At 40.2% G+C, this 72,089-nt stretch overlaps 1 long non-coding RNA gene across 1 annotated transcript; it reads left to right on the top strand.

Annotated features, from left to right (window-relative positions):
- Window positions 1–55,683: 55,683 nt before the first annotated feature.
- Window positions 55,684–70,622, top strand: LOC134295997 (uncharacterized). Its single transcript, XR_010002547.1, has 2 exons — window positions 55,684–62,125; window positions 69,722–70,622. It is a non-coding gene; the product is annotated as an uncharacterized LOC134295997 (long non-coding RNA).
- The last annotated feature ends 1,467 nt before the right edge of the window (window positions 70,623–72,089 follow it).

Below are 72,089 nucleotides of genomic sequence, written 5' to 3'. Positions count from 1 at the left end.
CTCACATACTAGTTGATAACTTCTGTATCTCAATATAACATAATTTTTCCATATGGAATTACATTACAGCTGATTAATCACTGTTCCTAGACATATTTTAGAACTCCCCTTTTCATAGCTGTTTTATGTCTTATGTAGTGGGGAGTGGGAAAGAATCTGTCTATGTTCCCATAGCTAGATGCAAGTACAGGAGCCGGCAAGACCTACTGAGGCCCTCTGTAGGTCTCAATCAATGATGTAATCATGAGGACATAGCCAGATACATCTGAAATCCCCTATCCATTAGGTACGCCACTGCATATAAAATGGTTGTGGGAGGCTGCAGTAGCTCTACTGTAAGCCCAGGGGTTATTGCAGAGGGAGGAAAAGAATATGAATCTCCACATCAACAAGGAGGAGGAGGACGATTTATGGCTGCATATACAGAGACATTGTGCATATTTCTGTGTTATTCCTTGTTATCTGGGAAAATCATGTTGTCTACTACAACACTGTGCTTAATGTGGTACAAAATAAATTCATGTCAATCTTTTGCAAATTGTTCAAAAAGCAGTTTGTAGAAGTAGTTCTGCCTCCCTGATGATCACGCAGAGCCTGAATAGTAGTTATAGCATACAAATTCCCCAAATTTCTTGGTTTCTCATTAGCTCTATCTTAATAATGTCAGCCCTACTATTAGAGTGAATTATTAATAAAGGTTATTAAAAAGAAAGTAATAAAACCCTGCACTGCTTTCCAGGAGTGTTAGAGCACAAGGTTTTTCTGAAATAGACTATTCATCACTCTTACCTCTTAGTTTTGGGCCATGGAAAAGAAGAAATCTACCAACTTATAATCTGAAACCTAACCTTTATCCCCCCTACTTGTCTGTGACATCAAATCCTTCCAGTCAAAAGGGGAGGGAAGAGGGTCCCTGGGCAGAGAAGTCAGGGAAGACCAAAATATTTTTATAAATTTTAAATCCCCATCACAAGAATGTTTTTGAAAAAATGTGCACTTTTCAGACACACTCTTAATGTCCAGGATTTGCCTACTGCTTCATTACAAAGTCCAACTGAGCCTATTCCTCTTCTTCCTATTCCCACGCCCCCCAAACCAGGGTCCACTCCATTCCACAGCAGTATGTTATTGTTTACCTTTCCACTCTCTTTCTTATATGGCAGTGTAGAAGGGGCCTCTGACTGACTTTTTTCCAGTTGCTTTCTCACCTTCCAGTTAGCCTACAGTCTCTTTCATCTCTCCCTGTCTCTGCATGCCATTCTCTTTCATTATTGTCTTTCCATTGTTTTGTTTTCCTGCTTCCACATGCCTCTGTTTCACCATCTCTGCATCCTTCTTTCCACCTCTCCCATCTCACTCTTTTCTTATTTAAATTCCCTCTCTTACTTCATCTGTTTTGGCTGCCCCACACCATCTGCAGTTATTAATGTGGGGTGTCCCTTGACAGGTTGTTGTGAGTTTTCCAGGCTGTATGGCCATGTTCCAGAAGCAACCTCTCCTGACATTTCATCCATATCTATGGCAGGCATCCTCAGAGGTTGAGGGGTCTGTTGGAAACTAAGTAAGTGAGGTTTATATATCTGTGGAATATCCAGGGTGGGGAAAAGAAATCTTGTATGCTTGAGGTACATGTGAAGATTGCAATTTGCCACCATGATTAGCATTTGAATGGCCCGCAGTTTCAAGGCCTGGAGGCCAGCTAACACCTCCCAACAAAGGATTCTCCTAGGCAGCTACCAGCCAGGCCTTGAAACTGCAGGCCATTCAAATGCTAATCAAGGTGGCAAATTGCAATATTCACATGTACCTCAAGCAGACAAGATTTCTTTTCCCCACCCTGGATATTCCACATATATATAAACCTCACTTACATCATCATCATCATCATCATCATCATCATCATAACAACAACAACAACATCAACAACAACAACAACAACAACAACTTTAATTTTATACTCCACCTCCATCTCCCTGAAGGGACTCAGGGTGGCTTACATTTATTTGTGTAAACAAGCCCTTCCTGTTTAGGGTTATCTCAGAGTCTGTGACAGCAGAGACCTCCAAGATACCCAATATATATATTTTGTGAGCAGGTAGGAAATGATACAATAGACCAGCTGGGCTGGTGCTGCTTTTAAAATTATATGAGGATATACATAGCATTCTCATTTCTCTCCCTGTCCCCAAATATTCCTAAACTGGAACATTTCCTCTTGGATAGGTAAATTAAATTAGTCTTTGCCATCTAAAAAGTAACATATAAGCTAAAGTATAGTGAAACATTTTAACCATCTCCCCATATAACCCATCTCTTTTGTATATAAAATAAGGAGAAGGTCTGTTCATGCCAGCTTTTACTTTCCTCTTATGAGGTTTAAAAGTAGGAAGAAGTCATGAAATAGCAACAATAGCAACAAAACAAACCATTAACTTACCAGACAGAACAAATTATGCCCAAGACATAATGAGTTTATGTGAAGCAATATCACAAATTTTACCAATGCCACTGCCAAATGGGTTTTCTCTATATGCTTCCATTTCAAATGAAGCATGTTAAAAAGCAGGGTTTCAGTTATTGAGCCACTTTTAGATTATTTAACCCAAATTAAAAGTAACATTGGTTGCAAGTGTTTTGTTTGATTAGAATGGATCGAGATAAGACTTTCTTTTAACTAGCTTTATAGTGGAGACCCATCGCAAATTACTTTATCAAACAAGACCAGCAAGTAAAATGACAGTTTCCATTATAAAATTGGACTATCTTATCTTTATTGCTGTTCATCCTGGTGGCAATTTGAAGCATTTACATGAGAGCTGTTTAATATTCATCTGGCATACAAATAAAAACACTTCACTATTTCTACAGTTGACACCCTAAAAGGAACAAAATATATCATAAATGGACTGTAAGTACATTATAATAGGATAAACCTCAAGTAGAAGTATGAATCATCAAAGCATGACTTTGGAAGCCTGTGGAGCTACTTTGAGGAAACTAAGCATAATGTCTTTGTAGTCTATTTCATAACTCTTTCACAAAAGACTCATCCATGAATATGAGTATAATCAGCCTCAAGTGCACCATTTGCTGTATGGATCTTCTAATTTGTGCGTTGCGTGGGTAGTTGAATAGATATCTTTGGAAAGTACTCTTCCCACCAAGCCTGGCATCACAAACAATGTCTATATCTCCTGTCCCTCATTCCACCCCATGATTTGGTCAACTGCGAGCTTAGATCTCAAACCAATCCAATCTCCTCCTGTCCCAAAAAGGTATTCCTGTCCTTTTTCACCACTCCAGGGCTCTTGAATCTTTCATTCCCCCTTTTAAAAATAAGACTGAATTGTTGTTAGGAAGTTATTTCTTTTCCTTTAAGAACACATTGAGCAAGCTTCTTGCCATCTCTATTAACTTCTCAACCAAGCCCCCTTCTTCTAGAAGACTGTGTCAAGGAATAATAGCTATCAGGATCTTTCTAACTGCCATCTGTCTTTTTTCTTGCCCTTCATGCATGAATGGGAAAAAGAGCTCCCTGGATGGTGCTATTCTCTCTGGGGTTAAGTGCTGATGTCCTCCCCTAAGGCAATCTCTATAGTTGTTACTTCTGAATCTCTATCTGTCTCAGTTTGTAGTTTTCACAACCTCTAGGATGTCTCTAGACTTCACAAAGAACGGAAATGGCCAGAAACAGAGGACATAATGAGGATTTATCAACAACTGACAGCTGTTGGCAGCTGAATGGGCCATTTTCTCCCTCAAATGCAGGTATATCTGACACTCCATGAGATCCCATGGAAAAATGTGAATCAATTTCATTGGACTTTGGTTAAATAGTTCATTTTACAATAGCAGACCTTGCTCATTCAGAGAATGCAAGTTCCTTTTTTGTGCTTTCCATGAAATGGACCAAAATGGCTATGTATGTGGAAATCAATAATACAAATACAAAATCACCTTCAAGGCAATATACTTGTAATCCTTCATAAATGTTAGTTGCTTTTTTTTTTAAAGGCTGTTTTACTTCGTAGGGCATTTTAACCAGGGATGAAAAGAAGATTTACCAGATTTCTCATTTTTGGTGATAAAGAGTGTCTCAATCTGAAAAAATTAAAATGCATCTTGACCACTAAACAGACCAGCCCTTTTTGTTTATTTGTTTTTGGGGAAAATTGCACAAAAATGCAATGATGGTATCACTCTATTCTGCTTTGGTCAGACCTCACCTGGAATACTATGTCCAATTCTAGGTACTACAGTTCAAAAAGGATATTGCCAAGCTGGATCATGGTCAGATGAGTATGACCAAAATGATCAAAGATCTGAAGACCATGAATCCTTACAAGGAGTGGCTTTAAGAGTTGGGGATGTTTAGCTTGCAAAAAAGAAGGTTGAGAGGAGATATGATCACCATATTTAAATATTTGAAAGGGTATCATATTGAGAAGGAGGCAAGCTCATTTTGTGCTGCTCTAGAGACTAGGACATGCAGCAATGGATTCAAATTTCAGGAAAATAGATTCCATCTAAACATTAGGAAGAATTTCCTAACAGTAAGAGATGTTCAGCAGTGGAGCTGCCTTGGAGTGCTTTGGACTCTCCTTCTCTGAAGGTTTTTATACAGAGGCAGATTGGCTATCTGTCAAAGGTGCTTTGACTGTGTTTTTTGTGCATGGCAAGGGGTTGGACTGGATGGCCCATGTGGTGTTGTCCAACTCTATGATTCTAAGACTCTATACAGTTTGGGCCTGCTTTGTAGAAATTGCCTTGTCATAGATAGTCTTTACCTAGGACCAATGTTGTAAAGTAGCATTATTTAGCCCAATACCTACATGTACAGTAGAGTCTCACTTATCCAAGCCTCGCTTATCCAAGCTTCTGGATAATCCAAGCCATTTTGGTAGTAAATGTTTTCAATATATCGTGCTATTTTGGTGCTAAATTCGTAAATACAGTAATTACAACATAACATTACTGCGAATTGAACTACTTTTTCTGTCAAATTTGTTGTATAACATGATGTTTTGGTGCTTAATTTGTAAAATCATAACCTAATTTGATGTTTAATAGGCTTTTCCTTAATTTCTCCTTATTATCCAAGATATTCGCTTATCCAAGCTTCTGCCGGCCCGTTTAGCTTGGATAAGTGAGACTCTACTGTATTTCCCCACCTAAGATTTAGGGTAGCTATATTATTTGAGATCTTACATAGGGTATGAAGCCTTCAAAGCGAAGCTGAAGGGGACAATTTCCACAGCTAACACCCATCTTCTTGATCAACATTAAAGAAGGCATATTTTTAAAAGTTCAAACCTCTTTCAGCCTGTTCTAGGATAAAATAAAAACAGATCTGACTACATCATTTTGGAAATTTGAAGGCTAAATTTTTTGTTTACACTTAGTGTAACCATGGCACCATGTCAACTAGCTATATATAGTTGGGATTAGTGGGAGAGATACAGAAGCAGCTATAAATCTAAGTATTTATATCAAGTTGGTTTGGGATTTTAAAAAATATCTGTTTCTACTATTTCTTGGAAAAGCACAATGAAATGCAAAACATACAATCAAGTTTTCCTCTTGATGCATTATTGTTCTGGACTTCACCCCTCCTGGATTTCCAAGCAGACACAGGATACTATTTAACATTAAATATAAAATAACACTTAAAGAAGCTGGCAATTCTCAAACACAAAGTTCCAGGATGTTATTTTTTTGCCACAGCAAGCAATTGCCTATTTCATGCTATATTGTTCCAAAAGGTGATCTTTCATGATTAATAATAAGATATTTGACAATGTCAACATGTAAACCTCAGGCTTTAAGATGATTTATTGGAATGCTGTGATAACAATGAAGCGTGAAACTATGGCCTCAAATATGGAATGGAAGTTTGAAAATATTTTACTTATTCATTAATCCTTTTTGTTTTGCTATTATCCTGTTAAACATTGTTAAGTATTTCAAATTAAACTTTCAAGTTCCCTGGAGGAATCATTTCAGAATATAGTTGCAAACACGATAGAGTTTCAATTTAGCTAGATACAGTTCTACTACTGAATTACTTTTTTTTATCATCCTGGTCCTTGGAGTATCATAGGTTAGTTAAAACAGGCAATTTTTCAGTGATGGCAGAATTTTTGAGACAGTTCCACCTCAGAGTTTCCTCAGAAGTACTTTTAATGTGTGCGATGGGAGTTGGCGGGCTCCATGACAAAAGTACAAAAAAACGCATTGCTGCCACCATTTGGGCTATGTGAAGAGGCTGTAAGTCCCCAAAGGTTTTTGTCTGCAGCCCTCAAATGATGAAAATACATTCCAGGACCAGACCTGAGTTAGGTAAGCATGCACAGCTACAACATAGTTCAATAATGTGATGGAAATCACCAAATGTCATTTTCTAGTAAGATTTGTTAATTTCTCCCCTCCCCTCTCCACAGCTACATCCCATCGTTTTCCGGAAATACAGAGATAAGCAAGTCTTGAGCCTCAGTAAAGAAGCCATTTCTGTAATTTGGGGAGGGAGGGGAATGACAGGTGGGATGGGATGGTAGAGAGGCTGGCATAACAACTTGCCCGAGTGTTAAGATCTTCTGGAGAGGCCAGAATCCTAAAATCTTCAGAGAAAAGTTATCTCTGAGTTCCACCAGTTATAGGATCATTTGATGAGGACAAGCAGGAGAGCCTTCTCTGGCAATCTACCAAAATCCAGTAATTATTGTAAATGTAAAATAAATGATGTTGGCTCAGTGTATAAATGTATAGCTGCAGTCATAGGTATGACAAAATAACATTTGTGGTTAGACACAGACGAGATATTCCCTGAATGGAAATGAGGCGAGGAAGGAGTCATCCCAATCAGAATGATTCTGACCACAATTTTATTAAAGAAATGGTAGCCTTGAAGACAGCATGTAACATTCATGGAACTCCTAAGACAGGCTGGCATGGGGGAAATGCCCCCTTGAAACAATTCTCACAGGTTATTGGCTCCTGGTGCTGACTCTTAAGTCCACGATGGTTTCTAATGACAGTACTGTTCTTATGATGACCCTGATGAATAAGTTTTCTTCTGGTGATGGTTAGTGTATCAAATATTCCACATGAGTTCATCATGGTGAAATCAGTGACAGGCCCTCTTGTATAGTAGATAAGATATATTGCAGAAGAAGGAGCTGGCAAAATCACCTCTGAGTATTCCTTAGGTTGCCATAAGACAGGCGTGCACACACCCACACCTTTCCAATCATGTGGCATTTGCCTGGGTGGGGGGAATCAAGTGAGAGCAACACCAGTCAGCTCTGCATTGGTGGCAAAGAGGGAGAAAGTGCCTCTTCACTCTTTTAATAAGGAAATACAAGCGGATGCCTGAGCAACCACTAGGAGATGACTGCTGCTGTGTCAACAATTGAAATCTCATATGCCCCAGAAAGGGAAACAATGTCATTTCCATTTCTATTTTCTTTCCAGAGACTTGGTATACTTTGCTGCCATACAAAACCCCGGTAAAGAAATGGAAATGTCATTTTGATTCCCAAGGGCATTTGAGATTTCAATTCATGTGTGTGACACAGCTGCAAGCCAGGAGCAATTGCCTTTGGCTTAAACAAGTAAATAAGGAAAAGAAATTCAGAAAAGACAATAAAAGAATTATTTAACCATCTTATCTCATGGTATTCTCCTTATCTGCAAGTGAGTTGAGGGGAAATTATGCAATAATTTATTGTTATTGTGTCTTTCAAGTCATTTGCAACTTATGGTGACCCTAAAGCAACCCGATCATGGGGATTGATTGGCAAGATTGTTCAGAAAGGTCTTGATTTATCTGTCCTCGGAGGTTCAGAGATTGTGAATTGTCCAAAGTCACCCTGATCTCCAAAGTCATAATCCAATGCTTTAACCACTACACAACACTGGGTCTCTAGTGATTAGTATATGGAAGTACTTAACTGAAAGAAATTTGAACTTGGATCTGAATCATTTGTGTGGGGTATTATTTGGGTACAATGATTTGCTCAATCAGGAGAGACCTACCAATTAATTGAAAATGTTATTGTGGTGATTTCAATGAAAAATAGGATGGTTTGCTCTTTGAGAAGTCAATTTTAGAACACAGTTTTTAAATGATGCACACCATGAACAATTGCAACAACATACATTAAAGGCTTTAATTGAAGATAAGTGAGGTTAGGGAAAATTCTGAAATAGAGGCTTTAATGCATGTCAGAACACTTCAGTATAAACCACATTGAAATTGATTAAGTGACAGGTGCTCCAGCAATCTACACATGCTCATTGCCAATGGTGAGGAGAGAGTTAAACCCTTAATCCTCACTGGCTGTGAAGCCATGGATGATGGAACTCTGCACATAAACTGCATCCAGGCAGAGCCGGCCCTAGGTATTTTTCAAGTGTAGGCAAACAGAATTTTGCCCCCCCCCCCAAAACCAATCACTGAAAAATAAAAGCGTTGGATAAGCAAAAATGTTGGATAATAAGGAGGGATTAAGGGAAAGCCTATTAAACATCATATTACATTAAGATTTTACAAACTAAGCACCAAAACATCATGTTTTACAACAAACAGAAAAAGCAGTCTCGACTGCGCCCCCGTATGTTTTGTGTCACAGGCAACTGCCTAATTCGCCTCATTGTTGGACCGCCTCTGCATCCAGGCTTCCACCGGGTTCCTGGGCTTTGTGTGTAATTACTCCCACATTGAAATTGCTTCTTCCTCTGTTGATTTCACACCAACCTAGGTAGTCAGTGCAGATGTGCACCTAGTTTCATCACACATGGACCAGGAAGGCACAAGATTTATATAGTCTTAGATCCTATCCTTTTAAACTGGGATACACAGCTCCCTATTTTGTAAGACTTTCAGTGCTCAAGCTTTGCATTGCTCATAAGAGGCAAATATTTAATTGTTAATAGAAGTCCGGAATTTTTCCGAACACAAGAACACAGAGAGTCATTTAAGAGCATAGTATCATTTCTTGAAAGCAAGAGACTGATGAAATTGTAGCAATAGGTCAATTATTTTATATATAAAACTATTGGTGAAACATCATGACCAGTTTTTAACCAATGAAGAATGACTTTCATTTAAATGGCAACCAAAAATTATATCTGGTGCAATTCACATAAATGTGGAGAATGATCATGGCTCAGCAATTGAGTTTTTGCCTTGTTTATAATTTCTGGAAAATTATCAAATAGAAAATAATGGAAAAAGCTGAGATCTGGCAGACTTCCTGTGGCTGAGGAGTGTTCCTGCTGGTCAGAATAACTAATACCAACCTTACCTAAGAAATGGTCTGATAGGGTAAAAGAAGGCAGATTACTATTTTCTCTATTCATCTCATTGGACTGCCATCAGCTACTGCATGGCTCAAAATACCATAAAGTCTCAAGTTGCCAAACTGTAATATACAGCTTTATTGGTGACACTGTCAAATAACCCAATATAATAATAAATATCTAATGGCATAAAGACAATATAATGCAGACCCGCTTGAGGCAGAGGCTGTCAAATGCACCTCATTTTCCTTTTTGAATTCAATTCTTGCTGCCTAGTCTCTCGAAAGGCCACGCACTAGGTTATACTTCATTTCCATGTTTCATTGTGGCCTCTCTTGCAATAGAATTCAGTAAATATACTATTTAATGGGAAAGAGGGAGGAAACATTTCTGGTTTCTATTTTATCAGACTGTAAATTATTTTTACAACCAATTAAAAAATATCAGCCCTGCATAATGTGCTTAACATCTATTATCCTCAATCAAAATGTTACTGATTTGCATTATGGGAGATTATGCAAATTAGCAAATAATCAATCAAAATCGTACTTCTGTCATGCCCTTCAAACAGAGTATCCCAAGGCACTTAAGGGAATAATAACATTAGCAGCTGAGCAAATAGGAAGAAGATAGGTCAAAGAAAGAAGCCTTTAGTCTTCAATTAAACAAGGGAAACATGACTGACAGAATATCGCCAGGGACAGGTGGTTCTTATTGAGGAGGTACATTAATTCAAAGGCCTCACTGTAGAATTTGGTTTTAATGGACAGAATAAAAACTCCTAGGAGAAATAAGAAACAACAACAAAATAATAGCGATGGCCAGAACACAATGAATCACAGGACAATGGAAGTTAAACAACTCTGCAAGGTGTTTGTCCAAGATCAGCTTTATAATGTTGTTTATCCCATATGTCAATATGGCATTTTTTCTCTTTCTCCTCCTCCTCCCCCTTCAATTTTCTAGCTTCTTCCTGTTTTATTAGACATATCTCAAAATGTATTCTAAGTTAAAGTTAGATCTTCAAATTTTAAACAACATAATATTCTTAGATTTGAGGACATTTGTAATGACACTACTTAGGGCCTTTAACACTGTTGCACCCCAAGGCAGCGCAAGCACTCAAAAACCAGACAGGAGCCAATATAACATACAAACTGTTTATTGAAGCAAAATATATATCTATGCGGAATTAAGGCAGAAAGTCAGAGTAAGAAATAGTTCTTTATATAAAGTCAATTGTAGTTCAGAATGGGTTTAGAAATGTCCAAATTGTAATCCACAAATGAAAACTCAATAGTTTCGTCCAAGAAAATCAAAGTTTGTCCATGAAACAATAGCAGGAACACAGTGCTGAAAATCTGCAAACTCCAAATCCACTCGAAAAGTCTCGTAGCAGGAGCAAGAAAGCAAGGTAAACAAGGCAGAGTCAATCTCGATTCAGGAACAAGGAAAACTTGGTATAAGGAGAGGTCTACTCGAGAGTCGCAGTACGGTGCAACTCGCCTGGAACTGGAAACTCAGCACAGATACAGGAGACAAGGCAAGGAGCTGGAAACTGGAACCTCTTCCAAGGAAAGGCAAAGTTGACACCGCAATGAGAATACAGTGAGGGGCACTTTTTAAGAATCCCAAGTCTGCAAAATTAAGGAGTCTAGGACCCACAAAACTTCTCATGGGAAAATTAGCCATTATCCAATTTGAGAGCTAACCTTCGACTCCATCTCACTCCTTCTCTCCTGCTCCTATCTTTTGTAACAAATTCCTTCTGATTAAAAGTCTCATCTGCACCCAGGTCAACACCATCTGGTGTAGGTAACAATGAGGAGACGTTGGAATGTTCTCCAATTAGCGGTTCTTCTGAAACAACCATATCAGGCAGCTGCAAGACAAGGGGCCTCTATCCGGGGCAGAAATGTCTGCAAAATCCACAGCATCATCTGTTTCCAACTCCATCTCTTGATGGAATACAGGCCATGATGGCTGAGCTACAACATACACTGTAGAAATAATTCAGTTTGACACTACATTAACTGTAGTGCAAAGGCAGGATATATTGTTTCTAAAACTGTATCCAGAAATTTTAAAAATGCACCTGGTCAGCCACCGAGAACAAAGTGGTTGGACTAAGTTTGTTTTAGTCTAATTTGTTATGGCAAACCTACTACTAAATCCGAGAAGTCAGTTCCATTACTTCATTATTTCTAATCCCATTTAGCCCAATGTTCTTTCAGCCCATATTGACCCTTTTCAGCCCATGCTAATCTTCACATTTTCAAAACAAGAATCCAAACTGTCCATGTTTTAAAGATGAAAAGATTATCAAATAAATATTTGAGTGATATGAATTTTAGGGCACACCAATGTATAGAACACTGAAGGGATTAAAATGTTTGCAGTTCTGGTAACATTTTTCATAAAAGACACAGGTGTTTTTCTACACCAAAAATAATATTTCTTGCACAGAAAACACATGTTCAGAACAGAACATTTCAGAAAAGAAGCGCTCAGAATATAATCTTTCTGCACAGAAAATTGTGTTTCTGCAAAGAAAGTCACATCTTTTAAACAAAGAAGGTTTTTGCACTTAGGAACTCATCACATGGAGGTTCAGAAGCCTGAGGATAACAGAGGACAGTGGGGAAAACTGTGGGGCAGCACTCAGCTTTGTCTCCTTACTATTGTGGGTTGTGAGCTGCCATCCCATGATGTTTCCATGCCATCCCCAGCTTTCTTGTGTGCTGCCACTGGTTTCTTTAATGAAGTTATGGCTAGTCAACCAATTCCTATGGGCTCCCTCTTAGTCTGTTGCTGGCATGCTGCTGCCAGAAGTATCCCTATGTCATTTGATGACCCAGTAGCATTCCGGCAGTGCACTAAGACAGGGAAAACCACACGTCTGATCAAGTAGTAAAAAGCCTCAATTTGTGAAAACTCCATAGTTGTCAAATATTTTCTTACTAAGGTTTACATCCATATCACTTTGTTCATATAATTCTTGTCTTATGTTATGATATGTTAAAGAAAAGAAGCAGATATTAGTCACACCCTTGGATTGATGCATTGTGTAGAATGGGGGCATATTGCTATTTATGGGTTTCTCATTGTTTCATACATTTTTGACAGGTTATAGTGTACACAAAGGCCATACAGCATCTTGTCGAAAATTCTGTGTGCATGAATGCATTTTAATGAATAAAGAAACTTATAACACTTAACAATTATCCCATGCACTGAAGCACATAGGACAGATTCTTATGTCAGCAGTCCTAGGGGAAATCTAGTTCAAGAGAAGCCAGCTGGAACAAATATCAACCTTGTGGTGTCAACACAGCATCTAAGGGTCAGCAAATGTCATTGTAATGAACACTCCTATTCATAAGGCCATATAAGAATATCCATATAACTGGAGAGCAAAACCCGTAGTATCTTGTCCATGTATACTTATTGTCCATGTATATTTATTTTCATGCCCAAAAGGTAAGCATTGAATATAGTGCCTTTTCTGGCATGGTTATCAAATCCATTTTATCTTGTTTAAGGTCTGAATTTTCTGCATAATTTGGTCAAAACGAATTGAAGCATTCTATCCTATGGTTGTGCACAATTCCATTTTTCAAATCAGGTTCCAGATTATTCAGCATTTTTGGTTGTCAGATTGCCTATAATGGCATGGGTGGAACATTCTGAAACATTTGTGGGCTTGCAGTGGTAAATGTGTCCTCCAAGTGTGGCAATTTTTGTCCTAATAGCCCTAAATATGATGGAAAGGGGAGCCTGGGAAGTTCCCCCATTACCACCAATAGGTCAGATCTTCCCAGAGTGAAAACGAATCTTCGGGCTGCCTGATCTAAAAACAGCATTTTGGATTGACTTCCGGGTGTGACAGCATGGTGACTGGTCGAGTGTCCTAAGAGCTCTCTCAGATACCAGCCTCTTCCAAGACCAGGTAGGGCAGTTTTCGCCCCCTCTCTCGGATGGATTGAGTTCCAGACCACTCAAGACCCCCATCCAAATGATCCAAGGGTTGACCTCCCCAAGGAGATCGACCAAGAGATCTGGCATGGGGTGGTGCTAGCGGGTCAGAAGAGAGAAGAAGGGACAGAAGCCAGGCCACACATCCAAGATTTAAAGAGAGATCCCATCAAAGAAACAAACAGAACTAAAAAAAACCTGGATCTTTGCACAGTAACAACGAGCCTGGTGTCCAGATAAGGATAAGGAAGGTGAAATGAATAAGGTACTCCATACCCCCCCCCCAAAGAAACAGAATAAAAAGGCAAAAAGAGAGAGAGAGAGAGAGAGAGAGAGAGAGAGAGAGAGAAGAAGAAGAAGAAGAAGAAGAAGAAGAAGAAGAAGAAGAAGAAGAAGAAGAAGAAGAAGAAGAAGAAAGAGATGATTCTAGGGATAAGGGCTGAACAGGCAAGGGGAAATAATTTGAAACAATATGATTGCAGACTAAATGGTAATTAAGTACAAATATTGTAATTAACTTGCAAGTTGGAATTTGGACAGTTGCCAAAACCCAGTTGGTGAGAAAGAGAAGAAGATCTGAGAGGCAAGAACACTGACCTTGAAGTCAAGTTGTTTAGTCTACCCAAGTCTCTGTGTCACAGAAGAGGCTCAGAAAGCCTGGATGAGGGAGAGAGGCAGAAATAAGTAAATCGAAGGAGGAACAAAGAGGTAAATTAAGAAAGGCCACATCAAGAGTCTACAATAGAGTTTTGGGAGGACTGAGGAAAAAGGTGCCGTAAAGAGCACACGAGCTACAGGAAGAAGAGAGACAGAGGGAGCAGAGAAAGTGCCAGGTTCTCCAGAAGAGAAGCCGGTAGGGGAGAATATTACGAGGACGAGAAGCAGACAGTGCTCGAGGACGAGAAGGAGACAGACAGACAAAGCGAGGGAAGGCGTGACGAAGGCGAGGGGCTAGGACAAGAAGCAGACAGAGAGAGGAAAGGTGGGATGAGATGAGAGGCCGGGACAAGAAGCAGAAGGTAGGACGAACAGACGAGGACAAGAAGCAGACGAATTGGGCCATTGAAAGAGTGGGACGAGGGGAAGACAGAGACGGAGCTCTGGGGACTACCATTACTGGAAACGGCCGGTTGAATAATAGCAAATAAGGAGTGGATGAGGGGAAGAGGAGAAAGAAATAAGGGCCAGAAGGGAAACTATAGGAAAAGATGCTGTTATCTTGCTTATAGGAGGGAGAGGGTGGAGGGAGAGGGTAAAGGGTGGAAGTTGGCAATAAGGAAGAAGCAACCCTTTCTCTATTACCATTACCATACCAAGATAAAGTGCTAAGCCATCAAGTATATCTAAATTAATTGATATTGGGACTTTGTTTCTAGATTAAATAATTAAATAACTAAACAACAGATTAAATTTAATTGATTATATTGTTTAAAAATTATATATTGATAAGTTTATATTGATAAGTAATTATCATTCAACCTAACTAATCAAATTACTCCATTTATATTAATAACATTAATTGACCCAAATTCCCTAACTATGTATATACCTCACAGTTTAAATATATGAGATTAATTGATGTAATTATTTGGTGCATTGTTAATGAATTTTGAATGCTGATCCTGGTTAATGATTCTGAAAGTGTAAGGTATTTAACAAATTCTCAAATTAGCATATAATTTGAAGATGACCAAGCAATGAAGGCCAAGGAATTTTACAAGATCTTGATGAAAGAGAAAGACAAACCTGACCCTTCAGACCAAGAACTAGAAAGAGAAAGGAAAAGAGCCAGAACCATATCTCCTGAAAAATCTGCCAGTGCACAACCCACAGATTTGATAGATCTAGAGGAAGAAGAAGAAGAAGCCCAAGACTAGATTATGGAAATAAAATGTCACTCTAACAATATTATTATGATATTAATATTATACGCCTAATAAAAGAAATAGATTATTCAATCATTTTAAAAAGTCGAGATTTGATTTAGTCGCTCTCCAAGAAACCCACACCTGCCATAGACATATTGCACATTTAACTCAAAAAAGTATAGATATCGAATTTTTCTCTTCCTCAAGTGAGAAAAAAGAGGAGTGGGTTTATACATAAACAAGAAATTAAACCCAGAATTTGCTTTCAAAGATAATGATGGAAGAATGACAGGGTCAAAGTTAGGGTGTGTCAGGACCCAGGCTGCAGAGCACCAATAACCATACGCAGAGGCCAGAATCTATCTAATATCTTTATTAAAGAATTATATAAAGTCAATAAAAACAAGTGTAGAATATAGTCCAGAAGTAGACCTTTCAGGAAAGGTCAAATATAGTCCAGAAAAACAATGTCCAATATATGATATTAAAGTCCAAAGTTATAATCCACTTCACCGAAACACACACTATTTGGCAAGCAATAGTGTGGGGAACTGTCCATAGTCTTTGAGGCTCAAGGTAAATCCGAAGGAAGAGAAAACAAGGCTGGAATCCGAGAAGCAGGGTCCGTGGTTTAAAACGCAAGGCAAGGCAAGACTTGAGACTTGGCAAGGTCCAACTTGAAACAAGGCAATCGTGGAACAAGAACTGAGTCCATAGAAATCCGTGGAACAAGGCAGGGCTGGGAACTTGATTCAGGAGCTGGGAACTGGGGTACGAAGTCTACACACGATCTCACTCCACGAGCTGACAAATTGACTCCGCAAGGATTCCTTTGTGGCCAAACACCTATATAGGATCTTGTTTTCCCGCCAAAGCACACTTTCTCTGGGGAACAAGAACCGAAACCTATACTGTCCAGATGCAGGACTCCTTAAACTTTCCCAAGGGAAACAGACTTAATCATCTAATTGTCTGGCAGCTATCCTGGCGCTTCGGCGAGTCGCCTCCCGAGCGCTTCTATCTTGATTATAATAAAGGCGGCGAGAAAATGGGGGAGATTTCTGCTCAAGGCTTGTTTGGCTGACTTCTTGTGGGCAAACATCCTGCAGCTGCAAGGGCTCCAAATCTGGCAGAAACGGTGGGAAACCCAAGTTTTCCTCTTCATCTGTCACAACAGTACTAGGAACGGGACTACATGGCCCATGAGTCATCACAGGGTGGGTAACCAGATAATACTAATTTTTAACATATATGCACCAAACAGCTCAAAAACAACATTTCTAGAAAATTTAAAGGGAAAAATAGGATAATAAGAATTTAATGAACTGATGATCCTAGGAGAGTTCTAGACCCAAAGTTAGATAAAAAGGGGAATACAATAAATAAGAAAAAGAAAATACAAACAGGTTAATTACCAACAAACTTTGTAAAAAATACTACAGGATTGGGAATTAAAAGACGCTTGGAGGACACACCATGATAAAGAAAGAGATTATACCCAATTTTCAAGTAGACACAATTCCTGGACAAGGATAGATATGGTTTGGATGACCTCTTCAATGATTCTTCCTAAAGTAATGAAAATAAAAATCCTCCCCAGGTAAATATCGGACCACCGCCCAATAGAGTTCACTATCAATAAAACACACACAAAAAAATCAAGTTGGAAACTGAATGGAAATTTATTAAAACCAGAAGAGGATATTATAAGAAACAAAAAAAATTTGAAGGAATATTTTGAGTTAAATAATACGATGGATGTTCCAATTCAAACAATCTGGGACGCTAGTAAAGCAGTCATGCATGGACATTTTATTCAGCAAAATGTCCTGAGAAATAAAATGAAAAACATAGCAATGAATAAGATAAATGAAGAAATTAGAATAAACGGGAAAAAATTAAAACAAGAGCTGAATAATAATTAAAAAATAAACAAGAATTGGCAATCCTGGGAAAACAAAATATTTTTATAGAATTGGAAGAGACAGTAAAAAAACCTAAAATTCCTCAAACAGCAGCAATTTCAAAATGCTAACAAACCGGGCAAGTGGTTAGCATGGAAAATTAGAAAGAAAAAGCAGGCCCAAATAATAGCAGAAATAATTTCAGATGGGAAAAGTCACATGACAGAGAAAGAAACAGCAGCTCAATTCAATGAATTTTTATAGTAAATTATATTTAAAAGACCACATTAGAAAAGATAAAATATGCAAATTTCTTAGTAATGAGAATAAGAAAAATAACAGGGAAGTAAAGGGAGCTACTAAACAAAGAAATAACAGAAAGAAATCAAAAGAGCAATCAACAATCTGGATGGGAACAAAGTGCCCAGGCCTGACGATTTAAGTGGATTGTATTACAAGGTCTTTTCAGAGGAAATGATCCCATTTTTAAAAAAAAAAAATGAATGGAATTTTAGAAAACCAGAAGATACCAGATTCATGGTGATACGCCACAATAACTGTGATTCATAAAGAAGGCCAGGATAAAAAAAAATGTAAAAAAATTATAGACCAATATCTTTATTAAATTTGAGCTACAAAATCTTCACGACTATTTTAGTTCAGAGAATGAACGAATTTTTGACGGACTGGATAGAGGAGGAACAAACAGGTTTCCTGCCAAGAAGGCATATGAAAGATAATGTGAGGGAAATCATAAATATAATTGAATATTATGAATTTACAAAAAAGGAGGAATTGGCATTACTAACAATAGATATGGAAAAGGCATTCGATAACTTGAACTGGGATTTTTTCAAATTATTGATAAGTGAATTAGATATGGGATACAAATTTACAAATGCGATCAACCAAATTTATGACAAACAAGAAGCCAAAATTAAAATAAATTCATTAGAATCCAAAAATTTCAAAATATCTAAAGGAACTAGACAAGGTTGCCCGTTATCCCCCCTCCTATTTGTCTTTTCAATGGAAATGCAACTAAACAATATTAGAAAAGACCCCCAATTAAAAGGAGCAAAAATTAGAAACTATAATGATAAAATTAGGGCGTTTGACGACTGCCTAATATGCATAATAGAGGACCCAATAAAAACAATAAACCATTGGTTAGCTAAATTAAGAGAATTTGAGGAAATCTCTGGTCTAAAGATAAATATGGATAAGATTATGATTGTGAGGCCTAGGGCACCTTTGGCCCTGGACCCTGTGCCCATTCCTGACCAGGATGAAGAAGATTTGGGTTTTTTCCCAAGTCAGCAAGATTCAACACCCTTCCAGATGCCTCATGTTGACATCTCTGAGCCAGAGTCAATTAAGAATGCCCTTGAGATAATGCCGGCTCTCCCAGATTCCCCAGAAAGTCTGGTGTTTGATCGTAGGGCATTTGTACACATAGACAGATCAAACAGACAAAGCCTCCGGAGAAGCGCCAGATTAGCGGAGCGTGGTGACTATGGCTAAGCCCAGTTCTCTTGGGAAGAATTGGGGAGTTAGACACCTGGTGCAGCAGCTGAAACAAGGTCAGTTCTCTTGGGAAGTTTTAGGGAGTCAGGCACCTGGTTTGGGGGAGTTTATGAACTTCAATAAAAGTGTTGTGTTGAGAACTTGCCTTTGCAGTGACAACTTTACTTCTCACTGAGAAACATCATCGTCTCCAGCTCCTGGATTCCAAGCGGCCTGAAGGTGCGCTTACTCTTGAGTAGACCGAGTGCCGGTCTACCTTCTTGCCAGGTTTGGACTGCGTTTCAGCTCCTGAACATCTAGTTCCTGCCTTGCCCTGAAATCCTGTTTTAGATATTTATTCTAGAGGACTCTTCTTGCTACTTGCTCTTTTCTCCACTCAAAACTCAGGCGGAGTTTTGAGTATGTTTCGGTTTCTGGATTTTAAACTCTAATACTGGACATAAGACTTTTTCTTATTGGACTAAATTTGTTCTTTCCTGGAAGGTCAATTGCTTCTTCAACTTTGCTGCTTATTTCCTTTTGGAACTTTACTTGCTTTAATAAAGATATTATATTGTTATTGGTCTTTGTGTTGGTTTTCGGTGCTCCAGCTGCCTAGGACATAACAATGATACTAACAAAAAAATTTGGCAAATAAAAGACAAAAAGAATTAACAGAAATAACAGATATACAGATTAAAAAAATAAAATATTTAGGAATAATACTAACTGCTAAAAATTCTCAGCTCCTCGAAAATAACTACGATTCCAAGTGGAAAGAGATAAAGAAAGACCTAGAGAAATGGAAATGTTTAAAGTTGTCACTATTAGGGAGAATCTCGGCAATAAAAATGACCATCCTTCCAAAAATGCTATTTCTTTTTCAAAACATCCCAATTGTAAGGAATGCACAAACATTTAAAAGTTGGAATAAGGATCTGAGCAAATTTATCTGGATGGGAAAGAAACTTAGAATCAAAAGAATCCATATGACAGATGACAAAAAGAGATGAGGTCTCCCAGATTTCCAACTTTACCATGATACATGCAGCCTAGCATCGATTAAAGATTGGTCTACACTTCAAAAAATAAAAAATCATAACATTAGAAGGAGTAGACTTGAGAGTGGGTTGGCATGCATACTTATGGTATGGTAAAAAATCAGTTGAAAGAATTTTGTAAATCATTTTATTCGGTCCACACTAATAAAAATTTGGGAAAAATATAAAGGAAAATTCTATTCTAAAATGCCATTATGGATTTCTCCAATGGAGGCATGTCAAAGAAGGGAAATAGGAGGAGAAAATTGGCCAAGATACAAAGATATCTTGACCAAAGAGAATAGAATTTATAATTTGAAAAGCCAGGAAGCGATAGGCCAACACTTCATTCTGGCTGCTTGAAAAGAAGCGAGAGCGGGTGATTTGTTTACTCCCCCCTCCTGCATTCATTCTTCAGCTGGCTGAGTTTCTGGACGCGGCGGGAAACTGCAGAGGGTAGGAAGTTTGTAAACTCATTAATAGTTCTGAAAAGGGCCTGATTTTGAATGGGGACTATGTTTAAAGATACTATTGAAGTATGGCTTTTAACTGCATATAATAAATATTTTATCCTATACTTTGTTAATATTTAATTCCAAAATGTAACATATATTCTGGATAGCCCTCGTATATACTCATCTTTTTGTTTTGTTCTGTTTTTTCTTATGTTCATTTTGTTCTCATTTTTATTATTATGTAGAAAAGCACCAATAAAAATCATTAAAAATAAAAATAAAAAGCATTTTGCCATCCCAAATTCAGGCAGCACCCCAAAAATGGAATGGGGACACCAAAAAACCAGACACCGAAAGTAGAATGGAGTTTACCTAAAATGAACACCTCTATTCTATATTGACCACTTCTCCTGGGGATGATCGGACATGGCAAATGCCAAATGGCCCCAAAATGGTTTATAGATCATCAATACCCCACCATCATGGAAGTAGTAGAGAGTCCTGAATGCTTTCACTTGGTCATGGGCCACCAAATCCCAGGGAACATGGTGGACATTTAAAACGAATTGTGGCCAGTTCCATCTCAGAACTGGCCCAACTGTTTACATGAGCCCAAAGTCACAATTTGCTCCAGATTCCAAAGTGAAACTGAAAAAAAGTATCTAGGACTGGAGCACTGAGCTGCTGAACTTGCAGACCGAAAGGTCGCAGGTTCAAATCCCGGGAGCGGAGTGAGCGCCCGCTGTTGCTCCAGCTTCTGCCAACCTAGCAGTTCGAAAACATGCCAATGTGAGTAGATCAATAGGTACAGCTCCGGCAGGAAGGTAACGGTACTCCATGCAATCATGCCGGCCACATGACCTTGGAGGTGTCTACGGACAATGCCAGCTCTTCGGCTTAGAAATGGAGATGAGCACCAACCCCCAGAGTCAGACATGACTGGACTTAACATCAGGGGAAACCTTTATCTTTACCTAGTGCTGAATGAGTTGCCACTTTTTCTGATAATTGATAATCCATATTTTAGTTCCATCTAGAGTAGATGCACTAAATCAACTAAATCCATCCATTAGACTTATATTTGTGTTGAGTCACAAAATTCCCATTGAAATACTGGGCAATTTCTATTTATTTTTTTATTATTACAGCATCTGTCTCAATTATCAGCCTGGCAAAGTCCCCAAAATGGTGTCAAATTGATTAAAAAGAATTGATAAAGACTAGTTGTGATTAACTTTAAACTAGTTGTGATCAACTAAAAAAAGCTAAAATCTTTTTTTATTCTTGCAGACTTTTAAAGTAGAAGATTTTTAAGACTGGGTCAGGAGTTGCTGTGTAATATTTATTTTTTTTTAACAATTTTGTACTTATACACTTTATGTGATTTTAAATGAATTGCTTTAATAATATCATTTTAAATTGTTTTAATATCTAGATTTTCTAGGTTTTAAAATTGTGCAAATGTTTTTTTAAGTTATGTGTCTCAATTTATGAAATCAAAATAGGAAATGAAACAACAACAACATATTTAGCTACTTTCTAGAAGACAGTAGTGATACAATTCTTTGCTAATTTTCTTCTCAAAGAAAGCAACAATTAATTTTAGTTTTTTTTTAGTCTTTTGAGGATTTTGTAGTTTATCAAAAAATTTTAGTTTAGGAAATTCTGAAGATTTTTTTGTGCAGATTATGTTGTGCAGAAAACACTACTTTCAATGATATTTGAATATTTCTGAATATTTTCTTTTCGTATCAGGATAGGTGATACAGGCACACCATGATTTTGATCTTGGCTGAAGCAAATTGTACAAATAGTTCCTTTTTGAAGCCTTTAGAAAAACAGCATTTGTTCCTGATTTGTATAATAAAAATCTTGACATATTTTATTTTTTAAAAGATAAATTCAGGAGGCAGGTTGTTGTAACTATACCCTTTTTAAGCCAGTTTTAATACTGTTTCAAGGTTGTGCTGTGAAATATAACTATCTCTCTTTGAAATATGAAGTACAATGTAGGATGACTCACACAGTCAGCTTCATCAGTAGCCTCTCCTCACACATGTACATGGCTACAACAGTTCTATTGATGCTGGTTTTATAAATGATGTAAGTTAATAATTTTAACTGTTTTATGGTGAATTGTACAATTTTTATATATATGTTTTATTGTAAGCCGCCCTGAGTCCCCTGTTGGGTGAGAAGGGCGGGATATAAATATTGTAATAAATAATTATGTTTCAGTTTAAGATAAACACAGTAGAATACAGTAGAATTCTACAGAGTAGTTATTGGGATTATTGTCTTATCTTTGCCTAATGTACATTGAGGCCCAGAATATCAAGTATGAAAATCCCACAATATCTGCTTTGAACTGGGTTATCTGAGTCCATATTGCCATATATTTCAGTTCAAAGCAGATAATATGGGATTTTATTAAGCTGTGTGGAAGGGGCCTGAGAGGCTCTTGCTTCACTCTTGTTGATTTCCTTTCAAATCTCTTTAATATTCTCATTTTACTTCCGAGGAGTATACATGTTGTCACAGCAATCACATGGGGAAATATTAGGTGAACCTCCTTCAGCAGTGAACAAGATATATAATATGAAAGACATAATTGGAGACATGGCCCAAGAATCTCTTTATGTGCTGTCAGTCCATACCAATATTTTCTTAGTTGGTTCATAGCAACATATGTACAGGAAATTTTAATGTGGAATTAGTTTATGTGAGAGGGCCAAGCAGCATTACTGGAAGAAGCATTGTATTTATCAAGAAGTTGTATATGTATTTGTACACCTGGCATACACCAACATTTGCATCTTTCTAAGTGCTTTTTTTCAAGTGATAGACATTACAGTGTTATCTGCTACTATTTACAAAAGCATACTTATTTTGTGCTCCTGATATCACAGTCATTATTTCTCATGATGCAGTTTGTTCACAACACAGTCTAGATAGAATTCCAAGTTAGAACTATGGCTATTCTGGAAAATGATGAGTTAAACAAATTGTGTTTTCATTTGATTGCTACCCAGAATGGGATACACACCAGCTGAGACACTGGAGTAATTAAAGTTAATCAGATCAAGCATCTGTGATGTTCTGCTTGCACAGTCATTGTTCAATCATAACAGAAGGAATTCAAGTTTGCAGTTGTGTTGGCCTCAAACTTCGCCACATGTTATAAAGCTTCAGGGGCTTTTAAACATACACATATAACTGTCTTGACATAAGAAAATAGTAGTTATCAGACTTCATTAGATAGCAAAATGTAATATTGTTTTATTCTGTGCTTCAGATTTTTTAAAGCATATTTTTCAAAGCTATAGAGTCAATCATTTCAAAGCTGTTTTACCTTTTGAGCAATTTTTCATAACAGAAAAATAAATGAATTTTTCTTCTACTAGTCAATCTAGTGCAGGACTTCTATTCCAGCTGTCAATGGATTTCCTAAAACTCTTCTCCAGTCTTTCCATCTGGGATCCTTTAACTGGAGGGTGAATCCTGGACCTTCTACAAGCAAAGTCCATGTTATGTAGAATTATTGCTAAAAATGTTCCTTTAAGAAATAGAACTTTCCTACTCCCTATTTCCTATTTTATTTGTTAATTTATTAAAATGTGGAGATGGGAAACTTTGCTGATGATCCTTATTGCACATCATGAAATACCAATTGGTTGTTGACCACCTTCCTGCAACAAAGCTATCCTCAGATAATGATGAAGAAAATATGTCAATCACATCATGGCCCCAGCACTGACTTTATGCAATAAGGTCTGGGTACTTCTGTGCCCTTTCATCCAATGGATTGTCACCTTGTCATGGTGAGGGGGCTCGCATGTTCCAGTGAACCTGTAGGCAAAGCCATCAGAGTCAGGTACTCCCAGGTGGGGCAAGGCCACAGGGAGGAACCGGACCAAGTCCTCAACAGCAGAGGAGGCAGATGAAAACATGGTACATGTTACAATGGCTGTAAAGGCAGAAAAAGGTTGCAATAAATGAGAAACCACCAGTCGTCAGGTTAACCATGCCACTGGATGAGAACCTAATTCTGTGAAGACTGTGTGTTGATCAGGTGTGTACTGCCTCCACACATAAATCAAATTCATGCACGAGCTTCTTCCAATAAAAAGAAAAGAAAACCAACAAAAGTCCCATGGTGATCACCGAGTGGTGACGGGGACAGGGCTTTGTAATTTGGAAGCCCCTAGCCACAGACTGGCACATGAGCAGTGGATATGGATTCACTAGTTCTACCTAAAGGTCTGAGGCAGTTGAGTTGTTCAGCAGCTATATCCACAACTGAGCAGCCCTATTTAGGATCCACTCTGCTCACCCCATAAGGGGTGGGGGTTAGAAAAGGTGTCCTAAACATAATCTGCCTCTCTTATCCCTGACTGGACTCCCGCATCCAGTGGGGTCACCATCTTGTGGTCAAAAAAGACAAATGAACTTGGGAATATGGAATGCACAGACACTGTTGGATAACACAGACAATGAATACCCTGAACACAGTACTTCTATTATTGCAAGGGAGCTGAAGCACTTTATCATCAACATAGCATCACTTCAAGACACCTGGAGAGCAGGGCGGACAACCAAAGGAAGAATAAGGAGGTTACACTTTCTTCTGGAAGGGACTGCCTGAACAAGAACAAAGAATACACAGAATTGGCTTTGCTATCAGAAACGACCTGGTAAAGCAACTGTCTGAAGCACCCATCAGCATTAACGAACAACTCTCAATCATCCAAATTAATCTTGCTAAAAGCTAGCAGACAACAATCATAAATGCCTAGATGCTGACAAAGGCATTAGGATTTTTTTTTTACTGTCAATTGGACACCATCCTATTGGAGATACCTAACGAGGACAAAATAATCCTCCTGGGTGATTTTAATGCAAGAGTTGGATGGGATTTCGACCTGTGGCCAGGGACTATAGAAAAATATGGAGTTGGAAACAGCAACCCAATTGGCATCCTATGTGCAGCACACAAGCTTGTCATCACTAACATGGTTTTCCACCAGAAAAAAAGTTCAAGACATCATGGAAACACCACCTCTTAGACTATGTAATTATACATGCCAAAGACCGCCGTGATGTGCTTCTCACAACAGACATGACAGGTGCTGATAATTGTTGAACAGACCACAGATCATCTCTACCCATAGAATACCCTGAAAATGTTGAGGAACATTGGAATAAACTAAAGACCGCTATCATTACAGCCATGTAACCAAGAATATCAAGATAGAAAGTAATATTTATTGTTATTTGAGTCAAAAACCAATGCAAGTGATGCAGAGCTGCGAGCAACACTGAGAATTTAACTCACCAGCAGACTGGAGCATTGTCTCACCAGCAGACAAGACAGAGGTCCTCCTGGTCAGTCACAGGGCTGAACAGGGAATAGGGTTACAGCCTGTGTTGGACGGGGTCGCACTCCCCCTGAAGACACAGGTTCGCAGTCTGGGGGTTCTCCTGGACTCATCGCTGAGCCTGGAGCCCCAGGTTTCAGTGGTGGCCAGGGGAGCCTTCACAAAACTCAGACTTGTGCGCCAGCTGCGCCCGTTCCTTGGGAGGTCTGACTTGTTCACGGTGGTCCACGATCTGGTTACATCCCGTTTGGATTACTGCAACATGCTCTACATGGGGCTGCCTCTGAAAACGGCCCAGAAGCTGCAATTATTACAACGGGCGGCAGCCAGATTAATAACTGGGGCGGCTTACAGGGAGCGCACAACCACCCTGCTAAGCCAGCTCCACTGGCTGCCAATATGCTACCGGGCCCAATTTAAAGTGCTGGTTTTGTCCTACAAAGCCCTAAATGGTTCTGGTCCAATTTACCTGTCCAAACGCATCTCCTCCTATGAGCACACAAGAACCTTAAGATCATCCGGGGAGGCCCTGCTCTCGATCCCACCGGCCTCACAAACACGGCTGGTGGGGACGAGAGACAGGGCCTTCTCGGTGGTGGCTCCTCAGCTGTGGAACTCCCTCCCCAGTGACATCCGGCAGGCTCCATCCCTTCTGAGGTTCAGGAAGAAGTTGAAGACCTGGCTATGCGCGCAAGCGTTTAATGAATGAACTCAGCACTGACATGGATTGGATTAAGGCTTTTGCACAAGGTCTGATGGATGATTGGTATATATATTTGGTGTTGCATCATGTTAAATTTTTATATACTGTATTTTACTATGCTATTTAATTATTTTAACTGTTTTATTCTTATTTTATTGTATTATGATGTACTGGTAGTGATCCTACCAGTTGTGTAAGCCGCCCTGAGTCCCCTCGGGGAGAAGGGCGGGGTAGAAATATTGGAAATAAATAAATAAATAAATTGTCTCTCTTAAAAGCCTGCTCGGAACAGAAAAAAGGAAGGCCCAGCTTGGCTAAAAGACACGGCTCAGCAGGCAGGGCTCACAGGGAAACCCCTGTGCAGGTGTGAGGCTTCCTCTACACACTTCACGCGTAGCTGAATGAAATTGAAAATAGCTGTGTTTGACAGCTGCATAATCTATTGCAGCAGGAAAAAATGGCAGCAGCAGCTGTGCCATTATGATTGGCCAAAAGAGCTGAAAGAGCTGAATCAGCCGAAGTCCATTTTGAAAAGTGGATCTGTGCACAGCCCTAGATGTTGCATAGTAATTGAAGGGGACTTGAAAGGTTTTTTTTTAACTCCTATTGTGAATTAACATGTCCCTTCAGTATTTGATAACTATGGCTCTGCGTATCTCTATTTTGCCATGCTCGGTTGGACTTTTCACACTGCACAGGTACAATATTATGATTTCATTTGGCTGCCATTCTATCATTCTATGGATTCCTAGAATGTGTAGTTTGGGGAGGCACTAAAGGAGCTATCTGTCTGGTAATTTTAATTTATCTCTCTATATTGCCAAATCCCAATATTTTAAAGGGTGGAGCTATGACAATTAAAGTGGAATATTGTGCAATAAATGAGCTAATAATATGAGTTGGGTTTGAGCTTTGCACTACAACTTTGGAGACAGAAATTTACCTTGGGCAAATCACATTCCCTTAGCCTCAAAAGAAGGCAAAGTCAATCCTCTCTTTGAACATATTTTGCTAAAACAGTCCCATGATAGGTTTGCCTTAGAATTGTCCTCAATCAAATGCCCTCTTAGCATTACATCTCTCTGCTGCTTTCAGATACGAACTAGGCTATAACATATAATGTTGCCAAGTTCTGCACAGCAGCTTTTAAAATATGGCAGTTGATTACTAATAGCACAAGCTAGTACAAGTCAAGATTTCATACTAGCAGGAAATTGGGATTTTAGTCTTTTAATTATAGTATGGATATTGTTTTCTCCTCTGTTTGACTGGATTTCCCTTCCTTGTGCCACATGAGCACCCCAAATTCCTTCCCATCAGACTCCCATTCTTTTAATTCCACTAATTGTTTTGGGTTTTGATATAATCCTGTATATTACTTTGGCTTAGATTCTTGGCTTAATTGTCTTGATGTCCTGGCAATGTACTTATTTTAAAGTTTGTTTTTTTAAGTTTTAAATTTCCTGACCCTTAGACCTGATGTGTTTGTGCGGGACTGTGTCCCTCTTTTTATGAGCTGGTCATTGATGATAATAAAGTGTACTTGAACTATAATTCTTTCCTTGCAAATTTCTCCTTCAAGTTGCATGGGCATCTTTGCTGACAACAGTACTGTGGTCAGATGTATTTGTATGAATTTTATATGTTGTACGCTACTTTGAATCCCACCCACAGGAGAAAAGCGGGATAGAAATAAATAAATAAATAAATAATACCCAGCAATGGTGAGAAGCTCTTTTAAGCTCCATGACCATTGCTGTGGTGACAAACAGTAGTAAATGAATAAAATCACACATTGCTTCCTTTGAGAAGAAGTGTAGCCACCAAATGACTCTTTAGTTTGCACATATGAGAAATTACATCCATTGATGATTACTAGACTAAGTAAAACTAGCATAGGCCTATGTACTATTGTTGTCACTTTTATTAGCAAGGTAGATTCAAATTATTATAACTGTAAATGAGAGAACAAAAAAAATTATTATCAGCCTGGTTGGGGTTCTAAACATTCAGTGGATAATATATCTATATATATAAAATGATAAAGTTGTTTGCGCAGTGACTATAACAACAAAACTAAACATCCCAGAAATACGAAATTTGGCAACACAATGCAAAAGGCTTGCCTCCAGGTTACAACAACACAACCACACCACAAAACCACAATCCAGACCCACAAAACTCACAACAACGCATCAGAAATGCCCCAGAAATACAAAACTTGGCAACACAATGCAAAAGCCTTGCCTCCCAGTTGTAACAACACAACCACACCACAAAACCACACAGGACCCACAAAACTCACAGCAACGCATCGTGACTATAACAAAACAACTAAACGCCCCAGAAATACGAAACTTGGCGACACAACGCAAAAGCCTTCCCTCCAGGTTGTAACAACACAACCACACCACAAAACCACAATCCGGACCCATAAAACTCACAACAACGCCTCATGACTATAACAACACAACTAAACGCCCCAGAAATACGAAACTTGCCAACACAACACAAAAGCATTCCCTCCCGATTGTAACAACACAACCACACCACAAAACCACAATCCAGACCCACAAAACTCACAACAATGCATCGTGACTATAACAACACAACTAAACGCCCCAGAAATACAAAACTTGGCAACACAACACAAAAGCATTCCCTCCCGATTGTAACAACACAACCACACCACAAAACCACAATCCGGACCCACAAAACTCACAACAACGCATTGTGACTATAACAAATACAAAATCTGACAACACAACTCATCCACCTCCCCAATCCCTACATTCACACTTGGCCTCCAAAAAAACAATTACAATAATAACAATGACAACAACAACAACAACAATAAGAATCAACACCATCACAGGCAAGAAACAGCCAGGCACTGAGGCTGACAGGCCAGTCAGTGCTACACTGGGCCTCCAAAAAACAATACAGTAGCATCTAACTTATCCAATCTTCATGACCACTACAACAACAATAATAATAAACACCTACACAGGCAAAACAAAAGAAAAGACTATTGTACCGCACTCAGCAGAATCAGACATTACAATTAACAACAAACCAAAGACAACAGGGATCTCAAGCAATTATCAATCAACACAAAAATTGAAGAAGGTAACAGACTTCAAATGCTACTACTAATGTGAGTATAAAGAAGGTGGAGGTCACCGCATAAATACAACCTAATGTAGACTGACCAACACCACCAAACTAAGCCACAGCAACGCGTGGCCGGGCACAGCTAGTAATAATATATAATGATATACTGTTTCATTATTGTATATTTGTGAGTCACTTTGAGTCTCTGTATGGAGAGACAAAGTGGGAAATAAATAAATAAAAAAGGTAAGGGTTACCATTCAGCAAGGCTGAACCAGATTCAGTACAACTGGATGGCCAGGAATCCACCTCGCCACTGTGGTGAGACAGAGGGGAACAGTGCAGCTGCCCCTGCTCTGATCTGTAGTATTGCCACTCCAATGTGGCCCCAGATTTTTCATCTGTGAAGATGAGCCTGTCATGGAAAGTGAGGTTGAGGAGATACTGGTTGAAGGTTCAGTGGTAGAGCGAAAGCCTAGCAGTGCCCAGCAGCTCCCTCAGCCAAGATTTAAAGTAAAAGTGGCTATTACCTCTCAGCTTGCAGAAAAAGTACAAGCCAATTCCTTTGAGCAGGGTGAGGGTTAACTGTTGCAGCTTTTGTGGACCTGTGAAAAGAGAGTTCTCAGCTGCACAGATTCTCAAGGAGCCACCTGAGAACTTTAGATTTAAGGAGCTCAAGGGTGCTGGCTTCAAGGTCAGTTCTAGAAGGTATGACCTTGGACTCTTGCTATCTTGTGTTCCTGAACGCTGGACTTATCCTTGAACATTGGCTTATGAATTTTGATTTGACCTTGTACTTTGGTCTCTCTAACATTTGGCTTACAACCCTGGCTTATACTTGGATTCTCTGTTGTGTTATCTGGCTGTTGTGTGCCTTTTGGTTGGAATATCAGCTTGACCTCAAACTGTTGATTAACAGTCTGCTAGTATTTGGATGTTGAAGCTTCTGACAGGGCCCTTGGTGGGATAAAAGTTATCTAGCTTGGATAAAGCACAAATATTTCCATATGGAAACTGAAATGTTTTCTTTTATTACAAAATTATTTCCTCAAAATGTGCTTCTTTCCAAGGACTTACAGTGAAGTGTTTAATTCAATGCAAATAAAAAAGTAAAATCAAAATGATGACAGTTCCTTGATAAAATGAACATTGGTTGCTGAGAATTTTCCGAGCTGTATGGCCATGTTCCTGAAGCATTCTCTCCTAACGTTTCACCCACATTGATGGCGTCTGCTACCAGACCTTGATAGCTGATCAGTATGTCATTGGTGTTGAGCTTGAGGTTGTTGATTTTTTTTCTATGATGTGAGATGAGTCCTTGATGTAGTGCATAGTGAACTTAATATGGGTTTGTAGCTGTGCGGCCAAAAATTTTGCTAAATCGTATGTGGGGGATCCAATGGCACTCACGATGGGTTGACATCCTTATGGATTTGGCATCCTTATGGATTTTTGGGAGTCCATAAAGCCTAGGTGGAAGAGCTTCTGATTTGCACAGCTGTTAGCATATGTCCAGGTTAATTGAAACGTTCTTGATCAGAGTGTTAGTTTTTCTGGTGATTTTGTTGGTGGGGTCTTGCTTTAGTTTTTTGTATATTATGGGATCCAAGAGTTGTCTGATCTTTTATTTGTATTGTTCTGTTACCATGATTACTGTGGCATTTCCCTTGTCTGCTGGGAGAATGATGATTTCTGGATCTGAATTGAGACCTAATTTGATGGCTTATCTTTCTTTCCTTTGTTATGTTGCTTGGGAAATGTTTTGCCTTTCTCAGGATCCTTGCTGTTTTCCCTAAGCTTCTTACTCAAGGAGGTAGTAAATCACTGATATGACATTGGGAATGATGTTTTCTACTGGGATCCTGGTGGTGGTAACAGGGAAAAAAATGCCTTCTTTTGCTAATATGGATATTTGGTCTTCAGAGATTTGTCAGTCTGTCAGGTTGATGATGGTCCGTGATGAATCCAGTTCTAGTTTCAGCTGTTGCTTTTGGCATTTACAGAATTTTTGTATTTGTCTTTGGTGCAGAGAGCCATGTCTTTCTCCATTTTTCTGCAGGTGAGGTTGTCTATTTTATCCTAGTCTTGGGTGTTCATCTTTTGGCTGGTGTTGATATGGAGTTCCTTGTCAGTGTTTGCGAGTTCTTTGCAGATGGTGTGAATTTTCTCGTAAGAGGTTGTGTCTCAGGTGGTTGAAATGAGCATGGTTTCTTTTTTGAGCAAAACTGACAAAATGAAACCCCTAACTAGGAAGCAGCATTTTATTTGGAATTAAGTAGTCTTTTTGTTGTGTTGTTTCCTAGCTTGAGATTTTTCATGTTTGAAAGCAAGACCTCCAAGAATTTAAATATTATTTTCCTTGTTTTTAACCATTACCCCAAATAGTTTTGTAAATTAGCTTTTCAGATGTGTATTATGAGAAATTTTGTTCTATTAAAGAAGCATCTCTTGATAAAAAAGCTATTAAATTGAAGTTGTGTGTAGCAAACAACCAAGGGATTTAGTAGGGATCGTAAAAGCCTATATTCCAAGTCCATGACAAGGCCAATAATGTCAGGAAAAATGAGTGGCAATAAAGCCAAGCCTTAATTTATGATGTGTAAAGCATCTGCTTCAGACGAGGGGCATAAACCACAGCACACAAGTATGTGAAAGTGTATATTAAGCAAAAAGCCACAATGAAAGTAAAATATAGGGTTGCTCTATCTAATATGAAGAATGTCAGAAAGCCACATATTGTTTCTTCCAAAAATATTTATCATTAGAGGCAGGCTAACTGAGGGTTGATTCGCATAACAATTTAGTATATGGTGATGTTGACAACCAGAATGGATATTGGTTTCTTGTGAACACTTAGTCATTCATCGAGGTTATGGAGCAATAAGTTTCAGTTTAAGAACCACTTCCCATCACACACACATACAACTTCTAAGAAAAAAAAAGATATGATGACCACAAATATAAGGTTCAAAATGTATATATCAAATAGATGTGCTTGTAGAGAACTGGAGTACACTGAGGGCCCATCTACATGAGCTGAAATAGTCAAGGTCAAGGTGGGGGTAAATGGATTATGTGGCATTCACATAATGCACACGGCCCATTGGCCCTAATGCCTGCTAAGGCTATTTAATGTGCCTTATCCCTTTTCAAAAAAAGTGAAATCTTCAGAGCTTTTCCTCACTTTGTGGCAGAGTAAACACTACAGTTTGGACAGTTCCTATTTGGAAGCAGCCATGGCTGATCACATGGCCAGAATTAAAGTTGTTGAGTCTCTTTTCCACACCAAATTGTGAGCAAAAGTCCACAACATACAAATTGTAGGCAGGCAAATTTTCCAAGCATGTTATTATGTTATTTTTAGTATGTTGCTTTCAAAAATATATGTAATTCTATACATACTGTCCCTGAAACATGAAATTTGGGCTATTTAAAAAAAATGCTGGGGAGTAGCATCTGATTTTTTAAAAAATGTGATGGTTTAATTTTGGTTCCCACATTTGCTTTGGAACAGCCACTTAAGTGGTTCATTATTCCCATGATACAGGGACACACTTTTCTGGACATGCTTTTCTCAGGTCTAAAAGAATTATTTTGCACAGTCTGAAAATTCACTCCTACAACCTAGCATGAATTTGAAACACAGCTGAGTAAATCCCCACAGGGCCCTTACCTGCAAAGATCCAGAACATAGCTTAAGATCCAGATCTTTCCAGGTGTTTAACTAATACAGAGAAAACAGGGTTATGCAGTTTTTTTCCAGATTCATTCAGTCTTACCTGAGGTGTCATTTGGAAACCTCAGGTAAAATTGAGATAGGTTGCATTTTTTGGGCCTATCTGGAAGGGTCCACAGAGATCAGTGGTTAGTAGGAAGCTGTGGCAGCAACATGAATACTAGCCATTCTTTCCCTTCATTAATTAATGCAGGGAAAGGATGGTAGCAACTGTAGCCAGCTGTAGACACTGCCCTGGAAGACTCTAGTTTCCTGAAAACATTGAGGTATCCTCAAAGCAGAAGGAGGCATGAAGCAACTCCTGGAAAAAACCCAATTCTCATATTTGATCACCGATCAGAAAACAACAGGAAGTTGAATAAAGATAGGATTTCTTTAGCACCATGAGATCTTATTATAACATGCTTGATACTACTACATTTATGCATCTTCCTTGAGCATAACCAGAGACTGAACCTCATTGGGTTAAAGGTTAAAAATATAACATTTCCTAGAAAACACTTTCCTAGCATTTCTTTTGAACTGTGTCAGAACAACATGCAAATGGAAAGAGCAATATTGCAAGAGCATGGAAAAATACAGTGTTTTTTCTGATCTAAACACACAAGAAAGGAAAACCTTACATAAAAGAACATTACAAAGTGTAGCTTCAATGCAGTATTTCAATAGGTATGTAAATAAGGAAGGGGTGGAAGTAACTGATAACAGTTCTATTTACAGTTCTTCTGTTGAATCACAAGAGACATGTAAATACCAGAAAATGGAAGGTAGTGATACAAGAATAAGTAATGCTAAATGACATAGCGTGTCTCTAAATAAATCTTTAGTCCTTTATTTCTTCAAGTTTATTATATTAAAGGGTTAATCAAAGATCCTTTATTTTCCAGTTGTTTTCTTTTTAAAGGAACATTCCAAGCAAAATAATCTGTTTTTTGAACCAAATAATGAATTCCTGTATGTATTTTCTTTTTCCTCCTAAATATCAGTCTCTTTCTATCCTTCTGAAAATAACACTTTTTTTTGTTTGCTAGTAAAACCAGACTAGAGATTTTACATATACTAATCTTTCTGTATCCACAGGTTCTGCATCCATGGATTCAGTCAACCATGGCTTGAAAATATTTGCGTAACAAATCAAAAAAGCAGATTTTGATTTCATCATTTTATATAATGCATACCATTGTATCTATTTAAACTTGAGAATTCATGGATTTTAGAATCCATGCAGAGTCCTGGAACCAAACCCCAGCAGATACCAAGGTGTGATGACTCATGGGTCATGTAGTCCCATTCCTAGTGCTGTTGTGACTGACGAAGAGGAGAACTTGGGTTTTCCTCCATTTCTGCCAGAAAGGGAACCATTTCAGCCAGAAATTGAGCCTTTGCACCTGCAGGAGGCTTGTCTTCCAGAAATCTCCCAAACAAGCCCGGAGTCGAGTTCTCCCCCTTTTTCTCCCCCTTTTTCGCGCCGTAATTACATTCTCCAGCAAAAAGGAGTGCAACAGGCTAATCGCAGGAGTTTGAGAATAGCAGCAAAGCATTCAGATGATTAAAGCCTGTTCCCATGAGAAATTTTAGGGAGTCATACATCTGGACACAGAGATTGACTTTCGTTTCTGGTTCCCCAGAGAAGTGTTCTCTGGTGGGGAAAACAAGGTCTATTTAGGTTCCTTGCTCCCGGAGGGATCTTGCGGAGTCAATTTCGTCAGCAACTGGAGTAGTGTGTGTGGACAGCTACTCCGCTTCCAAGCCTTTGTTCCTGATTCAAGCCTTCGTTTTCCAGCCTTGTTCCTCCACGGATTTTGCCTTGCTTTCCAAGACCCAGCCTTGCCTTGTTTCCCGGATTTTGCCAAGTAAATACCACGGATCTTGTCCTTGCTCCTCGTTCCTTGCTGCCTTGTATCCAAGCCTTGTTTTTCCAAGAATCAAGTTACTTCCTAGCCTCGTTCAAGTTCATGGACTAAAAGACCTTGTCATCTCCCCTCACTTTGCCTGGCAAAGTGAGTGTTTCGGTTATTGGATTACAACTTTGGACCTTAATATTTCATATTGGACATTGCTTCTTTGGACTAATTTTGGCCTTTCCTGAAAGGTCTACTCCTGGACTAATTCATACGCTTGCTTTTATTAACTTTACATATTTCTTTAATAAAGATATTAGATAGATTCTGGCCTCTGTGCATGGTTATTGGTGCTCTGCTGCCTGGGTCCTGACAGTTTGACTCCGCCACCCTAAGCACCAATTAACCTAGGCCAGAATGTCTACCGGAGCCGGGCCGGGAGGCCAACCGATCAGCTACACCATCGACAAGGATGAGGTGGACCGGATCCATGATAAGCTCAATGCGCAGGATGGGGAAATAAAGGGTTTGAAGGAACGCGGAATCCGTCTCCCGGCCATGGCGTTGCCAACCAAGTTTTCTGGAGAAGCTTCTAAGGTTCATGTTTTCCGTCGTCAATGCCAGGCTTATCTAGAGGCCCGTGCTGCCGAGTTTCCCCAAGAAGACATCAAGGTGGCGTGGGTTTACAGTCTCCTAGACGGGCCAGCGGCCAACTGGGTGACGGCACTGTTCGACCAAGCCTCCCCACATCTAAGGTCAGCGCAACACTTCTTGGACCACCTTAAGGAGACCTGGGGAATCGAGGACAATTTGGAGGCAGCCGGCCACAAACTCCGGCGCCTCTCCCAAGGGGACAGACCCTTGTCCCAGTACATAGCCGAGTTCCGAGTGCTGGCCCACAACACTGGATGGAACGATGTAGCCCTTAGAGGACAATTTCGGGAGGGCCTCAACATTGAGATGCTGGAAGAAATCTCCAAGGTGGATCCTCCCCACTCTCTTGAAGCACTCATTGATCAATGTTTACGAGCTGAAGTCATGCTTGCCAACAGAAAACAATGGGTCCGAGGCCAGAGCGGTAGAGCTGGGGTGAAACCTCCCGCTCCCACCGGCGTCCAGCCGCGTCCAGTATGGAGACCCCCGCCACCAGCCCCATACCCCAGAGGGAGCGAGGAGGTGCCGATGCAGTTGGGCAATGTGCGTCCCAGATTAGACGCCGCCGAGAAGGCACGCCGCCAACGCCTAAATCTCTGTTGGTACTGCGGAAACGGGGGCCACTTCGCCAGAGAATGCCCAGCCAAAGGGAAGCCCGCCGCCCGTCTGGCGGCGGCGTCCTCCACGGAGACGAAGACGTCTGAGGCGGCTGGCGCACAGCCGGCGGGGGAAGCCAGCGACCGGGCGTAGAGAGGCTCGCCAACCCGGTCAAAAAACCCACTCAAGAGCCGCCAACCGGGGTCCTGTTCCTTCTAGTGGTCACCTTGTGGTCAGCAAAAAAAGGACCCGTCATGATCCATGCCATGATAGACTCCGGAGCCACCAACAATTTCATTGATAGAGAGTATGCCGACTCTCTGGGATTACAATATCATGATTTCAAGAATGCCCGTGTGGTGCAAGCCATCGATGGCCGCCCCCTCAAGACGGGTCCTGTAAGTCAGTGGTCGGAACCCACCAGAATGTGGATAAGGGAACATATGGAAGAGATTTCCTTCTTTGTTACCGAGGTTCCCCATTTCCCTGTGATTTTGGGTATTCCATGGCTGACACTTCACGACCCAAGCATCTCCTGGTCCAACAGAGAACTGCAGTTTGCTTCAAAATATTGCCAAAACCATTGCCTTGTAGCTAAGATCTGCCATACCACAGACACTGAACCCATTATCACCTTGCCCAAGAAGTACTCAGAATATTGGGATGTATTCAATGAAAAAGAGGCCGAGAGATTACCCCCACATAGACCTTATGACTGTGCCATTGACTTGGTGGAGGGGGCCCCGATCCCGCGAGGACATCTCTACTCCCTGACTGAACCGGAGCAAGAAGCTCTCAGGGAATTCATAGAGTCAAACCTTCGCAAGGGATTCATCAGACCCTCTCAATCCCCAGCCGCTTCCCCAGTGATGTTTGTGAAAAAGAAGTCAGGGGAATTACGACTGGTGGTGGACTATAGAGCATTGAACAATATCACTAAGCGGAACAGCTATCCCCTGCCCTTAATCTCGGACCTACTAGACCGACTTCGAGGAGCCAAGGTCTACACCAAGCTGGATCTTCGGGGAGCGTATAATCTAGTTCGCATCAGAGAAGGGGACGAGTGGAAGACCGCCTTCCAGACTAAATTCGGATTATTCGAGTCCCGAGTTATGAATTATGGATTATGTGGAGCTCCCGCAACGTTCCAGCATTTTGTCAATGACATCTTTCAGGATTATCTAGATCGGTTCTTGATCATCTACCTGGACGATTTTTTGGTGTTTTCTAGATCACAATCAGAACATGAGAACCACGTCAGAATGGTGTTACAACGATTGCGGGATCATGGACTTTATGCCAAGCTGGAAAAATGTGCTTTTGATCTACAGGAGGTAGATTTCCTGGGGTACCGCGTCTCGCCACTAGGGCTCTCCATGGACCCGGCAAAAGTTTCAGCAGTATTGGAATGGCGGGCGCCAACCAACAAAAAGGAGGTGCAACGATTCTTGGGGTTCGCGAACTATTACCGCAAGTTCATTCCAGATTTTGCCCGCTGGTCTGACCCAATCACCAGCTGCATCCGTGGGAAACAGCCCTTCCGCTGGACAGATCAAGCAGAGAAAGGGTTCCAGCAACTAAAGAAATTATTCACGTCCCAGCCAATCCTTCAGCACCCAGATCCTGAAACCCCTTTTGTTGTGCAGGCGGACGCCTCCGATGTAGCAATTGGGGCTGTACTCCTACAACCGGTGGGAGATCATCTTCATCCTTGTGCCTTTTATTCCCGTCAATTGACCGCACCAGAGAGAAACTACACCATTTGGGAAAAGGAACTATTGGCCATAAAGGCAGCCTTTGAAACTTGGAGACATTGGTTAGAAGGGGCCAAATTTCCCATTGAAGTCCATACTGATCATCGGAATCTAGAGCATCTAAGAACTGCCCGCAAGCTAAATCAGAGACAACAACGCTGGGCTTTATTCTTTGAACGTTTTAACTTCCAAATTCATTATGTAACCCCAGCCCAGACCAAGCAAGCAGATGCTCTGTCACGGAAACCGGAATACGCTGCAGGACGCAAGGAGACCTTTGAGTCCCAGCTGCTACAACCCGGGAACTTTGCCACGCTCATAGTGGGGAACACCAAATCCACTCCCATTGAATCAACTCCCTCTACTCCAGGGCCCCTTTGTGCTCAAGAAATCAGGGCTAGTCAGCAAGCAGATGCCTGGGCGCAGGACCAACTTCGCCAAGGACTACATTTTCCCTTTTCGCTTAAGGATGGGCTGCTTTGCTATAGAAATCATGTTTACATCCCCCCAGGACCGGGCAGGGAAAAGGCACTTCGTTTGTGTCATGACTGCAAGCCAGCAGGGCATTTCGGGCTATTCAAAACTATGCATTTGATCCTAAGAGATTTCTGGTGGCCCAAGATCCGCAAGGATGTAGAAAAATATATCAACACCTGCCCAGTATGCCAGCGCTCCAAGACAAGAAGGGAAAAGCCCTCAGGGCTTCTGCATCCCCTTCCTACCCCATCTCGCCCATGGGAAATAATCTCTGCGGATTTTATAACTGATCTACCACCTTCCTGTGGATTCACCACGATCCTAGTGGTGGTGGACCTTTTCACCAAGTTAGCCCATTTTATTCCCTGCGAAGGCCTTCCCACGGCCAAAGAGACTGCAGATCTATTTCTCCAACATGTTTTCAGATTGCATGGATTGCCCAAGAGTTTGGTCACTGACCGTGGGTCCCAATTCACCTCTCGCTTCTGGAAGGCACTACAAAAACTATTGGGCATAGACTCTCGTTTATCTTCGGCTCATCATCCTCAAACAGATGGGCAAACTGAGCGCACCAATGCCACTTTGGAACAGTACCTTCGCTGTTATGTAAACTACCAACAGGACAATTGGGCTTCCCTGTTACCACTGTCAGAGTTTGCCTACAATAATGGGGTCCAGGCTTCAATTAAGGAAACCCCGTTCTTTGCAAACTATGGCTTCCATCCACGTTTCTTTCCTCCTGTCATTGAAACCTCAGAAGTTCCCGCAGCAGAGGACTGGCTGCAGGAACTCACAGCAGTGCAGCAACTTTTGCTCCAGCAACTGGACCAAGCCAAGGAGGACTATAAACGCCACGCTGACAAGCATCGCCAGCCGGGCCCCGAAATCAAGGTAGGAGACCGGGTTCTTCTGTCCACTCGCTTTTTGCCCTCCCACCGTCCCTGCCGGAAGCTAGATGCCCGTTTCATTGGTCCCTATCCAGTGGTGGCGCAACTTAACCCCGTGACTTTCAAACTCCAACTTCCGCGCTCTATGCGCATTCATCCAGTGTTCCATCGCTCCCTGCTCCTTCCGGCGGATGGTGTGCGCCCTGATGCAGACCGGCCGGCCCCCGCCCCTGTTCTGGTGGACGGAGAAGAAGAGTTCGAGGTTCAGGACATTTTGGATTCTCGCTTTCACCGCCGCCGCCTACAATATCTCATTGACTGGGTGGGTTTTGGCCCCGAAGAGCGCTCTTGGGAAGACGCTTCCACGGTTCATGCTCCTGATCTAACCCGCCGCTTCCATCAGACCTATCCCGCCAAACCGCGGCCTCGCGCCTCGGGGAGAGAGTCCCAGTTTGAGAGGGGGCTTGAGGGGGGGGATAGTGTGATGACTCATGGGTCATGTAGTCCCATTCCTAGTGCTGTTGTGACTGACGAAGAGGAGAACTTGGGTTTTCTTCCATTTCTGCCAGAAAGGGAACCATTTCAGCCAGAAATTGAGCCTTTGCACCTGCAGGAGGCTTGTCTTCCAGAAATCTCCCAAACAAGCCCGGAGTCGAGTTCTCCCCCTTTTTCTCCCCCTTTTTCGCGCCGTAATTACATTCTCCAGCAAAAAGGAGTGCAACAGGCTAATCGCAGGAGTTTGAGAATAGCAGCAAAGCATTCAGATGATTAAAGCCTGTTCCCATGAGAAATTTTAGGGAGTCATACATCTGGACACAGAGATTGACTTTCGTTTCTGGTTCCCCAGAGAAGTGTTCTCTGGTGGGGAAAACAAGGTCTATTTAGGTTCCTTGCTCCCGGAGGGATCTTGCGGAGTCAATTTCGTCAGCAACTGGAGTAGTGTGTGTGGACAGCTACTCCGCTTCCAAGCCTTTGTTCCTGATTCAAGCCTTCGTTTTCCAGCCTTGTTCCTCCACGGATTTTGCCTTGCTTTCCAAGACCCAGCCTTGCCTTGTTTCCCGGATTTTGCCAAGTAAATACCACGGATCTTGTCCTTGCTCCTCGTTCCTTGCTGCCTTGTATCCAAGCCTTGTTTTTCCAAGAATCAAGTTACTTCCTAGCCTCGTTCAAGTTCATGGACTAAAAGACCTTGTCATCTCCCCTCACTTTGCCTGGCAAAGTGAGTGTTTCGGTTATTGGATTACAACTTTGGACCTTAATATTTCATATTGGACATTGCTTCTTTGGACTAATTTTGGCCTTTCCTGAAAGGTCTACTCCTGGACTAATTCATACGCTTGCTTTTATTAACTTTACATATTTCTTTAATAAAGATATTAGATAGATTCTGGCCTCTGTGCATGGTTATTGGTGCTCTGCTGCCTGGGTCCTGACACAAGGACCCTTAAAAAAGCATTTTAATTATAATACCTTTGTTATTTATCAGGCCCAACCACCATCTTTTCCCAGACCCTTTGCTGTGCTTCTCACTATCAACTTCCATATGACACCCATTTTCCTCTCCTACAACAAAGTTGCAGCTAAGAATGTTAGAAATTAACCTATATATGGTGATTTACATGATTAAATAGATGATATACAATTGTGGCTGATATCTGAATTTTTATGCATAGATACATTTGCTAAGAAATTTTGCTTGTGAAAATCCTCCTCCTACTATTTAACTACTGAAGTTATATAGCCGATGTGATACACAAAAAATTGCAGCTGCTGCATGCTTTACTCACAATGCATTGCTAACAAACATATCTCATCCTAAATAAAAGGTCAGAATCAGATTTCGAGCCAACTCCAAGATGTTGGGTTCACTTCATATATGCCTCTTTTTCTGTACCTCAAATTTCAGATATCATACATTCTGGATTAGAAAATATATATATAGCAATGTGATGCACAAAAATGTGCTTTACTCACAATGCATTGCTAACAAACATATCTCATGCATTGCATTTTTGGGAGAAAAAACCAGAGATACAGATACATGATTGATTATGGCTGGATCTACACTGCCATATAATCCAGGTTCAGGATACAGATTAACTTCTTTGAACTGGATTATATGAGTTTACACTGGCATATAATCCAGCTCAATGCAATTAATCTGCATTCAGCAAGTGGATTAATGGCAGTGTAGATGGGGCTTATGTATCTCTAAGCAGAAGGTTCGGGCAGGAGTCTAATGCTGAAGGCGCTTTGTGTTGCTTGCATTCTACCTTGTGGTAGCAGTGGGGCAATAAACAATGTTCTCTAAATGTAAAGATATGTCTGTTGCACTCCAGGCCTGGAAATATATATGACCACTGCATTCCACAAGAGTCCAAGAATATAAGCAAACAGTTTATTGTAAAAAAAAAAAAAAGAAAGAGAGAGAGAGATAAAAAGCATATAAAATCAGGTGTAAGAAAGGAAGATATATGATCCAAAAAGGTTTAGCAAAAGGTGAGAACAAGCAATTAAAATGTCTCATAAAGTTCAAAAGGTGACAAAGCCCAGGAACAGCCAGGAATCACAGATACAACATAAGTCCACAATCAGGAAGATATAACTAGTAAGACTTGAACAGGAGTACATGAACAGGACCATAGAAAACTTCCAGGAAAATAAATCCAAAATCAGGCTTATTTCATGTAAAATTCACAGGTGGGTTAATTTATAGGGCTGTGCACCACTCCGTTTTTTAAAAGGGGTCCAGATGATTCAGCATTTTGGGGTGTTGGATCATCATGTTTTTTTCAGCTGCAACAAAACATGTGGTGGCCAAAAAATGCTGTTTTTGGTTTGTTTCATCTACATGTGGAGCACAAGGTGGCAGCCACATGAGCATGGGTTTCCCTGGGAACCCTGCTGCCTGAGCCAATCAGAAGAAGAAACCCGCTCAAGTGTATTTTAGTTGAGTTGGTCTATAAATACCTCCATTTCCCAGTGGCAGCCTGGTTGTTGGGAGAGAAAGATCATGTCCTAGCTAGCTCCGTTTGTTGTATCTTTCAGTGCCATCACTGCTTTGGATTGCTTTTTGCCCCAATTCTTTTCCTTTGGCAATTTAATAAAATTTTCATAATTTAATATCTTTCAGTTTTTTTTAATTAAAAAATAGCTAGGGAAGTGAAGATGGGTAAGTGTTTGAGAGGCTGTGAAAGGAGTTTTTTTTTTTTGGGGGGGGGGGGGGTATTGAAATGTTGAGGTGGTTTAGTGAAGTGAGAGAATAGCCTGACTCCCTTGGGCCCCTAAAAGTTGTTTGTTGTTCACTACTTTGACTCTTGTATTTTTCTTGTGGCTTCTTTGTGTATGTATTCCTCACACAAGAAACCTGAACCTACCCACTCCCCCCAGCAAATATGTATATCATTACTAAAAATTTCGTTACCATAACATTAGCAACAAAATTTTATTACTATAATTACATTATAGTAATTGCACAAGTGGGGAAACTTCGGGGGCACCTTTCTCCCTCGTTTTTACAGCTATTGTTACAATGATAGAACACATTTACCACTGTTAGCCCATCAAGTTTCAGAACATTTCACTTATCTACAGATTTTTAGGAATTTTCAAAGTTTTTATAAACAACTTTAGAATAAAACTAGAAGAGGTATCTCCTTGAATTTTCTATAGAATGACACAAGATAACAGGGGATCATTCCCCACAATTTTTTTAAAGCCATGACAGCTATCTTATTTGAATGTATCTCATATTAACCAATAGAACTTCCATTTAAGGATTTCTTCCCAGCCCTGCACAGAAATTTACTTACTAGAAGTATAATTCAGCCCTCCTCTTTGCAGATTCAACAATTTATTGGAACTCTGGCTGGCTGCTGCTATGGAGGAACAAATCTCTCCCCTACCCTGACTGGAGCTGAGCAGAATTCTAGGAAATGTATTTTAGGGCAGGGTCTTTTGAATTCTCTGGGTTCGGGCTCCTTGCTTTCCCAAACTACATTTCCCAGAATTCTGTGCTTTTTCATTCTCTTCCCTAGTGAACTCTGCTTTCTCCCCGCTGCTTCCCTCTCTTAATGGTGAGATGCTATTAATTTAAAGAGGAAAGGCAGCTTTTTTGGCTTTGCTTTGCTTGCACTGAAAATGAAACTGACTTTAGAAGGCTTCTGAGATTTACAAAATTAAAATTAAAAAGTATTGAGTAAATTTCGATTCTTAAGTTTTTGGTGCAGGCCATGACCAAGTGTTGGATATCATGTCATGAGTATGATTTTACCTAAATAAATATGACTTACGATGACTAACAAAAACTGCATACATATATATATATATATATATATATATATATATATAAATACATGCACACGCACATACATTAATAAATATAATAATATATTAATATTAATATTAATAATAACAATAACAATAACAATAAGGTGTAGCCATGTTATGGGTGCTGCTGGGTCAAGTGGCCAGGCTGTCAGGGGAGCGAAGGCCAGAGGGAGAAGAGGAGATACTATTGAATCTCAATCAGATCCTCCCACAGGATACCATTTGGAGGTTTTTTTTAGAGGATATTTTATTTCTAATTTTTAAAAGAATTTCATACAAATGAGTGGATGACTCAAATGCCCTGAAACGTCGGGGGCTGCCAGTGGTGAATATATTCTCCATGTGTGGCCATTTTTGTCCTGATAGACCTAAAAATGATGGAAAAGGGAGCCTGGAAAGTTCTTCTATGGCCACCATTGGACCGGATCTTCCCAGAGTGAAAACAGATCTTTGGGCTGCCAAATTGAAAAATGGCATTTTGCCTCATGAAATTGGGCAGCTCCCGAAAAAAATGGGATGGGGGTACATGAAAACCGGACACTGAAAATTTTAATTTGCATAGCTTTTTTGGCACAACTTTCCCATCACATGCACCAGCTATGGCATGTTCCGCTTTTCACACAAAAACTAGTCAACTACATCTGCTCCAAATGCAAACAGATGACTCTGTAGAGGATCCAACAACTCGAGGACCATGTTAAGACCCTTAAGGACATTCAGGAACTTGAGCTCTTCTTGAACACTGCACAGTACACTGTTCTAGATACACAACTCTCATCACAGCAACAGCATGATGAGGACCTTTATGGGGAGATCTATTTGAATGTCCACAACCCTCAGGCTTGGAAGGAGGTCACCCATTGAAAGAGACACAGGACCAGGCAGCAGAATACTTCTGCTCAGCTTGACTTACACAACAGATTCCAAATTCTTACACCACTAACATCTGATCAGGAAACATATCTTGTGGAGGACCACAGTTACTTAGATACCACTGAGGTGGCCCCTTTGACCAATGCACGGCAGATAGCCCTGACAGGGGCAATGCATTACCACATTCACACTTACACAATCATGCAGATGCTCCATCCCCAATCGTAGACCAAGCGCAACAGGAACACCCTTGGGAGAGTGATGGGCTCCTGGACGCATCTTTGCCCGTGGACAAAAATACACCATATCACTTAGAGGCTCACCAGGCTCCTAAAGCCCCATCACCCCCTTATTTATTTATTTTTTTATTTACAGTATTTATATTCTGCCCTTCTCACCCTGAAGGGGACTCAGGGCGGATCACATTATGTACATATAGGGCAAACATTCAATGCCCATAAACACATCGAACCGAGACAGAGACAACAGACAGACAGACACAGAGGCAATTTAACCTTCTCCTGAGGGGATGTTTGATTCTGGCCACAGGGGGGAGCAGCTGCTTCATCATCCACTCTCATGGCACTACCTCACTTCCTCATTCCAACGTTGTAAATTAGTTAAACTTGCCTCCCCACTTTTATAAGTGGTACCTTATTTCCTACTTGATAGATGCAACTATCTTTTGGGTTGCTAGGTCAGCAACGAGCATGGGCTATATTTTATTTTTAATTGACGGGTGCTCACCCCGCCACAGGCTGGCCTCAAACTCATGACCTCATGGTCAGAGTGATTTATTGCAGCAGCTGTTTACCAGCCTGCGCCACAGCCCGGCCCATTATGTTGATTCATGTAGGAACCAATGACACTGCTAGGCATACTTTTCAAAAGATCACAAACGGTTTTCGAGCTTTTGGAACAAAACTAAAACTGTGTAATGTACATGTGATCTTTTCATCCCTCCTTCCCTTTGTAGGACACGGCTCTACAAGGGCCAGAAAAATATGACAGGTTAATAACTGGCTCAGAAAATGGTGTCAAGAAGAGCGTTTTGGCTTCCTCAACCATGGCCTACTCTTCCAGGAGGATTGTTGCACCCCAAGCACTGGAAACCACACAGAGACCAATAACCATATAATATCTTTATTAAATCAATAATAAATTCAGGAATTAATAAGTGGAAAGGATAAGAGAGGAATAATCCTTTATAATAAGGTATGAATTAGTCCAAAGGATTGAAGAGAAATGTCCAATGTTATTGTCCAAAGTCCAGAAACCGAAACATGCTCAAAACTGTTTGAACGTTCTTGAGCAGGGAAAACAACAAGGAAGCAAGAGTAAATGACAAGTTCCAAAAAGCAAGGTCCAAAGAACAAGGTCCAAAGAACAAGGTCCAAAGTCACTAGGTAATCTTGAATATCAAGGCAGGAACGATACGGAGTTAAACCCAATCTTGATTCAGGAACAAGGCAAGGAAGTGAATTTACTCCGGTTTCAATCCGGAGTTGCGGCTCGGCTTGGCCACCAGGAACAGGAGGCTTGGCTTGGTGAAATCAGGGAACTGGAGTCAGTGAAGTGTTCTCAGAAAATGCTACATTGACATCGCAAGATGTTTGCAGTGAAAGACACTTTTATGGAATGAAGATCAGATCCCAATGAAGGGAGACCAAACTCCCCAAAGGTTCCCAAGGGAATCTTCTTATCCACAATCCCCTCGAGATGCCAAGAGGCTACTCCTTCTAAGTTCCTGTTTCTCTGATCTCTGGCGAAACAAAAACTCCTTTCGGTTGAAGGGCACATACTCTGGAGAACTCTGGACATCTGGTTTGGCCATGGGAGTAACATCTCCCATATCTCTCCCAATTAAGGAAGCATCTGAATTATCAACAGCTGACAGCTGTAACCGAAAGGAGCTGGAAGAACTGAGCAAAGGGTCAAAATAAGCTTCATCCTGGTCAAAGTTCATTTCTGAATCAGGTTCAGAACCCAAAGGTGGCTGGGGTATAACAAGGATGGCCTACTGGCAAGTGAGTGGGTGCATCTCACACAAGTAGGAAAACATCTTTTTGTGCACAGACTCACAAACCTCATCAGGCACACTTTAAACTAGATCGACTGGGGGAGGGGAACAACAGCCTGGCGAACACTATATTACCCATGACCACAGGGAACCGCAAAAGGGCTAAACGGAGGGCTGCACAAACACAGCAAGGACCAAGTACCGAGAGCACAATAATCCCAAATAAACAGCTTGGGGGAAGGTCACAGGGGCTTACATGTCTTTACACTAATGCACAGAGCATGGGAAATAAGCAAGACGAACTCCAACTTTTAGCACAGCACCACACGTACGATATCATAGACATCACTGAAACCTGGTGGGATGACTCCCACCACTGGAATGTAGCCATTGAGAGGTATAACCTCTTTCACAGAAATAGAACAAACAGGAGAGGAGGGGGAGTAGCCCTATATGTCAAAAACAGTTACGCTGCAGAAGACATGCAAGACTGTAATCCAGGAAACCAGCTTGAAAGCATCTGGATAAGAATCAAGGGATCCGGGACTCAAAAAGATCTCGTTGTGGGTGTCTACTACAGACCTCCGAGTCAGGATGAAGGACTTGATGAAGCCTTCTATCAACAGCTGATCAAACTGGCAGAAAGAAGAGATATAGTAGTCATGGGCGATTTCAATTATCCTGATATCTGCTGGAAAACAAACTCGGCAAAGAGTACAAAGTCCAAAAAATTCCTCACTTGCCTTGCAGACAATTTTATGGTCCAGAAGGTAGAAGAGGCAACAAGGGGATCAGCTACTGTTAATCTAATCTTAACAAATGTGGAAGACCTGGTCAATATAGTTGAAGTGGTCAGATCCTTAGGGGCAAGTGACCATGTGCTCCTGCAGTTTGCGATACAAAGGAAGGCTGAATCTAAGACAAGTCAAACACCATTCTGGACTTTAAGAGAGCTGACTTCCAAAAAATGAAGGAAATACTGAGCGGCATTCCATGGACGCCAATATTAAAAGACAAGGGAGTTAAGGATGGATTGGAGTTTTTTAAAAGTGAATACTCAAGTCACAAATGCAAACAGTGCCAACAAAGAAAAAAAATAAGACAAGTGCAAAGAAGCCAGAATGGATGTCCAAAGAACTTTTAACCGGGCTAAGACTCAAAAGAGACATGCACAAGATGTGGAAAAGGGGAGAAATCACCAAAGAAGAATTCAAACGTATAGCTAACTCCTGTAGGGAAAAGGTTTGCAAGGCTAAAGAGCAAAATGAGCTCAGGCTTGCCAGGGACATTAAAAACAACAAAAAAGGCTTATTTGTTTACATTGGTAGAAAAAGGAAGAACAAGGAGGCAATAGGGCCTCTGCGAGGAGAAGATGGTGTGATGGTGACAGGGGACAGAGAAAAGGCAGAACTACTTAATGCCTTCTTTGCTTCGGTCTTCTCACAAAAAGAAAGACATCTTCAACCTCAGCAACATGAAATGGACGAGGGATTAGGGGAAATCCAACCCCAAATAGGGAAACAAGTTGTCCAGGAACACCTTGCCTCTCTAAACGAATTCAAGTCCCCAGGGCCAGATCAGCTACATCCAAGAGTATTGAAGGAACTAGCTGAGGTTATTTCAGAACCACTGGCAATTATCTTCGAGAGTTCTTGGAGAGCGGGAGAAGTCCCAGCAGATTGGAGGAGGGCAAATGTGGTCCCTATCTTCAAGAAGGGAAAAAAGAACAACCCAAACGATACAGGGAACACTGTGGATGTAGTGTACTTGGATTTCAGTAAGGCCTTCTACAAAGTCCCCCACAACCTTCTGGCAAACAAACTAGGAAAATGTGGCCTAGACAAAACTATGGTTAGGTTGATCTATAATTGGCTAAGCGAATGAACCCAAAGTGTGCTCACCAATGCGTCGTCTTCATCTTGGAAAGAAGTCACGAGTGGAGTGCCACAGGGCTCTGTCCTGGACCCGGTTCTGTTCAACATCTTTATTAACGACTTAGACGAAGGGTTAGAAGGCACGATCATCAAGTTTGCAGATGACACCAAACTGGGAGGGATAGCTAACACCCCAGAAGACAGGAGCAGAATTCAAAACGATCTTAACAGACTAAAGAGACGGGCCAAAACTAACAAAATGAAGTTCAACAGGGACAAATGTAAGATACTTCACTTCGGCAGAAAAAATGGAATGCAAAGATACAGACTGGGGGACGCCTGGCTCGACAACAGTACATGTGAAAAAGATCTTGGAATCCTTGTGGACAACAAGTTAAACATGAGCCGACAATGTGATGCGGCTGCTAAAAAAGCCAACAGGATTCTGGCCTGCATAAATAGCATCTCGATCCAAGGAAGTCATGCCTTGGTCAGGCCGCACCTGGAATACTGTGTCCAATTCTGGGCACCACAATTGAAGGGAGATGTTGACAAGCTGGAAAGTCTCCAGAGGAGGGCAACTAAAATGATCAAGGGTCTGGAGAACAAGCTGTATGAGGAGCGGCTTAAAGAACTGGGCATGTTTAGCCTGCAGAAGAGAAGGCTAAGAGGAGACATGATAGCCATGTACAAATATGTGAGGGGAAGTCATAGGGAGGAGGGAGCAAGCTTGTTTTCTGCTGCCCTGCAGACTAGGACACGGAACAATGGCTTCAAACTACAGGAAAGTAGATTCTACCTGAACATCAGGAAGAACTTCCTCACTGTGAGAGCTGTTCGGCAGTGGAACTCTCTCCCCCGGCCTGTGGTGAAGGCTCCTTCTTTGGAGGCTTTTAAGCAGAGGCTGGATGGCCATCTGTCAGGGGTGCTTTGAATGCGATTTCCTGCTTCTTGGCAGGGGGTTGGACTGGATGGCCCAGGAGGTCTCTTCCAACTCTACTATTCTATGATTCTATGAAATAGTAGAGTAGTAGTAACAACAGTAGTAATGGTGGTGGTGGTGATTTTGATGATGATGATAATCCATTTTCTGCATAAAAACTGAATGTGAATGCTTCAAAAAAAGAGGTCTCCTACTCCAAATATTCTTGTCAGCCCAAAATTCATCTTCTTAGGGTTTTATATACTCAAAACATGCTTTTGGCCATTTTGAGAATATTTGTCACTATGCTAGCTAATATTCTGCCTCTTGAGTTTAAACTATATATTTAGCATCATTTTTATACTGTGTTTCTTCCCTAAATGATGAAGGGTAGTTAGTTTTATAATTGGTTATAACTGGCAAACCAAAGCTTAATCTGAAAGACTTATCATTCAGGCACATATCTTTAAGGAATTTCTGGCATGGGAGAAAATGAGTTAATTGTAAGAAATATGCCTTCCTCTTAATGTCAGTATCACCTTAAAATGAAAGAAATGTCTGCACAGAGCTGAGGCAACTTGGGATTCATTTCCTAAAGGTCATGTTCTCAGGTAGAAATGGGCCTCTGTCTGTCTCCAGAGCTTGATTAAACCTAAGTTATATAGACTGCAAAACCTTATCTCACTTAATGTCTGAAAAATCAATCAGGGACAACATCCTTCAGGAAACATGAGATAGGTACAACCTCCATTACTTGTTGATATATAGCAGCAACAAACTCATAAACTGTTACTCTATTTCTGTCTTTTCCAGTCCTAAATGAATATTATTTTGTTTTTACAATTATTTGCAAAACAAGACAAACCATCAGAAAGGTGATCCCAAACTATTTCAAATATGTCCATATTTATTCAGTCTGAATTTGGCCTGTCTTAATCTTTGGAAAAGTGGAACATATTACAAAGAAGTTGCAAACAGAAGAAATGCAATGGGATCACCCACTGAAAACTATGGTATTATTATACAATAATATGACTATTTTTAGACAGGCCCATTTCCTGTATGCTTATAAAACAGGGAACTTTGATCTAGTTTCACTGATGGGTCTTGTGAGTGGTGGAAAACACCCAAATTACAGGTGATAGAAGAATGAAAGCAGTTCTACACAGACAAATGAAGAGGGCTAGACCTGGCATCCAAAACATCAGATTGAGATCATTTAAGAACCACCATCCTACTGCCATGTTATGGCTGTCGCCAACCACAACATAACTACTTTCCTTACAATCGGAGTTCCAACAGTCTTTTGCCAGGCTTCACACTTTGCTAAGGAGACTAGGGCGGGGGTGGGGGAGGTGTCCCCCAGCCACCTTAGTGAGGCACTCCACTGTGATTTCTTTGGAGGAAAGATGAGATGAAAAAAATACTTAAAAAAATATCAAGGCAGGCTACAAATTGTGCTTGGTATAAGTAACTAGAACAGGACTATCACTGAATGACCCATTCCCGTTGCCAAGTAGCATCACCAAGCACTATCAGAAAGGAAAGAAATTTCCTCTTCCTGCTTGTTTCTGCTGGATGTCCCCCTAAACCACTGTCATGCATTCTGATAAGAGTTAAGAATATGAAAGGCAAGGGGGAATTTGCTCAGAATTTGCAACAGATTGGCTTGAAAAGATTTTTATGCCTGGGCGATGTTAGTCAGGACACCTCCTTGGGCAAAGGTAATTTTGCACAGGAGTTTATTTCTCAGGCAGTTGAATGCAAAGTGAGAGAGTCAGTCCACCTTCTGAGGACAGTGACATTCTACAAGCAGAAGTATCACTGTATTTTCAAGTTGGATGGCTTGTTAAAGCTTACTTGGCCACAACTTCTTTGTGGAACTGTTAAGCCAGTGTAATATCGATATACTAAAAACAACCCTGTGGATTGTCCAACAGCAGAAATAGTTGTCTTGCCTTTGATAGAAAACCTTTTTGAAAAGAAAATGGACCATCTAGTTTCTATTGAAGTATCAGCGCACAAATTTCCATGGATGAAAACTCAAGAAGCTATGCACCCCTTACCTTTTGATATTAAAATTTATGATAAATTTTGAAAGGGATTTGATTCATGAAACCAGCTGTAAGCCTCATTTGTCATCAGTCTGGTGTTGCTAGATAGTTAAAAAAAATGAGTAACTTAGAGACATTCAATATAGATATTACAAATTTAAATGGATTTTGCTAGAATACATTATGGCCATTAAAATAAATCACACTATTAAACAAGGGGGGGGGGGGTTAATCCTAGAAAGGAATGTAATTCCATATAACTTCATGACAGAATCAATTATCATCTAACTATGATTTGAGGCACTAGCTATAAAGTCCATGAAGAGAAAGAGAGATAGACTTTAATGCAATATTTTGTCATTAGCCAAAGTATAGAAAATAAATTTTGCACAAAAGATAATTGGCTTAAGAATTATTTGTATCAGGATGGACAATGGAGGTGAGGGAGGTACGACTGTTACTCATTTCTACTGCCATCTTCAACTAATTATGTGAGAAATTAGTACTGGCATTAATCCATCACAACATAATCCTGTGCTAAATTCTGTAAATTTCCATGCCTTAATCATACTTTTCTACCATATATTCAACAGATGCTCACACTGGTAAAGAATTGCTTTTTTTCATTACTACAAACATATGCCTATTTAGGAAAACATATCCCTTGTGGAATTCAGATGAATGTTAAATTTTGCACAAAGTGCTTCCTGTGAGTTACACAAACATATGTCTTTGTTTGACATTGTGCAAGGAGCTATTCAATAGCTCTTTTTGCAACATCTGACTCTACAGCCAAAGGCAGTCCTATGGACTTCATTGACCATTTAAAGACAAGGAAGAGAAAGGAAAATAGGCAGGATGTGTCTTGTCTGAAGTTCTTCGGTGGGGAAAAAAGGAAACGAGTTCACATTCCTGGTTCTTCCCCTCCAAACCAAGAGAGTTGCAGAACTGTATGTGCAGAACTTTAAGGTCCCCAAACCACAATGAAAATCTCAGTAATAATGTAGTGAAGCCACATTCCACATTTGTGAATTTGGTCCGACAGAATTTAGCACTGCACAGTTATAGCTCTTTGATAACACAGTAATTAGTATGGCAATGTCCACTGAAATTCTGAGATCTGTAATTTAATGTGGTGTTTAAAATTCTCTGCCAGTGAAACCTGATGCTGATAGTAAGTCCAAGATAGTAAGTTAGAGAATTCTAAAAACCTCAACAATCTTCAGAATTGCATATGATGGAGTCCTAGGAACAAAAGAGATATAATATTGTTATAACTGTGTTACCTGGACATGCCCCCTCAAAATAACCTGGGCACAGGTCCTATATGTATCTGCCTAGAGAAAAAGGCAAGCATCTATCTAAATCATATTACCTGTGCCTTTGAAATAGATCCATGAGCAGACACAATTCTGAATGGGGAAAAACTCACCCAAATTAAATTAACAACTAGGAAATCTGTATTGATTCTGCATCCATAAATTCAACAATCTAGAGCTTGGAAATATTCCCTCCTCCAACAAAAATTCTGGGGACGGGGGAACTAAACCCCAGCAGATCCACTGTAAGGTCCACTGTATAGGGTGGATGTGCTTGAAAGAGCTTTGGTTTGCAAAGGATTGGAAAGGGACCTATCCATAGCTGATTGGCTTAAGTCATTCATGAAGGGGACTGTATTCTTCATGTTTTGCCTGAAAAGGGAGAGAGCAGCCTATTCCCAGAGCTAATTGCCATGGAGGAGTGTCTTTCAAGTGATAAAATGCATTTGCATTCATGCTTTGTTTAAACCTTGGCTGGTTTCAGTGCTTGCTGGCCCATGGCTGTATCATTATGGAAACATGATGGAGAAACAAGATTAGGTGAACATTTTTTATCTGACTATTGTTGTTTGCTGTGCAAAAACAATAGAAGTAGATACATGATTTCCTTCATGTGTCAAGTAGCCCTTGGAGCATTGTCACAGATGTGATTGTATCAAGAAGTACTTCCACAGCTGCAGGAAAATTCACCAGTATCTCTTATAATGAGTTTTTTCTGCCTCCCACTCATGTCTTCCTAGAAAAACTATGTGACCTAAGAAAATAAGTATAAGATGAGTTATATTTATAAAGATTCTATATATTTTAATTATTTTAGAATACAGTTTCAGCAATGCCCCATAGACATTTAAATTCAGGACACATTTTCCATTTCTCCATTGTCCCTTTCTTTTCCAATCTTCTCTGTAATTATAAGTAATGTTCAGGTAGAACTGGAGTAATTAGTCTAGAACTAAACTAGAAAAAGTTTCAATCCAGAAAAATCTTTGTTGGAGATGAAAGATAATCTTTTTGATGAAGCAGAAATATGAATCAGATTCAGACAAAGCCAGATGTTAAACAAAATTTAGTTTCTTCTGATTCAAATACTCCTGAAAGCAAGTGGATTTCTTTCCAAAGCTGAAAGAAATGAAGATACACTCCAGCTAATGCTTCATGCAGGTCCTGGTATTAGAAAGAAACACACATACAAACAAGAATTTGAATTCTTTTCTGGAAGAAAATGAGTTGGGTCATAGAAAGGCAGATGGATGGAAAGGAATAATGTTAAGTAATTGACAGGTCCATGTTCTAATCCTATGACATTTTTATGAAGACCTGTCCAATTACTGTACTTTAAAGTGAAAGTAAAGGTGGAGCATCATAGAATTATAGAGTTGAAAGAGACCACATGGACCATCTAGTCCAATCCCCTGCCATGCAGGAAAAGTACAATCAAAGCAGCCCCCACAGATGGTCACCCAGCCTCTTTTTAAAAGTTTCCAAGGGAGGAGCTTCTACCACACTCTGAGGAAAAAAGTTCAACTGCTGAACAGTTATCACAGTCAGGAAGTTCCTCCTAATGTTGAGGTGGAATCTTCTTTCCTGTAATTTGAGCCCACTGCTATGAGTCCCATCATGTTGTTAACAAGCTGGCCTACTTTTTATATCTCTATTTGTTTAATTTAAACTTTTGCAGCTGTATAGATATATCACAGAGTAGCATGTTATAAATGTGTGTTTGCTCCAGGAAGCTTACAGCTTACCAGCTTACAGATAAATAATTAAAATAATAGCCATTCTGACAGTATAAGATGTGTGACCTAATGCCAGTAAAACACCTTGTAAGGTAAAGGTAAGGTTTTCCCCTGATGTTAAGTCCAGTCATGTCTGACTCTGGGGGTTGGTGCTCATCTCCATTTCTAAGCCGAAGAGCCGGCGTTGTCCGTAGACACCTTCAAGGTCATGTGGCCGGCATGACTACATGGAGCGCCTTTACCTTCCCGCCGGAGCAGTACCTATTGATCTACTCACATTGGCATGTTTTTGAACTGCTAGGTTGGCAGGAGCTGGAGCCAACAGAGGTTGCTCATGCCGCTCCCGGAGATTGAACCTGGGACCTTTCGGTCTCCAGCTCAGTGCTTTAACGCACTTCGCCACCGGGGTTCCTAAACACCTTGTATCTGCATACAAAAAAGGAGACAGCAGTAGGTTCAGAGAGAGAGAAAAACTACAATATGAGCACTGGCTAAAATATGTAAAATATCACCTCATCAGACAGGCTGATTTGCCCATCGTACACTGCTTCTCCACTTTCAGCACAAAGCTCATTAGACAACATACAGACAGTTCTGGCTGGGCTACAAGCCAACAGAGGAGAGGAAGTGGTACACTTTGGCATGGCGGCAACATGGGGGCATTCCTGTGTTGCCTTAGCAGCAATGGGAGGAAGCTGGGCAGTGACACTTTCCCCCCATGGGATGAGGGATAAGCCAATTTGTGGAGTGATGGGTTCTCCACTTCCCCTGCTGGGAGCCCATAGATTTGCCACATTGTGGAGTGAATCCATGGGCCTTTATAATGAGATCAATAGTCATGATGCCTACCTTCCCTTAGATCCCTCTTTCAATTGGATGAGAGATAGTGACAAAATGAAGAGGATATAAAATAGAAGAGCTTTATGCAGCTAATCGCCTGATTTTTGTCTTAGCAACGCTGGCCCACTTCTACTATTGCTGCCAAGTAATTGCCAATAAACTAAACTCCTACATGTGGTAAAACATCATTTTCTTGGTGAAGCTTGTTTAATACCCATCCAAATCGCAGCACATAGATAAGTTAAACACACACACTAGGAGAGTGAGGTGTAATATTTTGTTGTACAATTCTAACAGAGGTATAAAATTGTGTCTCGACTGAGTCAAGGTTTATATAAGCTATGCCACCATACAGCGTATTTATCTGTACTATTTCTGCTACTAGAATAAATCTTAATATAAAATCTTCAGCTTGTTCTCCTGTTAATTTTCTAATAGCAATAAACTATGTAACAGGAATACTGATGCTGAACTGACTAGGGCCGGGCGTTAGCACAGCAGATTAAACACCAGTTGTAATAAATCTTTTCAGTCGAAAGTGTGACAGTTCGAAGCCTGGGTCAAGGTGAGCTCCTGATCTTTAGCCCAGCTTTTGCCTACCTAGCAATTTGAAAGCAAACATGTGAGTAGATAAATAGGAACTGCTTTAAAAAGTAGAGAGGTATTAAGGCACCTATAAGGAAATGCCAGGAAAAATGACAGCAATCAAAAAAGGAGGAAGTTATGAAAAAGGCTTTTCGGTAGGGAGATGAAGCGGCTGGAAACGAGCACAAACCTCCAAGAAGTCGAAGTTGAGAAAAAGCCTATATACCTCTTTCTATGTTTAAATTGTCTGTCTTATCTGTCTATAAATGAGTCCTCTTTGGAGTGAGAAGGGCGGGATATAAATACTGTATATAAGTAAATAAATAAAATAAATATTGGATAGAATTGGGTTTTGTGACCTTGGGCATTTCAGTGACCCACACAGCAACAGATTATGAATCACAAGTATAAAACAAAGAAAAGTCAGTCTTTTACAAGATATAAGGCTGGAGGAAACACAGCTATGTCAATGCTGCACTATTTTGAAAGTCCCAAACTGTATTTCAAGTGTCATAACTCCCTGCCTCCTTCAGCAATCCTGCTATTTTCCAAGTTTCTTGACTGGATAAAACTTTGTGATTTGTTCCCTTTTCATACATATTTTCCCTGAAATAAACTACAATGAAAGGGAAAGGGAAATGAATCACTCTGTCGCTAAAAATTGATTCATTTTAGCAGAAATCACTGCAGCTTTAGTAATAAAACTTGACAAATTTCTTAATTACCCTAATGTCTACTCTTTCTGTTACTTTCAGAACAATGACCTGCAGTAAGTGATCAAAGTGGAATCCTTCAAATGTTGTTAGATGTCAACTTCCGGTATTGTCTATTTTGACTATTGCTGATGAGAGCTGCAATCCAGGAATTTCTGAAGGACCTCCTTTTGACACCTGCTGAACAAGAGTTAAGTGTGTTCCTCCCTGAAAACTCATATCAAACAAAATGTTCCCCATGTGGAAAACATGCCAAGCTTGATTTCACTGAGAAAAAAGAGTTACTTTTAAAACGGTCTCCCACAGAATACTTGGAGAATGATGGCACCATATGGTAAGCTGTAGGCATGTCCAATCAATGAAAAAAATGTTTCAATTCTCGTTTCTAAAGTAGGGGGTGCTGGCGCTTCGATATAGAAAGTATTTCCGATTTTTTCACCCAAAAATTTCGGATATTTCCGAAAATTCGTAATGATTCTAAATGTTTCTAAAATGGCAGCCGCGCATGCGCAATCGCTACACACCGGGCTTGTATGGCAATCTTCCATGTGGACACAGAGGACGTTAGCCCCCACCTTTGCATCCATCGTGGAAGCTTCTGATTGGCCGGGGAGCGGCAGCCATGTTAGGCTGCGCTAAGCTCCCATTCAAGGTAGGTTGCAATTAACGAAACATTAAGAGACAATTAGAGGATGGGCCAACAATGGTTCAAATTACATTGCTGGTTGAGCTGTGAGACAATGTCTCGGAATGCGTATCAAAAAGCGAGAACAATCCGAAATAATTCCGATATATGATTCAAAATGATTTTTTGGACATGTCTAGTAAGCTGCCACTGAAGGCACTATTACCCTGATACAGTTCTGCTTCATCTACCCCATGCAATATAACTCTTATCTTCCAAATAAAGTTTCTGCAAAATGCTATTAGTGATTACTCTTTCAATTAAAAAAAACCAATTCAAAAGTATATAATATGATAACCCCTACACACATTTATATGCATTTTGGCAGACATGATCCTTTCCTAAACTGCTACTATGTATGGGCATATTACCTATTTCTGAGAATTAAAACAAAGAGTATAATTATATGGTGTTGTCTATTGTTGTCACATAGTTTATTATGACCTTTTGGGATGAGTGGAGGATATACGATCCACTTCACCACAGAATTAATAGAAAATAAGGCTGAACTGGAAAGTTTTCATGGGAAGATTTTTCTTGGATGTTGAAGTTGCGAACAGTGTTATTTCTGAGCAGCTCATTCTCCCCCCTCCCTCAAATCATCCCTTGGTTCTGAAAATAAAGGAGGTGTTTCTGACAAATTTTACCTGTCAGAATACTGTCAGGTCAGTACCCTCCTTTAAAAGAGTGGTTTCCACTTGCTGTTAGGTTAATAGTTATCAAGTGCTTTGGTGTCAGCAGCATGGGTCAATTTGACCTGCATTGCAGCTCTTTGTGTAAGCACACCTTCCATCAGACTCATCGTAGATCTGTAATTTTGTTATGAAAGATGGTAATTTCAGGAATAATTACTTTAGGCAAAAATCGGTGCTAGCTAATGTATGGAGAGTCTGTTGTTGTCTTATTAACAGGCCAGCCCCTTTCTCTGGCTTGTTGCTTCATGCTGCTTTCTGAACTCAGGCAGGTGAAACCAAAGGTGGGAGGGAGAGGGGGAGAGAAGATTAGAAATGATAAATGGGGTAGAAACTGCTTAAGGTCTCTGCAAAGTTTAATGAAAGATTTATCTCTGGAGGCTAATGTTCCTCTTGCTTTTACTGAAGCAAGAGTTTGATAACCTCTCATTGCACATTTGATAAATTGCACCTTTAAGTCATAACCAAAAATGACTAAGTGCATCTTCAAAACAAAAACAAAAAAAGGCTAAAGAAAGCTATCACTGTTTCGGAAACATGAGAATGTAATTAGAGAAAGATTCATTTGCTTCAGTATTGGACTTCCAAGAACGGACACTTGTGATTAAATACAGTGGACTCTTATCTGCAGAGGATTTCTTCCAGGACCCCTGATGATTCCTAAATCTGTACATGCTGAAATTGCATTATACACAGTGGTGAAGTAAAATTGTGTCCCTTATATAAAAAGGCAAAATTAAGGTTTCTGGGGGAAGTTTGGGGATTTTTAAAAAATATTTTCAAACTGTGAATGGTTGAATCCTTGAACAAAAAATCCATGAATAAGGGTGAGCATTACATCCAGCTATTTGTCTCCAATGCATATAATCCACCTTTCTGTCTGATCATAGGGAACTGCACTAAAGAAAGGCAAAAAGTAATGCAAATGAAAAATACAAACGCTAATTTCATAATTATAATATAAGGAGTCATACAATATAAACTGTAGTGAATGTATTCAAAAGATGAACACTGTAATAAATGAATAAATAAATAAACATCTCTAAGCAAATATTACACTATGCAACACAATTTTTGTTCCTGGGATATAAATGTCATTTCCCAATTGGTTATTTCATAAAAAATGGCAAAAGTTTAATTAAACTACAAAAATGTGCACATTTTCATTAAGGAAAATAGCAAAATTTTGAATTTCAAGTAATAGAAGCAGATGAAACAAAAACAAAGTTTCTGGAGTATAACTACCACTTTCAGAATAAGAACCACACAATTAAACAGGAAATAACACTTTCAAACTAGGAACAAAACTTTTTTGACAATTTGCTACATAATGTTATAGAACCTACATATTTTATGTGTGCATGCAGGGATATCAGACTTTGCTAGGTATAATAGGATATATTTTGCTATGCAGGAACACAGTAACATAGGTCACTGCCTATTTACAAGACATCTCTCATAAGCAGAATGAATATAGAGGTCAAGAACTGGTGACATTTCTTAAGAAACAAAGGCAAGGTTTTCAAATGAAAGGGGGGCTATACATAAGAACAACTGGTGGAGATGCCTGGATTTTTTCTCTGAAAACAGAATAGTAGCCCCTACATAGATATATTTGATGCTAGGTAGAATGTCACAAGGCTCTTGGTATCACCATGGCGCAATACTGCTGGTATTATCTATTAATTCACATCAGAACTTTTCCATGACATTCTAGCATTGCCAGTAGTGAGGAATGTTGAGAGTTTCAGTTCAACATCTGGAGAGATGAATGACTGCCATCCCTATACTGTAGCATACTATATAGCTGGAGAATAAAATATACACCCAATCATATTGTTGCTGCTAACAATAAACCACCAGTTAGACTGTTTTGGAAGAATGTGTGGGGGTATGAAAAAAAAGAGAGAAGGGAGAAATATTCGTGAGATGTAGGATAATCTATAGATACACTAGATAAAACAAACTCCTTTGTATGTAATATATGTAAAGATATGGGGGGGGGGACTGTTTTTATTTTGAAAATGGAAGTCTGAAGGAAAAGATGGACCTCTTCACATGGGACATTTTTGCCCTGTTTTGCTGCTTTTATTCATGGCAAGGACGGGGCTTGCGGTGCGCCATCCACTACGGAGCAAAGCAAAGTTTGGGTAGCGATGACAGAGTTACCTGCACTTTCCTCCCTTTTTGTCGTGTCATGGAGCATTGATGCTCGTTGTGCCATCTGATGGGGAGGGAAAGGGTGACAAAGCACCCTCTCCTGTCCCCTCCGTGTGATGAGAAGCAGAGGGAGGGTGCATGGGGTCCCACAAGCTTCCCTTTAGTTGGCAATTGTTGACACAATAGCACTGTCCAAAAGGGAAGTATGAAGAGATCTCATTACTCATTGTTTTGTTTTCAAGAAGCTTTAAAAACAAGCAAGCCCATAAAACAATGGTCAAACTATTGCTGTATACTAACCCTTCTTTCTAGTTTGCTGTTCTTGTGGCTTCTATGCTTTTCCAATTTCTGCTACCTTTTGTGTAGGCCAAATGTGAAATCTATTGTGCATAGTTTATTTGCCAAACTATGATTTGTGGCACTGCTCTATTTAATTTCTTGTGCTGTTTTACATCTACTTGAAACCACTAGAAAAAGTAATCTGTGGATTGGAATCAAGAAGTCATCATCTCTTCATCTTTTCCATCTTATTTCAAAGAGGTCACGGTAATGCTGGATCAGTGTCTGAAACCAGTGGAGTTGATAAGATCAAGTAAATAGAAGTTCATTTATGATAAGATGGAAATACTGTTTTTGGCTGGTTCATCCAGGCAGAAAAGTTTGCTCTGTTCTAGAAAAATGCACCCTTCCTCTGATAGATATTTGCATTTTGGGAATTGGCTTGTTTGTTTGATGCCCCAATGTTTTCTCTACATGGGACATAAGGCAGCTTATAGAGTATAGCTGAAACCTATTAATAACAACCCAGGCCAGTCTCTCATCCCCCCCCCTAATGTTTAAAACAAGTGTACATCATTTTAAAATGTTAATAAGAGAGCCAGCAGTGGTTTGAGTGTTGAGCTCCGACTCTGCAGACTGGGGTTCAAATCCCTGCTTGGCCACACATGAACTTAGGCAAGACCTTTCCTCTCAGGGTGTTTCAAGACAGCACCAAATTGCTGGTTTTAGTGAGGGGCAAAAAATCCCGGGACTTCAGAAGAAGTCCACATACAGATCTGTTGGTCCCAAAATTTCTGCCTCTGTCATCCACACTTTATGTGGAAATGCTGATATGCAAATTGCTGCAAAAGTTCCATTCTTTGTACTGGCCAGAGAAACGTTGTCCTCAAAATGTTTAATTAAGTTTCTGGCACACAAATAAAGTTTGTGGGGTATGAACACTTCTGTCCCAGTCAGCACTACACAGTCAAACAAAAACACGCACTTTCAAGCTAGGAACAGAACTTTGTCATTATTACTATCATTATGTGACCTTGCTGCCTGGCCATCTGTGCAGACAGATTTAGTTGTGTACTTGTGGCATGTAACAACAGGTTTCTGTTCCAGGGTTATACATGCCTGTTCCTGATTGCTCTTATTGTGTAAAAATGTACAATGTTGACTAGGAGGCTACAACTTTGTCTTGGCCAGAGAAACTGTGCCCTCTACATTTTTAATGAAGTTTCTGCAACACAAATAAAGATAATGGGGTAGGACCACTTCTGTCCAAGTTAGCACTACACAGTCAAACAGGAACAAACACTTTCAAACCAGAAACAGAACTTTGATATTATTGTCACTTTTTAGAGCCTGCTTGGCCATCTGTGCAGGCAGGTTTCATGGTTTACTTGTGGTGTGGGACAGTAGGATGATGTTCCTGGGTTAAAAGTGTCTGTTACTGTTTCATTGTATACTACTTACTGTGAAAGTATTTGTTTCATCCCAGGAACTTCATTCTTCTGCCGCAAACTTTATTAAACCGGTGAAGGACAAAGTTCCTCTTACCAGAACAAAGTTTTTGCCATCTTCTCAATGTGTTGTTGAAGGCTTTCATGGCTGTGTGTTTTCTGGGCTGTATAGCCATGTTCCAGAAGTATTCTGGAACATGACCACACAGCCCGGAAAACACACAACAAACCTTCTACTCAACTGTCACCTTTTTAGGAACCGACCAATCAGGAACAAACATCTAAAACCTGGGAACAAACCCAGGTAAAAAATATTGTGTTTTCTGATTGCAGGGACATCCTCCTGCGTTTTGAGGGAATGGTGTCTGGCCACTCTCCATTTTGCTGTGGAAGCTCCTGGGATAAAGGTACTGCCTGGACAGGCCCTCGCTTTCAAAGAACAGCAAAGGCAAACCACCCTCAGAACAAATCAAAAACACCTTGAAGGCATACAACAACAGTAACAACAATGAAATAAGAGCCACAATCTTGTTTAAATAAAAATGCCTTTGCTTGCCAATATAAACAGAGCAAAGAGGGGCTCAACCAAGTCCCCTGTAACAGAGAGTTTCACAACTTTGGGCCAGCCTTTTTAAGGTTTATGTGGGGAAACATTTTGGTGAAGACCCAGATATTTCCTGGGTCTTCACCAAAGTTTTCCCACATAAGCCTTAAAATCTCAGACAGGATCATACAGGAAAATGTGTTCTTTCCGATAATCTGGACCTAAGCCTAGTAGGAGTTTAAATCTCATAACTAGTGTTTTAATTCTGTCCAGAAATGGGCCAGTAGCCAGTGAAGCTGTTTCAAAACAGAAATTATATGCTTTATGTAACCCTTCCAGTCAACAGTCTGGCTGCAGCATTTCAGACCCAAATGTCTGCTTTTCAAAGGCAGTTCAATGTAGAGTGTTTTACAGTAATCCAGACAGAATGTAACCACAGCATATGCCAACACTGCTTGTTAGATTTGGCCCTTGCTTAAATTGTGCAGGCCAATGTCTCTTCTTCCAGTATAAGCTAGTACACCATTTTGCTTGTATGGTTTTGCTACACAGAAATAACTTAGGTATGATGGATTGGGAAACATTTCCTTGTTCACTTTGAAAAACCTATGGGAATTGAAATGATAAGAACAATGTTTACAGATTATGAAAGGGGAAGGATTCTCCCCGGCACCAATTCTGTACAGGATCTTGCCAGCCAATTAATTAGAGTATGCATTTCCTGAGAAAGAAAGAAATACCCCAATCATTAACAAGATGATATTGAAGCAAAAACAATATTTCTTCATATGTTAAATGTAGAGAATTTCAGATGTCCACTGGGTATCTTAACTTTCTTTGTCGTGTGCCTGCACCAGGAAGGATATTCCTTCATTGCCTATGTAATGCTACCTGTAGTGTGACTAGGCCCCACCACACGATTGCAATATCTTGAGGTATTCAAGAGGATCTAATAGCATGGGTGAAATTTCTTAACTCCTTCAGTGGTGTCTCCTTTTGGAGAAATGAATTAAGAGTATATGATGTCCTGCGAGTGTCATCAGATGCAGCAGAATCCATGGGATTTGGAATCTATTTTAACGGCCAATTGTGCACACAATGGTGACCCTATTGTAATTTGCATCTGCATCTGTGTCACCTACGGTAATGCCTTACAATCTGTGGAGCCATGGTGGGGTGAGGTTAAATGGGTCATTGGAGTAGCTCAAGTTAGCAGCACTAGGGCAGGTTACTATAAGTCTGGATAAGAAATTGAACTCTTTAGGTCATGGACTTGGCCTATCTCAGTGGATCACATACTCAGTTTTTATGTATTTCTGTACAGGAAGGGTCTGGCCCCAGCCTCAATCAGGAATAAACTTGCTGAATTGGAATTTGCCTCCCAGGCACAGGGGCACCTGGACCCAACTAATTGCTTTAGGTTCTGAAAGATCTTGGAAGAGTGGTCCTGACAGTACAGTCCAGTATGTGATGAAAACATTCCAATGGGTCTGTCTACATTAAAAGGTTTGGCATGGATTTGACCTGGTATTTGCCAGTCACTTTTTGAGGTCCTGCTTTTTCATGCAGCAGCTCTGACAGTCTTCTTTGCGGCCATAAGAGTAAATGAGCTCTTGGTCAAATCATTCAGGGATGACTCTGGTAGAGCACAGGTGGCAATGCAAGACCTGAAATTCTGGTCAAACTGGGCAGTCCTTCAAAACCAATCAGAAAGGTACAGGGAATATGGTGGAGTTGTACAATTGTACAAAAACTGACCTTTACTCTGTTAAGGCCTCATGACAATCTGTGGAAGTAAAAGGAAAAAATCTGGGAGTTTTGTTCTGGCATGTAGATTGCCTTTCTCTTGCAAAATATCAGTTTACATCAATTGCATTGCAAACACTGGGCCTGCAAGGGGTCAGTTTTGTAACTCACACCTTCTGTGTTGGGCCAGCCTCCACAGTAGCAGCTATGGGATGGATTGTCACCTTTACATGGTGAGGGGCCTTGCGTGTTCCAATGAACCTGCGAGCACAACCACTGGAGTCACACACTCCCAGGAGTGGCCACAGGGGAGGATCCAGACCAAGAACAATCCAAAGACCCAAAGACCTCAACAGCGGAGCAGGCGGAGGATAACATGGTACATGTTACAATGGCTGTGAAGGCGGAAGAAGGCTGCAACAGACTGAGAAGCCACTCTCGTTGTGTTAACCACACCACTGCTGGGACCTCAATCTGTGAAGACTGTGTGTTGACCGGCCATGCACCAACCTCCACACATTAAAAAAAATCACGCACAGGTGTCTTCCAACAAATGGAGGATCATCATCTTCAAACTACGAGGGACCGCCTAAGTAAATGAGTATGGGATTTAGTGCCCAGGATATTCAACACATTGGAAGGTGACATACCAGTGTTACATGCAGGCTTTCCCTGCAACAGTCTAATGATTATTGACCTCTTTTGTTCATTTTGTTTACAGCTATGGAAGGGTACGAAGGTGAGCCTTCATCTGTAGACACTTTGATTTTTTGAGCAGAGAGGCAGGCCTGTGGAAGTCATATTAGGATGCAACTGTGATGACTCATGGGCCTTGTAGTCCTGTTCCTAGTACTATTGTGGCAGACGAAGAGGAAAACATGGGATTTTCGCCGGTTCAGCCAGAGCCGGAGCCTCTCCACCTGGAGGATGTTTGCCCTCAAGAATTCAGCCAAACAGGCCTTGGGCAGAACTCCCCCCCGTTTTCCCGGAGGGACAATTATACTAGAGATAGAGGAGTCAGAGAGGCTAATCGCCGGAGCCTGAGGATCGCTGCCAAAAAACTAGCTGATTAGGTCTGCTTCCCTTGGGAAATTCTAAGGAGTCATGCATCTGGACAGAGTTGGGTTTCACTTCTCGTTCTCTAGGGAAAGTGTTCTGTTGGCGGAAAAACGAGACCCAATATAGGTGTTTGTCGCAAGGGGAACTTTGCGGAGTCAATTGATCAGCTTGAGGAGAGAGATCGTGTGTGGACTTCGTAATCCCAGTTCCTTGCTTCCCGGATCAAGTTTCAAGCCTTGCCTTGTTTCACGTTTGCCACGGACCTTGTTTCATGCTTCATGTTGCCTCGTTTCAAGTCTTTGATCTAGCCAAGAATCAAGTTTATTTTACAGCCTTGTTGTCAAGCTACATTGGACTTTAAAGACTCTGTCATTTCCCCACACTATTGCTTGGCAAAGTGTGTGTTTCGGTCAAGTGGATTAAAACTTTGAACTCTAATATCTTATATTGGACAATACATTTGGTCATAACTGAATGGTGGGGTAGACGGAGGGTCTGATGGAAGATCCTGCTACCACTATTGTTTGAGGAGAGGTGGGGGCCTCCTCCAGACATGCCAACTGTCCATCTTGGGTGCTGCTTTTACAAGCCCTGAGAGATTTGAGTTACATCAGGCAATGTTGGCCAGGAGTAGAGATTGCCTTGTCTACATTGCTACCACGTCTAAAGTGGATGGAGGATAATGATTCCAAAAAGTTGGATTTGAACTGACATAAGGTCAATCAGGAGAAGAGAAATGCCATGTGGCAAATGGGGGAGGGGGGGCTGGGTGATCCCCTAAACAGATATTGTGTTCAAAAGACCACAGCTCTACATAGCTGATGAAGTGCACCTCTTAGAGGAGGGAAACATTTTATTTTGGATGATCTGAAAGAGGAGATAAAGTGCAAGTTGGATGACCTAGTGGGAAAAAGTGACTAGACAGACACCTTTCCCGTTTGGTGGCATCTTCTTCTTCTTCTTCTTCATTCCCTCAGTTGTTTCCAACTCTTTGTGACCTTATGGACCAGTCCACGCCGGAGCTCCCTGTCAGCCGTCACTGCCCCCAGCTCCTTCAAGGTCAAGCCAGTCACTTCAAGGTTACCATCCATCTATCTTGCCCTTGGTCGGTCTCTTTTCCTTTTTCCTTCCTTTTTCGCCATCATCATGATCTTTTCCAAGTTTTCCTGTCTTCTCATGATGTGTCCAAAGTATTTCATCTTTGTCTCTAATATCCTTCCCTCCAGTTAACAGCCGGGCATTATTTCCTGGAGGATGGACTGGTTGAATCTTCTTGCGGTCCAAGGCACTCTGAGGATTTTCCTCCAGCACCAAAGTTCAAAAGTATCTAGCTTTTGGGTGGAATGGTAAATGTTAAATAGTCCCAGTAGGCATTTAAGGGCTGAAGAGTGGATTTCCATAACAGTCTTTATAATTTTTTTGTGGATTGTGGGGCTGTAAAAGAGACTTTTAACTCTGAGGTTTGGGAAGAATTCACTCTCAGGATGGCCTTCCAGTTAAGATTGGCTTATAGGTGAAACCAAATATTTTTGTGTGGCTCTTGAGATCTATAGTGTTTGCTGAAGTATGTCCTTGGAGGTAGTCAGATAGAGTGACACCTGGCCCAAGGACAGTTTTCACAAGGTGGCTTATAACCCATTAATAATTTCCTGACAGAGGGAATTCTTATTAACAGTGTTTTTGTTCACAGGTTCTTTCAGGAGTCACAGAAAATAAATAAATAGGTCAAGAAATAGCCCTTCAGATCCATTTTCCTGTGTCTGGTGTCTTTATTTCATGGTAGGAATGCAATAGCAGTAGAAGTCCAAGAGAACAGTCATAAGATGTTTCTCAAGGTATAAATACAGGTGGTAACGATCTCACTTTTATGCCTGAAGAGGTCAGTGGAAAGGTTATGCCTCGTGTACAGAAAAGAGTCTATGTGCTAAAGTTTGATGGAAGCCTGTCACCCTCTGGCAATGCAAACAGTGGAGTGGCAACACATGGGACAAAGTCAAACCATGTGTAGACATTCCCTATCTTTCAGAAACAAACAGGATTGCCCAACCTCTGGGAACTGCAGAATTGGGGAGTATACCAATCTAAGCCAGTTTTTCAAGGTCTCAATTCATTTGAAGTAAACAAGACAGTTCTACTAATTGCTCTCTTGAATGCACAGTAAGACCATTTCCTTGTCAGCAGGAGGGAGGGGGTTGTGGAGAAAAATCCCACATTGTACTTTAAAATGGGGCATTCCTTCTTCCAAAATGATCGATGATCCAGGAGAGATCAAGTCTTACCCTGACATAATGTTTCTTACAACTTTCAGACTGTCTCAAAAAGCAGGCCTAAATGTGACCTCTCATGTCATATTTATTGAGCACAACCCCAAACAGACTTATTCAAGAGATTTTGAGACCACTTCAAAGGATGGCAAAGTTCAGTTGATGCCTCTTACAAATAACCCCCTTTACCCAAATACTACGCATTTGAGGAACTTGTAAATGGTATATCAGCTTGAATGCTGGGCTAAGTCTCTGGGGGACAATAGTTTAAATCTGTGTTCAGCACTGAAAACTCACTCTTGGCCTCAGAGGAGGGCTATGGCAAGTCTCTTTTGAATAAATCTTATTAGAAAGTCCTAGGATATGGCAAGCATAGGTCCATCTATCCATCACTTCATTTATATCCCAGCATTTCCCCAGACTGGAAATGAAGGTGGCTTACAAAAAGGCATAGAATACAATAAAACACCTATAATTAAAAACATACAGTATTAAATAAATAACAGCAGAATAAAAAAAATTCACTTCAAAACAGTTTAAAAACAGTATAACACCATAAAAGCTGCTTTTGTTAAAACTAGTTTTGCAATGATTTCTGTAAAAAAAGGTCTCAACCTGCTGCCAAAAGGAAAGCAAAAGAGGTATTATTCTGGCTTCGTAAGGGAGGGAATTCCAAAGGGCAGGAGAAGCCACAGAGATGTACTTCTCCCACATTCCCACCAAACATGCCTTGGCAGGTAGTGGGATACAGACAGATGCCTCCTCTGTAGCAGTTAAATCTCAGGCAGACTCATATAGGAAGAATAATTCAATAATGCTGGTGAACAACAGACATTTCAGGTGCATAATAGATACTAGATAGGCCTCTGCCACCATAATTTCTTTAGGAAATTATGATTCTGATCATACTTTAAAAACCCACATTTCCTCTATGGGATTTGAAGTCTTGTCTGACAGATTCCACCTAAATATTAGTAAGAACGTCCTGATGGTAAAAGCTGTTCGGCAGTGTAATATGCTGCCTCAAAGCATGAGGTAGTCTCCTTCACTGGAGGTTTTTAAGCCTTAAGCCAAGTCTGGAGTGCTATATGTCAGATGTGATTTAATTGTGTTCTCCTGTGTGGCAGGGGGTTGGATTGTATGGTTCTTGTGGTCTCTTCCAATTCAATGACTTTATGAGGGAATATGTTTTAAAAAAGTGAAGTTTTAAGCATGGAAAAAAAATGTGATCCAAATTATCTACATTTTGGAGCAGGACTTCCTAGATATCCATTACTTTCCCATAACAAGGCTGATGTATTTGGAAGCTAGGAGAAAGGCTGAAAAAGTATTAGAGAATAATTGTCAAAATAAAGTATAACATTGGTATCAATTTTCCAGTACCATTGCAGACTTCAGCTCAGATCACACCACAATGAACTGCAATCTTTATTTTCTGAGTTTAATTCTACACCCACTGACTTCACCCTCAGTTTTACAATTCGAAATGTTATCAAATCCCTGCTTGTCATGTTGATGACTAGATTGATATTGTACATAAGGTTGCCTCTGAAAGACTACATGGAAATTTGAATTCCCGACGAACACACTGGGTAGATTATTGAGAGGAACCAGGAACAAGGTCACCATATGTCACCAAAATTAAACCATTTCCATGTTAGGCATGAGTCCAAGAGAGAGTGTTGACATTTAAATCCTACAGCTCATGTTCAAGGTAGCAGAAGGACCATCTGGTCCCATATTAGACTACTGAGTCATTAAGATCTTGATTAGAAGCTCTTCTCCAAATGCTCCCATCTTCAGATGTTAGTCTAGAGGTTAGTTAGATTTTGATGAGAGATATGGTTTTTTCAGCACATTGATTCTAGAACTTCCTCCTTAGGGAAACTGGTTTGGTGCCAACATAGTTATAGTTGAGGCATAACAATACTTTAAAACATGCCCAGGCTTTTAACTGGCAGTGAGTTAATTTTTTTATTGCTGCATTTAAGTTTTATTATGGCTATTATATTTTATGGTCTGAAACATTTTTCTTGCTCTTTAGTGTTTAGTTTTAATGATTTTGTGATATTTTCATGCTGTTTCTCCTACTGTTTTAAAAATTATTTTGGAAATTTTGACAAAAGAATAAGTGGGATATCATTTTTTAAAAAACAAACAAATATAAAGTCCAATGCCCTGTTGTGTAGCTTTTCTCATATTTTTAAAGAACCTTGTACTTTTTTTCAGTAGAAAATGTACTGCTTCCATTATTGTTACCTTGCATGTAGTTCCCTTAGGGAAAATATGGAAGCAACATTTCGAAAGGTACAAAAATGTAACAAATGTAAGAGCAAGTCCCATTTTTAGGAGGGTTACTTGAAAATCTGTCATGTTTTTATGTGTTCTAGAATCTTGAGGATCAATGAAAAAACAAGTACATCTGGGACAGAAGCTGAAGAAATATCATGGCTTAAAGAAGGAATGAATATTAGTTCGACAATAATTTATGAAGAATTTCTGTTCAAAGTTTTTTCCCCTCACCTCTGAAAATAAATCCAAGCTTTATAATTAAAAATCTTATAGGCAAAAGAAATTGTACTAATGCCATTGTGGGAAAATTTTTAATAGAGGATGATTTAATTTTAGGCAAATAAGAAGATAGGCTAGAGTTAAAATTGCTGGAAGAAACATTAACAACCTTAGATATGCAGATGATACTACTTTGATGGCTGAAAGTGAGGAGGAGCTGAGGAGCCTTATAACCAAGCTGAAAGAAGAAAGTGCAAACCAAGATTGTGGCAATGAGACTGATTGATAATTGGCAAATAGAGGGAGAAAACCTCTGGAGGGAAGGATATTAGAGGCAAAGATGAAGTACTTTGGCCACATCATGAGAAGACAGGAAAGCTTGGAGAAGACAATGATGCTGGGAAAAATGGAAGGAAAAAGGAAGAGAGGCCGACCAAGGGCAAGATAAATGAATCATATCCTTGAAATGACTGGCTTGACCTTGAAGGAGCTGGGGGTGGCAACGGCTGACAGGGAGCTCTGGCGTGGGCTGGTCCATGAGGTCATAAAGACTTGGAAGCGACTAAACAACAAAAAGTAGATAGAATTGGGTTGCACTTTAATATTTTTAATATATACATGCCAGCTCTAATATGCTTAGAATGCCACTGACACCAAATAGTGCTTGGTTCCATTATATATGAATCTCTGAAGCTTCTCGCTTTGAGACTTTTAACAAGAACTGTCATATCAGATATTTTACATCATTTTTACGGATTGATTAAATATTACTTTCTTGTACTTTGCAGATAGTCCTTCCTTTCTTCCTTTATAGTGAAACCCTTCTGGGGAATTTTCTACTTTTTATTGTAGGGAAAAATATTATTACTCTAGTAGGGATCCACCACCTTGTTTTAGAAGGGTTTAAAAAACAACCTGACTTACGTTGGTGAGCTTTGCCTTTATCACTACAGCACCATGAGCCTACACTATATTATCAAGAGATAAATGGAATCCATATTCACTATGAATTGAATAGTTAATTTCTTCTAGTAATGAATGTGGCATTTTACGTAAGATAAAGGTATTTTAAACTTTTGCCAATTAAAACAGACAGCAGACTCTCCAAGGATGAATTATATGTATATGTAAAATGGATAGGCCTTTATGATGAACAAGGTGGCCAGTGGGATTCAGTAAGATCAGTACATTCTGCAAACACTGTAGTTTTATATACTTCTTGTAGCACACTTTTAATTAGATGATTATGAAAAGGGCACACTACTTTATGATGCATTAACCTTCTTCACAATTAGAGACACGATGGGAGCAAAGATCTTGAAAATAATCTTGTCGAAACCATGCCACTGCAAAAGAAAGAGAAGGCAGCCATTAATGCTATTCTGCCTTAAGTGAGCATTTATCTTTGCACTGAAGATGATTCAAGCATGCAGTCCTTAAAGCAAACAAACACATTTCAGCATATTTTTATGTGGTCTCTGGAGTAATTTTGCACTACAATTCTAAATGCTATTACAAGGCTATTTGACTGTGTGTGTGTGTGTGTGTGTGTGTGTGTGTGTGTGTGTGTTTGGGGAGCAATGTAGGCTAAATAGTAAAGTACAAAATGTTAGACAGAATAAGAAGCATATTTGACATTAGTATTATGCAGGCATTCAGCTTGCTCAAAGTGAAGATGGGCAATAGCAGAGAGCACATGAACACACGCTAGCCCAAAGAATCTCCATCCCCTCTTTTCCCAAATCTTTGACATATTTGTTGAATATGGATGGAGATAGTTTCTTTTTTATTAGTCTGTATCCAAAAAATAATCCTACCAAACTGAGATGGTAAAGAGTTTGGATACCAAATCCTATGAGGAATGGCTGAGGGAATGGGATATTATTTACCCTGAACAAGATAGCCTTGAAGATAGAAAAGTGATGTAATGGCCATCCTTAAATATCTGAAATGATATCATGTGGAAGATAGAACAAGATTGCTTTCTACGGTTCAAGGGCAGGATCCAAATCAGTACATTCAACTAGCATGAAAGGAGATCCCTTTGGAAATAAGGTAATGCATTCCCGTTTATGGTATGTATAAGAGCTATGTTAAGGTCTATCTATAGACGATCGGTCATGGCTGAGTAGGGATGTTGAGGTAAGTGGTCTTTTGGAAGGAGGTGATTACTCAGGATATTGAAAGCAACTAGAGACTGGATTAGATTTTAAGTGTGCTTTTGAAAAGTGTGAGCACATTATAGCG

The sequence above is a fragment of the Anolis carolinensis genome, chromosome 2, assembly GCF_035594765.1.
Source record: "Anolis carolinensis isolate JA03-04 chromosome 2, rAnoCar3.1.pri, whole genome shotgun sequence".
In the NCBI taxonomy this organism is placed as follows: domain Eukaryota; kingdom Metazoa; phylum Chordata; class Lepidosauria; order Squamata; family Dactyloidae; genus Anolis; species Anolis carolinensis.
This window is presented reverse-complemented; position numbering and strand designations above follow the sequence as displayed.